At 38.5% G+C, this 57651-nt stretch overlaps 4 protein-coding genes across 9 annotated transcripts; 2 read left to right on the top strand and 2 right to left on the bottom strand.

The window, feature by feature from the left end:
• Window positions 1-7561: 7561 nt before the first annotated feature.
• LOC139974710 (golgin-45-like) lies at window positions 7562-13798 on the bottom strand. Its single transcript, XM_071982051.1, has 7 exons — window positions 13739-13798; window positions 13039-13142; window positions 12119-12507; window positions 11276-11475; window positions 10172-10300; window positions 8769-8994; window positions 7562-8443 (listed from the first exon to the last, which is right to left on the bottom strand). The coding sequence occupies exons 2-7, from the start codon at window positions 13097-13099 to the stop codon at window positions 8264-8266; spliced, it is 1185 nt and encodes a 394-aa protein (XP_071838152.1). The 5' UTR covers window positions 13100-13142; window positions 13739-13798; the 3' UTR covers window positions 7562-8263.
• Window positions 13799-14987: 1189 nt separating this feature from the next.
• LOC139974709 (dnaJ homolog subfamily C member 15-like) lies at window positions 14988-19668 on the bottom strand. Its single transcript, XM_071982050.1, has 6 exons — window positions 19529-19668; window positions 18786-18837; window positions 17845-17906; window positions 17645-17721; window positions 16652-16722; window positions 14988-16063 (listed from the first exon to the last, which is right to left on the bottom strand). The coding sequence occupies exons 1-6, from the start codon at window positions 19529-19531 to the stop codon at window positions 15993-15995; spliced, it is 336 nt and encodes a 111-aa protein (XP_071838151.1). The 5' UTR covers window positions 19532-19668; the 3' UTR covers window positions 14988-15992.
• A 33-nt stretch (window positions 19669-19701) lies between these two features.
• LOC139974707 (nondiscriminating glutamyl-tRNA synthetase EARS2, mitochondrial-like) lies at window positions 19702-32073 on the top strand. The gene is made up of 15 exons (XM_071982042.1): window positions 19702-19844; window positions 20185-20446; window positions 20960-21032; window positions 22443-22528; window positions 23225-23395; window positions 24223-24303; window positions 24919-25011; window positions 25557-25651; window positions 26208-26268; window positions 27331-27435; window positions 27922-28082; window positions 28311-28356; window positions 28727-28832; window positions 29152-29315; window positions 29784-32073. The coding sequence occupies exons 2-15, from the start codon at window positions 20222-20224 to the stop codon at window positions 29877-29879; spliced, it is 1563 nt and encodes a 520-aa protein (XP_071838143.1). The 5' UTR covers window positions 19702-19844; window positions 20185-20221; the 3' UTR covers window positions 29880-32073.
• A 4076-nt stretch (window positions 32074-36149) lies between these two features.
• Window positions 36150-56547, top strand: LOC139974708 (bcl-2-related ovarian killer protein-like). 6 transcript variants are annotated; one of them, XM_071982046.1, is made up of 7 exons: window positions 36150-37697; window positions 37996-38090; window positions 46760-46960; window positions 47810-48279; window positions 49573-52902; window positions 53580-53735; window positions 54007-56547. In XM_071982046.1, the coding sequence occupies exons 2-5, from the start codon at window positions 38015-38017 to the stop codon at window positions 49723-49725; spliced, it is 900 nt and encodes a 299-aa protein (XP_071838147.1). In that variant the 5' UTR covers window positions 36150-37697; window positions 37996-38014; the 3' UTR covers window positions 49726-52902; window positions 53580-53735; window positions 54007-56547. The 6 variants fall into 6 exon arrangements, with proteins under 6 accessions (XP_071838147.1, XP_071838150.1, XP_071838149.1 ...); XM_071982049.1 differs by lacking the exon at window positions 37996-38090 and adding an exon at window positions 46004-46146 and having other exon boundaries at window positions 36154-37697; XM_071982048.1 differs by lacking the exon at window positions 37996-38090 and having other exon boundaries at window positions 36162-37697.
• Window positions 56548-57651: the final 1104 nt, after the last annotated feature.

Here is a 57651-nt window from a genome sequence, read left to right as displayed (position 1 = left end):
TACATAGAAATTTATTGTATCACATAAATATTGGAGGACCCTGTTATCGCTTTGTTGAGGGACAAGAGTTCGTGAGGAACAGAGGAAATTTTGTTTCACAGATTTGCTCACAAAACCTACATATAACAATATCGAGAAAAAAAAGGGAAAAAAAAGAACGCAACCGAAAAGGGCTTAAAACATAGAAAATTGTATTTTCAAAAGAGAAGAAAATACAAATAAGTTTCACTTAACAATTCATAACAAGCAACATACATAGTTAATAGTTAAAATAAGTCTTGAAAACATTTTGAAACACTAAAATACATATTTGAAATAAAACAATCATATATACTTCTCTTAAAGAGGTCATTTCATTTTGTATTTTAGATCATCTTGCAAGCAGGAACTCGCGAAGAAGCCATCTTTGGCTTATCAAAGCCGCAAGCTCAGACCGAAATCAGCATCTTAGATTCATATTTTAACGTCTATGATTATGAATTGTCAACAACTCTGTAACTGGACGACATACATTAATCTTGGAGTGACTCGAACTCGGGACCTTATGATTGAGATTTTTCTTTGTTTGTTTTTCCTTGTTTTCTTTCTATCTTTGATTGTAGGTTTTTCTTTGTTAAAAAAAGAATGCCTTACCCCGCTAAATTCATCATTTCTTATGTAACAGATTATAGTGTTTAGTTGTTATAAATAAAGACACGATGTTCTTGATTCATGAAGATTGATTGCCTGTTTATTTCTTACTCGTAAGTGCGTAGCACTGCCATCTTGGAGAGGGCGTACTTCAAGAATACATATCATAAATACATAAAGAATGTCATTACAATAACTGAACACAACATTTCCCCCTCCTTATAACTGAAGTGTAACCCCTGCAGTAGGGTCATATAGGATTTTGTTTTCTTCAGAATTCATGTTTGTAAAAGAATACCACATGCATAAATCAACAACTTTAATAAACTTGAATAATAAACATATTAAACTTCAAACTGATCAAATCTCTTGACTACTTTAAACATTAATTTAGTCCATGACATAATCCCTCACCCAAGTGGGTGGTCTACGGTTCCTAATGGGCCGTTCCCTAATTGCTTCCCGTCCTCTGGGCCTCTCACATGGTTCTACTTGACCAGCCACAGGCAAGAGCCACTCTTCATTCCTGCCCTGGTTTGGGGCCCAACCTCCCATGTAGGGAACCAATCGCTCTACATTCCAGGTCTTGCCATCAGACAGAATGTAGGTGCTTTGACCAACTTTCTTGGTTATTTGTAAAGGATCAGAATAACTGCTTTTGCCCTTTGGAATATGTCCTGGTAAGTGGACACGTACCCAGTCATGCACCTTAAATACTCTGTGCTTAACCCTCTTTCTCTTGTCAAAATATTGCTTGCTCTTAGTCTGCGCATGCTCTACACGCTCTCTAACTCTACCTGGGTCAGTCTGTGTAGGTACAGGGGTTGCTCCCACTATATCTAATTTGGTTCGCAGATGACGACCATGCAATGCCATCTTTGGGGATTCCCCCGTTGTAGCATGAGGGGTACTCCTGTAAATACACAGAAATTCTCGCACTGCCCTTTTCCTATTGGTGTTCTCTAGCCTAGCTGTTTGTAAGTAACCCTTGAACACCCTATTGAATCGCTCTACTGTACTATTCCCTTGAGGGTGGTAGATAGCGGACATTCTATGTACTATGTTTCTCGAACGCAAGAATTCTTTAAATTCATGAGAAGTAAATTGTACACCATGGTCCGTCACAATCTCTTTAGGGTAGCCTTCCCTACTGAACACAGTTAATAAAAACTCTATCACCGTGCTTGATGTGACAGTATCCGTAAATGCAACCTCTGGCCACTTAGACTTGTAGTCTATCAGGGTAATTGCAAATCTGCATCCTAATGGTGCAGTCTCATCGGGACCCACTATGTCCAATCCCAGTTTGTCCCAACTACATTCTGGTAATGGTACTGGCTGCATTGGAGCTACTCTTGTGCTCACCGACTTATCAGCCAAGTTGCATGTTGCACAATGCTTTACCATTGTGGTAACCTGGCTGTCCATGCCTGGCCACCAATATAGCTTCCTTATTCTCTGTTTTGTCCTTACCATACCCTGGTGTCCCTCATGGGCCATGCTAACTATGATACTTGTTAGTCCTGTAGGGACTACAACTTTTTCACCCCTGAATATGATATTGTCATGCACTGACAATTCATCATGCACACTGTAGTATGGCTTCACTTTATCATCTACCCCTGATTTACTCTGAGGCCATCCCTGCTGTATGTACCCTTTTATAGTTTGGCAAGCCTCGTCCCTATTCGTCTCACTTTGTAGCTGAGTATAGGTAACGCTACTCTCCTGTAATACTGTTTGACATACCGCAGCAATGTCGTCATCGTCATCATCGACTACGCCAATTGCTGGGTTATGTTCCACTGGCAAACGGGATAGGGCGTCTGCCACTTTATTTTCTATACCAGGTTTGTATTCCACTGTATAGTTGTAATGACAGAGGCGTGTAGCCCAGCGGGCAATCCGCATTGGCCTATGGCCAGTTCCACTAGTGGCTAACAATGTAGTCAATGCCCTATGATCCGTCCTTAGGACAAATGGTCTACCCCATAAGTATGTATGCCATTTTTCAATCGCCCATACACATGCCAAGGCCTCCCGTTCTCCCACTGAATATTTCTGTTCTGTAGCGGTTAGTTTACGGGATGCAAAACACACAGTGACCTCTTGCCCCCCTTGAATTTGTGTCATTACAGATCCAACACCATACCCACTAGCATCAGTTGTAACAATGGTCTCCCTATTCGGATCAAATAAGGCTAGCGCTGTACTATTGATGATTTCATGCTTTACTGCCTGAAATGCCACTTGGGCCTCCTTTGTCCATTCAAAGGCATCAGCTACCATTGTATCCCTAATGTGCTGAACTCGCATGGCAAAGTGGCGAATAAATTTGGAGTAATACCCCACCAGCCCCAAGAAAGATTTAACTTGATCCCTATTTGTTGGGGTGGGTGCCTCGTTAATTGCTCTCACCAGGTCTGGGTTTGGAGATAGTCCCTTGTGATCCACCACGTGACCCAAGATTTCAATTGACCCCACATTGAACTCACACTTAGAGTTCAGTTTCATCCCCACTGACCTGAGTTTGGTCAACACTGCATGCAATCTCTTATCATGCTCCCCCCTGTTTACACCATATACAATTATATCGTCAATGAAACATTGAACCCCTTTAATCCCCTGTAAAACAGAGCTCATGACACGTTGAAAACAGGTAGGAGCTGAGGCCAGGCCAAAGCAAACACGCTTATAACGATAAAGGCCTTCGTGTGTCACAAACGTTGTTAAGTAACGTGAACTCTCCTCTAACTCAAGCTGGTAGTAAGCCGACTTAAGGTCTAATTTTGAGAAAAATTTGGCATTCCTAAGCTCAGACGGGAGCTCATCAATATTCGGTAGGGGGTATTTTTCAATCACTACCGCTTCGTTAACTTTTCGCAAATCAACACAAATACGGATCCCCCCATCCTTTTTCCACGCTACTACTACTGGGGATACCCACTCGGATGCCTCACGAACTGGTTCAATGACCCCCTCGTCTGTCAGACGCTTCAGCTCATTCGCAACTTTACCCCTGACTGCAAATGGTATGCGTCGTAGTTGCTGTTGTACTGGCTTGAAGCCAGGCTGAAGTTTTATTTTGTGGGCATAGCCTTTGATTCGTCCCACACCATCAGAAAATAAATCCTGAAATTGCCCTGTAATGGCACTTGAATCATGTGTGTAACTGTTAGCATCATCCCTGCTGACTGTACTATCATTAGGTATAAGTGTAGGCCTATGTCTAGTAGTTTTACCATGACTAATACCTGTGTTATTATCACTACTAGTGTCAGGGCAAGTGTTAGGCTTATAACCCTTGCTACCCCTCATAACACCGGGCGCACTAGGCATATTAGGTGTAGGCCCAACATCACTTGTACCCACCTGTAGGCATGATAATGATTTGCCATCCAACTGTAAGCCTAGTCCTTGGATGACATCTTTACCTATAAGGGAAATCCCCACCTCAACAACATAAATATTGGCATGCATGCTCTTTCCTTTATAGCCTACTTTGGCCGTAAAACAACCTAAAGTTTGGATAACAGTGTTGTTGTAGGAAACAAGTTTCTTGTTTATTGGACCGAGGGATTCCCGCAAAAAATACTTATCAAACCTTCTTGCATTCATGAGGGTAATATCACTGCCTGTGTCCACCACAAACCTCAGACTGATGCTGTTGATTTCCAGGTCACAGACGATGCTCGGTTTCGCGGAACCGGCTTCAACCGCTGGTCCTGTAACGTTAGAAATTCCCAACACCTGTACACTATCTGCTCCTTCATCGGTAGTACTAGGATTATGTAGCGTACTGCTCTGTGTAGAATCCACCTTTCGAACACTCACATTATTGTTGTTTTGTAGACAAACCCTCGCGAAGTGTCCTGTTTTACCACACGCGTCGCACTTAGCATTCTTTGCTCTGCATAGATGTGACTTGGCCAAATGTTGTTTCGATCCACAGCGATAACAACACTGGCGCCCTCTGTTATCTGGAGTGTTCTGGTTTGTAAAACTAGAATTTCCCCGAGACTTTGTGAACTGCGACTGCGAGTTTCTAGCATCTCCTGATCTATGGTTGGAACGGTCAGAGAGTTCTTGCCCCTCATAAACTTGACATTTGCGCACGTCGCTTCTTCAGGCATTTTCCCCGATATGGAACGGGAGTCTCTTACTGCTTGTTCCACCTGTCGGGCGGTTTCTATCGCTTTGGGTAACTTCAAATCCGTTTCCAAGAGTAGTCGTTCTCGTATACGTGTCGAGTTCGTTTTTTCGACGAGTTGATCCCGCAACATCTCGTCCAGGAAGGTTCCGAAATTACAAGTCGAAGACAACTCGCGTAATGCAGACATGTACGTGTCTACTGGCTCACCTGTTAGTTGTGCTCGCTTTCTGAAACGGTAGCGGGCTGCCACGACGTTTACTGTTGGTTCAAATCGTTTGTCCAAAACTCGGATAGTCCGATCGTAAACATCCTCGCCTTCTACAACGGGAAGGTCTGGCAATGTGTAGAAAATTCGCTGTCCTTCTAGTCCAAGCGAATGAAGCAGTATCGCCTGCTTTCGTCCGGCGGATGACGTATCCGTACCTGCCGCTAGCATGTAATTACTGAACATGCGCTTCCATTGCGGCCACAGTGTAGGCGGCTCTCCAGGGCTTGATAGAAAAACGGGCGGAGGGAGTAGTCCCGAGGTAGCCATGATTGCAAAAACACGTCCAAGTTGTAAACTTTTCTCCTCGTCGCCAAATATAGTGTTTAGTTGTTATAAATAAAGACACGATGTTCTTGATTCATGAAGATTGATTGCCTGTTTATTTCTTACTCGTAAGTGCGTAGCACTGCCATCTTGGAGAGGGCGTACTTCAAGAATACATATCATAAATACATAAAGAATGTCATTACAATAACTGAACACAACACAGATATACAATTATTAAAGACTTTGGGACTGTTAAAACAAGTTTCCCAAGAACAAGACGGGAGATATCAGAAACTTCATCACACTTTTCATCTCATATTAAGCTAGCACAGTAAAATACCTTCAACAAGCAGTTACTCAACCTCTAGCTAAGGGTAGGAGAATCAAGGGGGGGGGGGATGGATTCAATTATTTTCCAGCCCACCCCTCCCCTGGACAAATCATAACAAACTTAAAATATGAAGACATATGATGTTCAACTCTATGGTCAACCAAAAGTCAGCCCTATTCCTTTCCCTTTTCTTGTCCTCTTTTTGTATTTTTCAAGTTAAGTTACAAAATTTTGAGTCAGGATGATCGGCTAGGAATTCTTGCTTTTAAATTTCTACGTAGCCATCTTATTCTTAATGACATCACATCCAATATGTGATATCATATCTTATTGGTCGATAATCTTGCGGCCAATAGTCATCAAGGATACAAAACAAAAAGCTATTTCAAAACCCCTCTCAGAAGGTCTTCACTTGTCCGTTTCTCTTCAACCTGTTTGTAGATGACTTCTTTCAGTTAGATAATACCATTTGTTACTCCATATAAGGATCCCAGTGGGGGGGGGGGTCTGTGATGTCATCATGGCAATACTTTTCAAACTTTCCGTTTTGGTTTCGATGAAATCGTAACCTTTGTATAGTCATGCAGGCGGATGGTGTGTGTATATATGTGCGTGACGCCTTGCTTGTAAACACGGTATCTCAAGAAGGGAAGCGTGGACCAATATCATATTTGGTGAGAAGGTATACCACATTCGGTAGAAGAAGCCTATTGTTCTTAGAGGAGGTCAAAGGTCATTTGGAGTAACCAGGGGTCAATTTGTGAAAACCTTGTAAACATGATATCTCAAGAAGGGAAGCTTGGATCATTCTGGTAAGACATGTGAAGGAGTACCACATTAAGTAGAAGAAGCTCATTGTTTTTGTGGAGGTCAAATTATGGAAACCTTGTGTTGATTTTTGATCTGGTTTATTGTCACTATGAATTGTGATGCATTTGGAATGTTTTTCTGAGAGGATGGATCTATGAAAACAATTGTTTTTCTTCAATTTCTGTTACTTCTACTCTTTTATATCAAATGACTAGGGCATTAAAGTGCAAAAGGAAGCCACTTTTCAGTTTAATTGAAATATTGTCATTCACTCTGCACTGCAGTAAGGAGGGAGTCACATTCATAAAGTTTCACCAAATTCTAAAAGTATGTAACTGTATATGGTATCGTGGTCGTCGTACAGTGATGCAAAACTTTGACAGCACATTCCAGACACAATCAAATTCTGCTATGCAACAATCTTGAGCACAATTTTATGGCGAATGCAAGTCTGCGAGACAAAGCATCCGAGGAAATTTCTCAGACTATTGAAAGTAAAAGTGAATACCATGCATCCACATCTCATCATTGAAATGTACATTTAGAAATTCTAAATATTAATATCACAGGTTGATGCATGTTATTTTCGCAGATGAACTACTTACAATGCAGTATATTGTTCCACTTTTATCATAAGTTTAACATCCAGTATGTTCTTAGAGACATCACAGACCCCTTCAAGAAATCATGTATCACTACTATTTGTGGGGGGTTGGGTTTACACTGCCCCTCCACCCACCCCCCCCCCCCAACTCTCATCTCTGGATTTGTGTCTGAACACCAATCTCTTCAAGATACCATATATCAAATATTTGTATGGATTTTTTATTAAATATTTTTTCATCTCTTAACAGTTAAATTATGCAAACTATGTTTTGTTTTGGACAAGAAAAGGAATGAATTCTTCCTTGTAGATTAATTGGTCCATCATTGTTGAAAATATGAATTAAACCAAACTGTGACCTTCTGACCTAATTTTTAAGATGAAAGCTTAGGCAAGCAGTATAATATACAGAACTCTACATAAGTTGATAGGATAAAAATAATACAAAAATTTAACACGTTTACCAAGGTTTTGCAAAAAATACGACAACGAAGAAAGTTAACTGTCATTGGATAAACAAATCCATCTTGTTATGCTACAAATTTCATAGATACAATGCTACTAAACAAACAAAAAAGATATAGACATATATAACAACCATGATTGCTTTGCATATTCATATGATGGTAAATCAAATATGTTTATGATTAACAAACTTAAACTTTCTTAAAGTCGGATTGGCGAATCCATAGCTTTCCTTGTCCCTTCACAATGTCTGCTGAAGACATTTCAGGGCCTGCAGTGAGGCTGCAGATTATGGTTAGGGAAAAGGCTCCTGCATATATTGTATACTAAAATTAAGTGAATGGACCAAGGGAGAGTTTCTAGACTAAATTCTGGTTTATTTATACTTCATCAATTAATTAAAGAGGAACATCATCTTACATAATTGGTTCTGTGTAGGCTACATCTACAACTTTGCTACACCCCTTTACAATAAGATTCCTTTCTCACTTGGTTTGTTCCTTTGTAAAGGCAAAAATTGTGACCTTTTGTAACAAAGGCATATATACCCAAGCCAGTAGTTGCAAAGGGTTATAAAGGGTCTTCTACTAGAGTATGTTATTATGATTATATCACGTTGACAGAAGTTTGCAATGTCTTTTTGTCTCTTGTATAATAAAAGTGATGACTCCCATCTGAAGCTTACCACAATTATAACCCCTTCCACCTCGCCCCCCTTATGGGTCACTACCTTCGTTATACTACTATCAGATCCCCCCGACAATATTTACAACAGTTCAGAGTAATATTTTCGTATCTTGTTTGCGGGTGGTACCTATGGACCATCTGTTGTGGCTTTGTGCTAGCCGTTGTTGGCTGTATTGGAGCTTCTTGAACTTGTGCTTTCTTCAATTCCGGTTGCTTGTTAAGGACGATCTGACAACGATAAATAAAAATATTATAATCATTAAAACCACCAAAACAAAACCAAAAATGGACAAAATGTGAAAAGATAATTACTGCCTCCTTTGTTTAATAATCCCTTCAAAAGGCAAAGGAGTATTTTACATGAAAGGAAATGAACTTGAATGGAAACACATCTTTATAATCTGGATAAATGCTGAAATAGGATGGTTCTTTCAAATCACTAAGAACAGGTCTTTGTTGCTATTATGTAATTTCATAAAAGACTTGACCTATATTTAACTTTAATGAAACTTCCAAAACTGACATGAAAGAAAAATCCTGATTTTACACTCACGTCTTTTGCTAGCATTTCCGCCGTTGTCCAGTCTATGAACTCGAATGGACCTTCGTGTTTCTTTTTGTTCTGTTTGACCACGACGTCTCCCAGTAGATGGTGAGAGATGGTAGAGGATAATTGCTGGTTACAGAGTGCCAGGGTTAACACATTGGTTGGAGGTTTTATGCTGTCGGAAGCTAAGCTCTGACTCCTTTGTAGTGCATTAGATAAATACTGTAAAGTTCTTCAACAACAACAAAAGAAAAACATAAAAGATACTTTCAATGTATGTCAAACATAAAGAAATGCTCATACCCCTTCCCCAAAGTAAAATAATTATAGGGCAATGAATGTTTCTTGTGAACGGTTCAACAGGGTGGTGTTGAGTTAATTTGTTGATGGCTGGTTTACCTATTGGAAAGTATTCCATCGGCAGCTGCTATTTCACTGCCCTTGACCTGACCCATCCCCATCCCCCTACCCTACCCCACCCCGCCCTCCACTTTCCTCTCTTATACATTTAGGTTCAGCGGTCAGGTATTTAACGTTAGCAAGAAGGTAGCAAGAAGTACTTTAATGGTTTCAAATGCAAAAGACGTTATACACGATAGTATAATCCTATCCTATCCTATAATCCTATCCTATCACTGTTGACTTTTCAAGAAGAAGTCAACTTACTTCAGGAATTATAATATTCCTTACAGGGGCTAAAAACTCAATCAACATCTTGGTCTATGTGATAGCGATAACTGTCATTAACAACTTCTCCAAAACAGTGGAGGAAAGTCTCATTCCGTTTGGGAGATATCATGGGTATAATGAACCCTCACACATGATGCTGAAGACTTGATCAAGTTTAAGTATGATATCATCCAGCCACATGTGCTTCAATCTGTAATGTGTTTCTTTATTTATCACAATGCTTATTGTTCTATCTTGGAGATGGGTTTTGCAAATTCAGAGTCAGAAATATTGAACCTCTTAATGTGACCTAATGATGGGATTGGTCTCTGTGTCAACACAGTTAGCATTCTACCTTGAAAATATGACAAGAAAAACAAAGAGAAAAGTCAAAGGGTTGGTACTAGCGGCTCTATGACATCACAGATTTACAAACTAACGGCCTCTAGACACGACTTTGAAACTAGGACATCTCCCAAATGAAGCAAGAGTTTTCTTAGCAGTTTATGAAGGTTGTTCATCACAGAGAACTCTGCCATACATGATGAAGATGACGATTGGGTTTGTGTTCCTTTTAAACTCTCATAATGTTTGATGTCGATGACATGGTTTGAAATCACTGACTTCTAATACGATATCATCTTACTTGCCATGACACTATTGATTAGTTTCAAATTTGTTAAGCTTTGTCTTAAAACTGCTGATAAATATGCATCCAATGAAAAATAAAAAAGGATAACCTGTTTGCTTCTATCATATGTTGCCTCATCTCGGATCTCTCCTCCAGGAGTCTTTGTAAAGCGTACATTGACTCTTGCAGTAGCATATTCAGTCTCGTCCTTGAGGACACAACCTCATCAACTTGCAACCTGTGCAAGAAAAGAAAGAATACTAGAATAAATGACATGCATGGCTATGAAATGTAATAACACATATACTACATCAAGTTACCATAGATTATAAATGTCAGGCCTTTTTGTGGCAAATGACATCAACCATGTTAAAGCAGCATTTTGCGTCCTTTTCTATAATTTTTCTCAACCTCACTGACTCCACTATGCTATAAGAACATACATAACTAGCTTTGCCATTAAAATCTTACTTAAAATGGTGGCATAAAAGTCGAAAAATTTGCAATTTTCAACTTGGCTTTTCTCCAATATATTTTCCGTTGGGATCCCAATAAACCTCGCCCATAATATGAATATTTAAACACTACGAATGTCATTGACCAGTACGTAATACAACACCATGCTTGATTTGTGTAGTCTATATGGCAGTTGTACCAGGGAGTTCCATAACAACTCCCTGGTTGTACCAACGCAAAGTCTTGAATCTATTTTTAGCAACGGCTCATAGCTAGACCTGCATCTCTGATTGGGATTGGTTGAATTCAAACTAGTGGGTTTGGGGGAACTGTATGAGATTAATTTTAAATGTGGAATTTGGACACTTTTCTCATTATCTGCAAATAACCTTAATAACTCGCCAATTAACGTTGTTGGCAGGGAAAAACTTGGCTAATAACTTAGTTTGCTGTTTTGTGATTGATATATGTACAAAACTCGATGGACATGTCAAAAAAGTAGAAAACGGCGACCAAACGCAAAATGCTGTTTTAAGAAATTTGTGCATAGCACCCTCTATTTAATGCTGTAGCACTAAAGTGTGGTAGGTCTAAGTGTTTAATGATTGTCTTAAAAATAGCAACAGATGTGCTAAAGATTTTAACTTTAAATGCCATGTCAAAAAAGAAAAAAACAAATTCTTGCATGCGAAAGAGGAAGACCCGGACCAAGTGTGGAGAGTGAATTTATTCTAAGAGACAGGCAAACATCTCTCACCTGCTACCAAGGAATTTGCTTCGCCAAACATCACACTGAATGTTTACTCTCTCCAGTGTCTCCCTCTCTTTGGCCAGTATTGAGATGGTGTTCTCAAGATCTTGGCTGAGCTGTGCTTTATCACTCAGGAGTTTCTCCATCTGTACCTGTAGGTCTGCACCCATTGATGCCACCAGCAGCTTCTTCAACTCCTTGTTGACCTGTAAACAAATTTGTACAAAAATTTTTGTTTATTTCCAAAATTGAGAAAAATGTTCTATCAAAAATTTCTGACAACTTTCTGTCATTGGTCAATATACATGGCACATGAGGAATGTGGTAGGAAGTTTATTACCAGCAATGGCAAATGTGTGAGGGGGATGATGGGTGTGGGGGGGGATGATAGGGGAATGGGGTGGAGGGTAGAGGCATGCAGAAGAGGAGGATATAGCGTTGACATATATAGACTAAATAGGTATAATTTTATCACATTACTAGAATCATTTCTTTCACTTTCACTAATTATATTTATTCATTAAACTATATATATATATTTATCTGTGAAACATTTAAATAAATTGACTGTAATATCTGATTTTCCTGAACAAAGATGATGAGGAAGCAAGCTATGTTGCTTGTCCATTGATAGGATCTTATATAACAGTATTTACTTTGCTATTCATCAACATATCTCACTATGCCTAAACAGAAGTTTTTAGATAGAGTAGGGGGGGGGAGATAGATGGGGGGGTGAAGTGAGAGGGGGAGAAGCTTGAAGTCAACTTGGCAAACTATTGAGCAGCTTATTTTAATTATTCTCTGCTTCAGTAGGTATTTAGTAGAATTTATATTACTACAACTTACCTGGCTCTGTCTTTCCAATTCAACTTTTGCATTTTCCTCTTTTTCTTTTAAGTCACCTGCCACTTTTGAAAATGCTTCCGAAGATGTTTTTGAAGTCTCTAGTTCTTTTCTTAATTGTTGTAATTCATTTAATAAGCTGTCAGTCGATACATAGGTCGACTCTCTACTGTATAAAGATGCAAAACTACTGTCGTGATACAATGAGTCGTCCAAAGTTCTCAAAAAGGAAGAATCTTTCTGTTGTTGTCTCTCCTTATAGGCAAGTTCTGTTGAATTTCTGTTTTTTGTGTCGAAAAAGTGAGGTGTTCCACCGACAGAAGTATCAGCCGATGAGATGTCACTCTCTAATCCATCAATTGCTGGACGGGGTTGAGAGGTTGTGAATACTCCTAAGGAAGCAGCAAAAATTAATCAATGGGAGATGGAAAACAAAGGCACAGTCAATCATCCGTTCTTAGTTCTTATATTACACATATTACACATTAAACTTGGGAAATAATATACTATTGATACAGGGGATATTGATTGTTTAAATCAGTATTGTTATTTGGATTTTAGAACTTGTGTTGGAGGGATGCAACATCTCAAACATTTTTGTCCTCTCAGGAATACAGGTGTCCGAACTAGCAGTCAGTCATGAAAAACATGCATTTTTAAATTCCATAAAGGACTTGAAAGGTTAGTTAGTTATTCAGTGCCCTTGCTGACACATTGGCATGTGCGTAACAGAGGCTTTATGTATAAAGTGGTTTGGAGAAAGATGTAGAATAAATCACATGATTCTAACTATACTGAGACATCAAAAAGATATAAATTGTTATGGGTGCAGGAATTTTTCGCTGTGAAGTACTTGTACCTTTGAAAAAAAGCTACCACATTTAATACATACCAAATACAGAAAAAATTTAAAAAATTCTCACCTCTATCAATGTATTGGGCCCGATCAGGTATCTCCCATGAGAGATCTTTCTTTGGTTCCATTTTGCTTTGAAACTATTTTGCACCAAGTTGTTTCTGAATGAATCTAAACATTAGTAGAAATGACAGTTATGAAAAGTGAAACAGGTTTTCAGGAGAAACAAATGATAAGATTAAACACAAAATTACAGGAGCCCAACTTATGTGCCCAAAAAAGGTTCATTTAAAATATTTACTAGCAGTATGCCGGTGCAACTAAGACTTAGTTGCTAGTCCTAGTCTAGTAGTAGTAATACATTAGCATAGCGTATGCTAATCTTAGCGTTAGGCCAAACACTAACAGTTAATAGACCTAGGATGATGAAAATCGTTATAAACTAACAAAAGGTACTTTGGCCTAAAATTTTATAAACAATGAGTTGAAACTAAGCCTATGGTAGGTGGAAATGAGACTTATGTAAGTAACTGTACGAAATTAGCGACACATGATAATTGTTTCGCGGAAACCATATCAACGCTAATTCAGCTGAAGTAAACATATACAGTGCAATCTGCTATGAAAGAACATCTACCAGTATTGTTTGCAGTATTCCTACAGCAGAACCAAAAAAAAGGAGGCAACCACACAATTAAAATTCGTCCATTACAAGGAAGAGAGTAAAATTAGATGAAATATTAAGAGGAAAAGAGATTTGTTTTTACCTGTTTTACATTTTGCCATACATCCGCTTACATGTTGGATCTGACGTCATGTTGACACATGTTACGTCACCAGTTTTTAAAGGGTCGGTAAGAGCAAAGAAATAGCATGGGTTTGCGACCGACAGCTTATCAGAACTTGAAAGTCACTACTCACGAGGAAGGAGTTGAAAATGGGAAGCAGTGAATGAGGGAGAGGTGGTGGGGGAGATGAGCCCTGATGATGTATGGGTGGAGGGAGAGGAAAGAAGCTGGGTGAATGAAGAGTGCTGTGTAGGAGGAAAACTTTTGCTCTTTGTAGCTTATCTTAGGTTGCACATCAGTTGCTGCATCTGGTGAAATATGGAAGCTTTATATGATTGCTATTCCAGTGATAAATACAATGTTACAAATTGCCCCAAAAGTGGGAAGGAACAACTGTTTAACCACAGGTCAACTTTTTTTTTATATCCATTACTTGAAGTTGATCCAAACCTTCCAGTTCTAAGTTGATATGCTAACAAGAAAGTAATCATGCAGTGTTGTCTATTTTTCTCATGAATACGAATCTCACCAAATAATACCACAAATACCACAATATTTTTATGTATTCATGTGTCCATACTTGTACAATGTATTTATGCTATGTTCAACTTTTATATATTTGACACTTTAGGACAGGTGGGCAACTGGTGGTACTCCAAATTTTGGTTTAAACTTGATAGATCTCCGCAAAGACAGCCTGCAATAATTACTTGTGTAACTGTGTTCAACAACTTTCAATAAATTAAAAATTCAAATTTTAATGTCATACACAAAAATGTATTCCAATTTTATTTCAAATGAAAATACTGTTGATTTACAAATTCCATATGAAACAACTTTTATAAGACTCAGTGCTATGCATTATTTCTTAGAGCATTGTTGTTATAGCTTAGTCTCTAGCACTAAGAGTCTTCTTAAAATTGATCACAAATAAGGATATGTCAGTTTAGCTTTTCGAATGAACCCTGAAAGATTTGTTCAAACTTGAAAATCTTGTTTGAATTTCAATGTACCTGCATGTAACTCAAAAATGCAAGATAATATTTTTAACTTGATACTAACAGAGATATATATATATAACTCAAAAATGCAAGATAATATTTTTAACTTGATACTAACAGAGATATATATATATAACTCAAAAATGCAAGATAATATTTTTAACTTGATACTAACAGATATATATATATATATCTATATATATCTATATATATATATATATATATATATATATATATATATATATATATATATATATATATATATATATATATCATGTTGATATGAAACACTGTCAGTTTGTCAATGCAACCACCATCAGTACAATTGACATACATACTGATCTTTATCTGATAAGTTATACATTAAATACACTGGCACATCTATCAAAGTGGCTGGAACACAAGTTTAGTTCACATACATTACAGTCAACTCCTAATCATCCTTATATATCTAAGTCAACATGAAATATGAAGGCTTATTGTGATAAGCACATATGAAGCAGCAACTCAATTAAAGAATCTTTTTGCATTTCATCAGCAAATTTCCGGCATTTATTCTGAGTAAACCTGGGATTGGTAAACTCAAAAGAAACATCACAAACATTACTCATTAAGTGAGCTACTGATTGACAACTACAATCAAAAAGAAAATTATGTTATTAAGATGTTCTTGCACAATTCTATACATCAGAAACAGATTACCATCTTAGTACATTGTCTTACAATTTCAAAAATAAATAAATTTGAAATTGTAAAACAATTGAATTCTTGAAGGAATAATTTGAACTGATAGCATCATCCCATACTGTGCAAAACACTATAAAAGAAAGAAATAAGTGGAAGTACAAATGATTCTTTTTGCAAGTTTAAGGATGCAAACAGTCACAAACCTTTTAATTAAATATTAGATCATAATTAACAAAAGGTTGCTTTGTCACTAGTTTTGCACAACCAACTCCAGCTTCATAAATCTGTTTTGGTTTTGTATCCATCATAAAAGTTATTGCAGATAAATTGAATATTGTCAAACAGGGTTGTAAACACAAATCTTGCCAAGCACAACAACAAGTTGAGCCATTGGCAAGATTGACAGCAGTTTCCTCCGCAAGAGTGATATCTTGTGCCATCCCTCTTTCATTTTACAATTGTCTTTAACTCCACAAATCAGGAGGGCAGCATATCTTCATCCAGGTCACGTGATAAGTCATGTGATCCATCCAGCTTCGGAAGCTTCATTTCCTCCCCGATCCATCCATATATTCCTTGGCCTCGTTGATCTTGGCAGCCATATAAGGAGACCCACCTAAAATCATTGATGATGAAAGAGAAGTGGAAATAACGTTCACAAAAAAGAAAAATTGAACTGATGTATCAAGAGGATAACCTCTGTAATATTATTCAACCTTTACACAAATTCTCTGACTTATGAGGGGTAACAGGTTCAAAGTTCACATAATGGTTTATACAAATCACATACAACACCCCCCTCTAGTTGGAATTCTTGCATTGCAACATACAGCTTAGTATCATAAACCACTCATAGCCACGTAGTCTTTCTTCTACTTTAATGTTAATTTTAATGGGAGTAAGTTAGGCTTGATTTTTTATATAGCAATTTTGAAATCCTTTCTTATCAGGGTTTTTGATTTTGTTTTTTCATATTCATTAATAATAAAATACACAAGTGATATGTACTAGAATGTCTATGCATGGTTGCACATCTTTTAGCAATTGTACCAAACCTGCGTACAACGTCGCTTAGTAATATTACCAGACCTATTACTTCCCGATCCATACTAGGCATGGAACTCTTTTGTAAGACTGAGTTAAGGCCACAGTTCACCTTCACAGGTTACGTTCAAACCTACAGTTAATAAATCTTGCTACCCACCTTTATCTGGATGGTTTAAGATCATAATTCTACGATGGGCATCCCTGACTTTTGATTTACTTGCTGATGGGCTGCAAAAAGGAAAAAAGGAATAAAATCTTCTCTAAGTAATTAAAATGTCTAGCATAAGGAATTATATGATATTGATAGCTGACGTGCAACTGTAAAGTGATGGTCTGATGAATATCGCTACCCACTCATACCCCTCATGTAACCCTTTCCGATGAAAACTGCAAGTAATGTATGGAACAAATTTCTAATTTTAAAAGAATAGACAGGCAAGCAAATAGAAGCATTTTCAATTGTTCAGTGAAAGTTGCCTCAGTTTTATGTTGACTTGAATACTAACGAACAAATTTTTCCCCCCAAAACCCCCACTGAAAACAATGCAAAACTACACCTCAATGAAATGTCTGGTTCCTATAGCAAAGTATGATTACGCTTCATTCGGGTACTTATTTCCGTATTTTAAAATTTTATGGGGCTGGTGGGTTGGAGAGTAGAGGCTTGCAGAATAATAATTTGTTATTACTATACAAATGATAATATTTAGATGTTTTAATAATGCCGAAATGTGGTGTATTGTATGGCACATCTAGCTTGCAAATATTTCAATCTTGGGCAAAGTGTGGCCTGTTAGCCACATGCAACCCTCTTCTGCAGTCCCCAAAGGTTTTTAACAACCATATTCATGCGGCCTAATAAACCACATGGCAAGGTAAAACATGAAAGATGTTTATTTTGTGGAGTTTACATAGAGGACTTGTGCATACTTGCTATATAATATTTCAGCAAATCAGATCATCAATGCACAAGCAGAACTTTCATTTGACTATATTACATAATATTCTCATGTTACAGGAGTAGGTAAATCCTCAATTAGGTACAACAATTCACTGCAGTGCACAGAAGTCCATTACACGTCCATCCCTGCTAAAAGACAATATCGTAAATTAATTAATGAATTAATTAAATATCTGAAGCATGACTCACCTTACTCCCAGAATTAAACTAGCTTCTCTCTTGGTCATCTTCGGCTCAAACCCACCTTTGTAATAGCTGGAGAATGACTGATGGAAAAGACAGAGAGATAAAGTAATAACAAACCACATGAACAATTTTTGATAAACAAAACAACTTAATGGGTTGAAGTATATATATATTTGAAGGCAGGAATTTAAAGATATACTTACAGGAGTTGTTATTTTGTGGGCATTCTGTTCTACCAATTTACCAGCTCTCAAAGCCATTCGGGCTGAAAAAAATGAGATAAGAAATATCATACATAAAAAATAAATAAATAAAAAAAAATTGAATCAAGCTACCTTGCTAAATGGTCTTATTTTTAAATAGTAGATTACTACATATATTTCTATCCTGGTTTTTTTTGGTTACTGATATAAGATCAAGTGAATGGTACATTTGTACGCATCAAATTGAATTAAGCTATGTCAAAGTCACCATGGGCAATATTATAATGGCAATGAAGATTTGACACTCTTTTGGACCTCCTTTGATGAGTTTTCGAAGGTATGAATTAGAAAGTAACAAAGGATGTTGTGATGGCATTTATGACAATATTAGTGATGTATTAGTGATGTAGTGATGTATTGGTCTCCGATCTTCGTAAAACCGGAGTGAATTCTTTTTGCATTCAGGAAAATATTCTGGTATTTCGAATAGCAACCTTTGCAAATAGGGCTACAACAATTTGACAGCAATTACACATTCCCCAGTTAAGAGAATCAATTTACACAGTCTTTGAATGATGATGTTATTTGAAAAAGCTTTTGGTTGCAAACAGAACATTATATATGACAAAACCAGATCCTTCTGCATCTTGTGCTACAATGTCTGATCACTTTTGATGTTTTGAGATACATGTCAAATGTAGGAGAGAGAAATTAGAAAACTGTGTGAATATGGATTTATTTTTGACAATCAGTAATAAAGCAACACCACAAGAATGCATTTTTTTTTTCCTTTTGGTTACTTAAACTTAAATCAGTGTACCTCCAATTCTTTCAACAGTTAGGATGGTTTGAGTGGAATAGAGCTGCTGAGACAGTTTCACTGAATCCTGCGACAACAATCACTGAAATGAATTATACACCTAACAAACACTGAATCTTACCTAAGTAGGCAGCCCCTGCTAGTCCAATTCCAGTGAGTATTAATGTAGAAGCCTGCAAAGTGTAAAAATGTTTGTATATACAATTTAACATTGAACGAAACAGTGAGTCTTACATTACAAGCATATTTCTGCAAATGACAACGTCACAGTAATTTCTTCACACAAATAACAAGAGTTTAAGGCTAGTATCAGGGCCTGTAGCATATGTTTAAAAGCTGCCCTAAATTTAGAAAATAACACATAAATTTCAACCCGTACTTTTTTTTAGGTTGGGCTAATGGGGCAAGGACCAAGTGGCCCACACAAGTGGGCCCCACAAATTACCATAATATATATTTGGTTATGCCAATTGAAAATTGAATTCTACGATTTACTACTTGTTGTTAGTTTTCAAAGTAAATCCATCAATACACCTAACAGATTTATTTTCTAAAGAGCTCAAATGAGCCGTAATATTCACTAAGCGGTAGTCCTCGTCTGGCATATATCAGACAACATTGCTATGACGATTTAACAAGTAACATGGTTAGTGTGTAACTGTAAGTCGATTGGAAAAACTATGCATTATACCTAATGTTATGACATGTACGTGATAAGTCACGTTAGGCTATCAAAAACAAGTTTCTGTCTGAAACACTGGCACAAATTTATTTGGAATAATGTTGGCTGTAATCTGGACACTGTGTTCAAACAAAGCCTTAACGTTACACTGCAAAACTAGGAATTTGTAGTTGTTAACTTACCATTGTGTAGTTTTAAACAAATTATGAGCAGGCTGGCCCGCGGATTGATTATGTAAAGATGGAAAAGTGGAAGGTACGACTACGGGTAAATGTGATCGTGTATTGCGTAATTCTGAGAACAGTCCAACATGTGAGAGACCACCTGATTTATCCGTTCATCGAATCGTTGTACGTACAAATCACCACCAAACTGAACCAGGCGCCCTGTAAACTACACCAGGTGGAGAGAGAGAGAGAGAACTGCCTTGAAAGGAAAATAGCGATACTATTATTAATATAGTTGTTCGGTCGGTTGATCGCAACAGTTTATTGAATGGTGATTGATATTTACATATGTCTTGTTCTCGTGGGTCTAACGTTATATCTTGGCCTAGGGAAAATTAGTAAAAATTTGATTTGTACACTTGTGTAGACCCAAACTGGGCTAGGCCTCATGAACTTGTTTGGTTATACTTGATTTAGCCTACCTGTTCCTTTTGAACATTTATAATGCATTCTTGTAGTTGTATTAATAAAGTAAACTGGAGTGAGACTTCAGTGCTCAGTTCAAGAAGGACATTAATGTTTATCTTTAACTGAGGCATACAGAGGCTAGTAATATTTATTTCACCCCTTTCCAAGCTCATACTAGAATGTTTGCCTTCTCTTCTCCACAGCAAATAAATTTGAAGAACAAGCGAATGTGTCATCAGAATGCATTGGCACACTATCAGATGTGTTATGAGCAGAGTTAGATGTGGCTGTGTTATACATCTGGCTCGCCCATACAGTCATCATGGTAGTAAAGTCAGAGTACGGTTTGCACCTAGTCCAACAGGGTATTTGCACCTTGGTGGATTGCGGACAGCTCTCTACAACTATCTATTTGCAAAAGCAAACCATGGAGATTTCATTCTTAGAATTGAAGATACAGATCAGGTAGGTAGGGAACACAGGCCAACAACTTATTTTGTTTTAATAGTATATTGTAAGGTGACCAGATTATCCCAAACTCCAGGGACAGTCCCCGAGCCCGTCCTGGACTTAAATGTGCCCGGAATTCATGTACTCTGGCTGTTCATTCCTAATTTTGTGAAAAGGTCCAGAGTTATGTAAATCTGAAAAACAAACTGCCTTTGTGTCTAGAGAAATGTGTTAATTCAGAAACGTGGACATTTGACCATCATTCTTGAAAAAGCGCACCACAAAATATGGAGATATCAAAATCTCACCCATCCCTATTTGAAACAAGTATGGTGTAGATACTATCCCTTGATGTCAACATGGGAGTCAAAATCAATATCATATCCCAGAGTTTCTGATTAAAAACAAATTTTTACCATGTAGTACAGTTATCTAATGTGCATGACTAGTTACATTTTCTAGCACATACGTTACATTTCTACAAAGTGCTTGCTGACCAGACAATACTTGTTTTGTTCTCTCCGTCAGTCTCGTCTCATCCCAGACTCTCTGAAAAACTTAGAGGAAATGCTGTCCTGGACTGGTCTGTCACCTGATGAAGGTTTGTGAATTTAAAGGCATTGAAGACTCGCCCCAAACCGCGTGCAGCGCTCTGGAAAAGTTAACTTTCCGTTGCTTGCAAGTGAAGTTTTCTTCTTGTCACTACAAAATGCAGACAGTAATGAAACGTGATACCTTGTTATCTTTTATCTAGACATGAGATGTCCTTCGCTGCTATGTACACTGTGTTGTGGGTATTAACTGTAGCTCTATGTATTGAGTGTACACTAGTGTCTAATTACCGACAGTAGCAAGCTGTGTGTGTATTTTCTGGGATCGATGGTGTTGTCTTACACTTCTATTACACCTCATTCGAAACTAGGTCAGATTACCGGCATCAGACGTTTCTTTGTGTGCGAGTCTTCACACCCTTTAAAGTATGTTTTCCTCTTGCAGACCAGCCATCCACCATGATGTAGGAAGGACATTTCTTTCAAAATTTACAGGGAATATTTAAAAACCTAAAAAATGCTGCATATATGCTAAAATGGATGTAACAGGTGAAATATTTCAAACAGTTTTGCTATGGAGGTATGTTTGGATTTGTTCATAGATTTGAGGAAACTTTTCCTTTCAAAATATTTTTGATTTAGTTGTACCAGTTAAGGAAAGAAATCATTCAATGACTTTTGGTACCATCATCAAACCTAACCTGAAAAATAAAGGTCATCTGTGTACCCTCTACTTTTCGCCATTCTAAAACTTCGCTAAAATGTCTTCAAAAGAACTTTTTCTAGCGGTTCTGAATCCAACCCAATGATCCAAACTATAGATTCCCTTACTTTGCTTTATAATGATATTGAGCATGACTGACTATAATTTGATAATATATGTTATCAAATTAGGAGGTATTAAAGGGTGTGAAGACTCGCGCAAAAAGAAACGTCTAATGCCGATAATCTGACCTAGTTTCGAATGAGGTGTAAGAGAAGTGTTAGACACCACCATCGATCCCAGAAAATACACACACAGCTTGCTGCTGTCGGTAATTAGACACTAGTGTACAGTCAGTAAATACAGCTATGGTAAATACCCACAGCACAGTGTGCAAACGATACAGCGATGGACATCTCAGGTCCAGCTAAAGATAACAAGGTATCAATTTCATTACTGTCTGCATTTTGTAGCGACATGCACAAAACGTTACTTGCAAGCAACAGAAAGTTAACTTTTTCAGATGGACGCACACGGTTTGGTGCGATTCTTCAATGCCTTTAAATGGTTTAGCCTTCTATAACTTTCACATCTACCTAAAGTTCCATCTCTCTGACCTTCACTCAGATCCTGGTAGTTGCATAGAAACAGAAACAAAACACAGATCTGTTGTTATGGTCCAATTGTTATCATCCCTCGGTCCCATTGAAAATAATCCCAAATGTTGTTCTATTCTCATCTCTTCTTCTGCTCTAAGGTCCTTCGAGTGGCGGAAAATTTGCTCCTTATAAGCAATCAGAAAGATTGGAAGTTTACCATGAAAGCATGAAGCATCTTCTGAAGGTACTGTATATCCCTCAGTGGTCAATGAATCACTGTTAACATGGGCCCTCACTTACTGCAGGTGGCTCCTCATACTCTAATAAAGCTCTAATATCCTGTATTATGGCATAGGATCCCCCCCCCCCCCAACCGCAAAATATCACCAACGTACTTTTCCCTGTCATGGTTGCGAGAGGTGTTCTGACTATCTTGACATTATATGTACTGTCGACTTACCACTGTTGACTTACCAGTTTGGCTCTTATGGACTTCAAGTTTTCCTCAGACCCTCTGGCAACACCATTGCCCTAGTAGACCCCTTAAAATTGTCCACACTGGCCTGTCACCCTGGCTTGAGAAAGATGGGTTCTTATGTCATAATTGTATGGATTTATATAATATAATATGTCATAAATGGCACAGTTTTTTGTCATATGGGTACAGAATACAAGAATTTCTATCAACTTTGAACTTTTGAAGTTTGCATATGCCCATGGAATTCACACAAACATACAGTATATGCCAATTCAAGATCAGTGGGTATGTTAATTAGGCAAGCCTTTACTCTCTATTTGCATTCCAGAACAATAATTGTTTTCCTTTTTTTTTTGTATATTATTTTTTGTAAACAACTACAATTGGCTATTGTTTTGTCAAGGTGAGTAATTGTGACTTGTCCTCTACGTCTTATTGTATCACATTCCATTCTTCCTACAGGATGGGTCCTGTTATCATTGCTTTTGCACCCCTCAGAGGCTGGAGTTTCTCAGAAAGACTGCTGTAAGAAACAAAGAGACTCCACGATATGACAATAAATGTAGATCACTCTCAGAGGCAGCAGTGAAAGAGAACAAATCAAGAGGAATGCCTCACGTCATAAGATTAAAGGTATGCTATGTCATTTACCGCCAAATTTTGTATTGCGCCGGCCATAGGCGTAGGAGGGGGGGGGCTGGGGGGCTGCAGTCCCCCAACCAAATATTTTGTGAAAATTCTGGCAATATGCTGAGAATTTTTCGGGCACCTACTGAAATAAAATAAATTGTAATGATGTAGCTTAAGCAAATGAATAGTTTAAAAAAAATCTCCTTGGTAATTAAGATAAAGTTCTAAGCTTGCCTGACTTATTTGCCATACTAATGTAAAAGCCTATCTGATATGTACATTAAGCTGTTGAATTTTGGTTATATTTTTTGGGCAAGTAGTTACAGCCCCCCAAATGAAATTAGGCCTATGGCAATGGCCGCAGGCCAGATGATGGCATGGGTTAAACGAGCTGGATTGCAATCACTGTTTGCATAGCATTTAACATAAAAGTTTAAAACTAAAAAAAACTAAAACTAAACAAGAAAAAACAACCTAAAATCATTAAAAGGGGGATGTTCTCTCCTATTTCTCTCTTATGTCTCAACAATGCAGACACAGAGATTCTGATCAAATTATATAGAAAATTGTAACAAAAAGAGACAATTTTTAATTTAATTTCTGCATTTTTAAGTTTATGTAAAATATCTGTTTTAACCTTCATCAGTATCCCTGATTTGTGTAGCCTTGTAATAGTAATTATAATGTTGGATAGATTGTGCCACCATTAAATTTTGGTTGCTATGGTGATGGTTTGGAATGTATACTATTTTGAAGAATTACAATGTTGCTATCATGCAGTTCATTATTAGTGATGTTAGTTTTGTATTTTTGTTTTATATCCGATAAAGATTGAACCAAACGCCGATCCTTACGACGACCTCATCTTAGGAACGACTTGTTACGATGTAGGAAGAATGGAGGGCGATCCAGTGAGTTGTTTGTCGTGTTATCCCAGCCATTGAAACTGGTTCACAGGGTTTTCCTTTTTACATAGTTAATGGATAAATTGTTATATAAAATAGGTATTGTGTACTTATTTAGGAAGACTAGATAGCCCAACAGGTGCAGTAGTTGACATGTGTTCCCAGTGCTAAATTGTCTAGTCAATATAAACCAAAATTTTTCCTTTCGCTACTTCAAATTGCGGTTCACATAATATGTTTTGGATATTTGTGTGTGACATGCTTAATATGGTCTTGTCATTTGCAAAGTCGACAATGGGTTTAGTAGTTATTACTATAACAGTTAGATACGTCCAACACAACAACATGCAGAGACGTTGTACTCAAAGCCGAAGCCAGAGTGAATTAATCAGGTCACACATGGTGGAGTCCATGCATGCTAAGTTCTGCAATACCACCCTCATTACCTTTCGGGAAACATTTCATACTGTAGTTTTGTTTACCAATGTCTGTCTTATGCACGGCTATTTCAATTGTCATTTTGTTAGCTAGTTATACTTGTACTTGTATTACAATTCCCACACATATCCGGAGTGAATAATGCATTGTCACTTAACTTAACTTGTTATTTTCCTTGAATAGGTTATGATCAAGGCAGACGGTTTTCCAACCTATCATTTTGCTAATGTGGTTGATGATCACATGATGGAGATAACACATGTTCTGAGAGGGCAGGTGAGACAATTTCTCCATTGTTTTCTGAAATGCAGTATAGTTAAAAGTAACCAAAGAATGATGATTTGTGGTTTAATTCGTTTATATTTTTATTGTCATTATTGTTTTTTTGGATGGAGATTTACACTTGTTCCAAACAAAAATAACAAGTGGTTTGGTTGTTGTCCACATGGTAAAAGATAATGTAGGAAGCTGTTCCCTGGAAGAGCAACTGCCTGATTGGATGAAATAATTAAATTCAGTTAATATTAATATTTATTAATATTAATTAATATTACCCTCATAAAGACAACCATCTGTAGTGCACCAATCTGAGATCATGGATGGAGATAACACTGTTTTTCTGAGATTTCATTCTAGATAATTTTACCGCTGAACTTTTTAACCCAAAGCTGAAGCATGCGTGCATGCATAGTAAGAAGTGACTTGAACCTCCTCATCCCACCCTACACCCACCACAACTCCACCCTCTGCGGTACCTCCCGAGAAAGTTAACTTTTATATTTGTGAAAATTAAAATACTCCTCTTTTTTGGCTTTGTGTAGGAGTGGATCATGTCTACAAATAAACATATTCTTCTCTACAAAGCGTTTGGATGGAAACCACCAACATTTGCACACTTGCCATTGGCCCTCAATAAGTAAGTCATTTACAGGCAAGCCTTTTTTTCTGTTATTAAAAAACAGAGGTATTTCTGTATTGCAAAGGTGTATCAAAACGTTGATTATATAAAGTGTGAAAAGTTCTTGTATAATTGTTAGCAAGGGCTAAGAACAGCAAGCTGACTAGAAAATTGTAAACAGCTTCGAAAGAGCAAAGGCATTATTTAGTCGAACTGGATTCAAACCAATGACCCGGGATCTTCCCCCTCCCTGGTGGCAGGGAATGGGGGAGGTACAGTCGATTCATTTCAGATATTATATTATTATATTTTTTATATATTAGAAATTATTGCTAGTGTCTTGTCAATATTGAATGTTTGTGTTTTAAAATGTAAGGACTCTTGAGTCATCAGTTCTGCATTTAAGTTACTTAAAACTATCTTCTCAATATACGAGAATTATTAATAATAATTTATTACATGCAAAAACACTAATGCATGTATGTCACATTAGAAAAAGGGCACAAGTTCAACCCTGCAGTTAAGTATGTGACATATATTTGGATTCAAAATTTTCTGTTATATCTTTGTATAGAGATGGAAGGACAAAACTTTCCAAGCGGTTTGGAAACAATACCTACGTATCTCATTTCAAGGTAAGAAGTAATTAGCATTAAAATGGAAAAGAGAATTGTTTTTCATACATACATTATTGTTTAAATAGTAAAAACGAAACTGAATGTAAATTGTCATGTGTAATTCATGTAGTTGCAATTTTAATGAAGATTCTGCCTTGTCGGTTTTTGGCTTTTATGAGTTTTTTTGGTCATTTCTGGTCCATATTTTCAATGGAACCGGTGACTTTTCCGAAACTATAATGTGAATGAAAGAAATATCTGATACATTGTTTTCCATTACAGGAATGGAAAACCTGTATAAATAAATAAATTTTTATTGATTTATAGATTAATTGATTTATTTATGAAGATTTATTATGGAATATTAATGGAGGAACTAAGTACAACATCATAGATTAATTTTGTTTCATGAAATGAATTTATTTAAGTAATTTAAACTTAAACATTAATATTAATTTTGAATTATGATGGAATTAGTTACTTTTAACCCCTAGCAAACCTATAATAACAGTTTAGTAGGTACCCCATACCACCACCCCCCTCCTATTCATCCTCCTCACTTTTACTACCTGTGAAAGTTCTGTACCCATAGACAACTACTAGTAACAAAAATGTAATACAAAATTCACTCTACCATAAGATTAGTGTATCTCCTTTATTTCCACATTCCTCCCACTTTTCTGTAAGGTTAGGTTTTCCCAACCCTTTCCAATGCATAACAAGTCAATATGTAACAAAACAAGGAATTTATCTTTCGTTACTCATGTATACTTGAAATGTCATTTACCATCATGTGTTATTCAGATGACAATTTGGTTAAAGTTATAAGAAACCTCTGAGTGAATTGTGACATAATTCTAGTAAGAAATTAAAGACTCTTTGGAGATAGCTTGAAGTAAAAAAAAAAAAGACTTTCATTCCTGACTCAGGGACCACCAGAGACTGGTAATCCCTTAAGAAGGGGGGGGGGAGGGGCAGAGGAGCGGTAGAGCTGTAGAGGGAGAAAGAGAAACCCTTACTATATATTTTATATATTTCAGATTGTGCAAATGAAATCTTCCTATTTTTTTTTTTGGACAGGAGACAGGAGTTTACCCAGGGGCTCTTCTTAATTTCTTGACATTTTGTGGAGGAGGTTTTGAAGACCACAGACAGATTCTTACCCTACCAGAGATGGTTGCTAAAGTAAGTAAATTTGCCACATACAGAAAGTATGGATTTACATTGTATTTCTACAGGCGAATTTTTGTTGTCCATGCATTTACAGTTTAAATTCATAATTCTGTAAAACAGTGTCATCTGGCTCTGCAGATCGACATTATTATTTATTCTTTCTCCTTTTTCTCGAAATATAATTGCTTCAAAGTTTATGGATTAATGTCACACTGGCTAGGGAGTTAACACCGTCCCCTGGAGAAACTGGAAATAGTTTTGATTTGTTTCTGGGATGTCATTTTCACGAACAAAGGTTTATGAGCATCCGATAAAAAAATTCATTCGGGATGTTTCTTGTTCATGTTTATATTATTAATTTTTTTTTTCTGATGATGTTTACCAGGAGAAGACAGTCTTATAAGAAATCGTTTCATTTTATTTGTCTATTCTTTCCATTCTGAAGATTTCAATTTTAATTCATTTGCTGACGTATGTTCAATTTGTTTTTTTTCTCAGTTTTCCTTGGATAAGATTTCAAACCATTCGGCCATCTTGGATTTAGACCTGTTGCCAGGTGTAAATCAGTCCCATCTCATCAAGCAATTCCAGGAAGACCAGGGTCAGAGGAAACTCCTGGAAGAATTACGGGAGGAAGTCAGAAGAGCGTTTCAGGTTGAGTAAGTTTTTCCTTTTATGCAAAAAGTGGTGTCAGTTAACCTAAAAAAAGTCACTTCTTGTTCCAAGTTTGTAATTATATTATTCTTCCGTACAAAAGATTAAGTTTTGTGTTATCTCTGTTTTATTGACTATGTACTGGTTTATTTTCTTATTATAGACATTTGTGGTAAACTTTTAGTGTTTTGTGTCAAAGTCATGTTTCTTCTTTTTTTTTTCCCTTTTTCTAGATTACCTAATGAAGCCTTTTTATACAGAATCCTGGATTTACGGAAGGTAAATTATGCTTTGAGCCTTCGACCATTGTATTCCAGTTTAGTTCATAAAGTTCCTCTTACCTCCCCTCTTGCTCCCTCCCCCCCCCCCAATCAACATTTGTTACATGAGCACTTCTTATATGTCCTCATCTTAATGAATAAACACCTCCTTCATTTCCATTGGGTTCATTCAACACCAGTTATGAAAGTGAGAATATAACTGGTTACAAATTCAGGAATAAATGCTGGTGTCACTCTTGTCTACCCCTTAAAATGTCCTGGCCCTCTTGTGGTTCCTCTTCTCTCCTATGTACCATTTTCAGCTACCTAACCTCGTCTGCTACCTCACTGCCTCCCTCTTATCTTTCTGATATTTCTCCCTCTCCCAGAATCATATTAATTACATCAAAGATCTGACCAGCAAAGAAAACTATTATCTCTGGATCAGACCAAAAGTCACGCAGCATGACTTGAGTGCAATAACTGCTCATTCAGGTACGACTGATGTAAGAGTAAACTAATGTCAGCATAGTCCTTTCAGTAACCCCAATGGTCAGTACATCAATATGAGTAATTCAGTATGGTACAGAAGCTTCTAACAAGATCAGTTCACCTTTGAAGGTCGGCCTCTCTAGGTTTTGTATTTTTTTACATAAACAGGCTATTTGTTAGATAAGCAATTTTGTTAATAGCTTTTTCTCACTTTGAATATTACAAGTACTCCATTTTCTTATAATCTCTACTATGAACATACTGAAAGTATTCTAGACTCTGAATCCATGTATCATAGAGAGATGTACCTGTTTCCTTACAGAGAGTGTCATTAAAGCCATTTATCAGGATTATGCAAATACATGCGAGGAAGTAACAACCACAGACGATGTTAATAAATACTTGCAAAGAATTCACAAGAAGACGGCAGATGTTCCTTGGCCAACATTCATGAAAGTAATAAGAATGTGTCTAAGTGGTAAAAAGGTTAGTCACATTAAATAGCCTCGTAAGAATCAAAGATAATTCTACAAAGTTGGTTTTTTAACTGATTCTACGATACGTAGATGTATTCAGGACTCAGCAGGTTGTCAATATTTCTTTCTTCTTAATTCCCATTATTCATTTGTGGTTATTATGGAATGGCATTGAAGTGCCTACTGTTTCCATAGCAACAAGCACATTGATTTTCTTGTAAAAGCCGTACGTATTCCCAGTGAAGTTAAATTAATTTCTCTTTTTTAAAATTTGATGTATCATTTATAATTCTTTTTAAAAATCAATTGAATGGTTGAGGAACTTCTTGGTGTTGGGGTCTAAAGATGTTTGAAATTCCCAGAAACAGGAAAAAAGAATTTTAATTTTAATACTAACCAATTGTAAATACAAAAGTGTGGAAGGATCAGTATCGCCTGAGTTTAATTTGACAATTTGACTTTCTCTCTCTCCCTTTAGGAAGGACCAAGTGTTGCAGACATGATGGTGATGCTGGGGTCTGAGGAATTCATTGAAAGACTTAAATGTGGTCTGATGGCTCTCACCGAGAGGTGATGCAGATAATGGAGAAAATACCTTCCGAGAGGAAAATGGAGAGAGAATCTATCTTCATCATTTAATGAGGATACCCCCCAAAAAATATCTGAAACATTTGAAGTTTCTCCCGATTCATGGAATGGAAAACTTGATCAGTTGTGTGAGTGGAGTAGCAATAACGAATGAGGAGTTTGGGTATGATGTAACTCAACAAACATACAACTTTAACTTTGTATACCTATTAAAGTGGACAGTTGTCTGAACGGATCAAGTATTGCAAAGTAATGACGACTTTCAGAATAACTTAATTCATGGAACTGCTTTATACTTTTTTCTTTATACCTTTTAAAGTGACACAGGTACTTTTCCTATTAAAGTGACACAGGTACTGTTCCTGTAATAGTGACACAGGTACTGTTCTTATTGAAGTGACATGTACTGTTCCTGTTAAAGTGACACAGGTACTGTTCCTGTTAAAGGGACACAGGTACTTTTCCTGTTAAAGTGACACAGGTACTGTTCCTGTTAAAGTGACACAGGAACTGTTCCTGTTAAAGTGACACAGGAACTGTTCATGTTAAAGTGACACAGGTACTGTTCCTGTTAAAGTGACACAGGTACTGTTCCTGTCAAAGTGACACAGGTACTGTTCCTGTTAAAGTGACACATGTACAGTTCCTGTTAAAGTGACACAGGTACTGTTCATGTTAAAGTGACACATGTACTGTTCCTGTTAAAGTGACATAGGTACTGTTCCTGTTAAAGTGACACAGGTACTGTTCCTGTTAATGTGACTTAGGTACTGTTCCTTAATTCATGGAACTGCTTTATACTTTTTCTTTATACCTGTTAAAGTGACACAGGTACTTTTCCTATTAAAGTGACACAGATACTGTTCCTGTTAAAGTGACAAGGGAACTGTTCCTGTTAAAGTGATAGGGTACTAAGTTCCTGTTAATGTGACACAGGTACTGTTCCTGTTAAAGGGACACAGGTACTGTTCCTGTTAAAGTGACACAGGTACTGTTCCTGTTAAAGGGACACAGGTACTGTTCCTGTTAAAGTGACACAGATACTGTTCCTGATAAAGTGACACAGGTACTGTTCCTGCTAAAGTGACACAGGTACTGTTCCTGTTAAACTGACACAGGTACTGTTCCTGTTAAAGTGACACAGGTACTGTTCCTGTTAAAGTGACACAGGTACTGTTCCTGTTAAAGTGACACAGGTACTGTTCCTGTTAAAGTGACACAGGTACTGTTCCTTTTAAAGTGACACAGGTACTGTTCCTGTTAAAGTGACACAGGTACTGTTCCTGTTAAAGTGACACAGGTACTGTTCCTGTTAAAGTGACAAGGGAACTGTTCCTGTTTAAGTGACACAGGTACTCTTTCTGTTAAAGGGACACAGGTACTGTTCCTCTTAAAGTGACACAGGTACTGTTTCTGTTAAAGGGACACAGGTACTGTTCCTGTTAAAGTGACACAGGTACTGTTCCTGTTAAAGCGACACAGGTATTGTTCCTGTTAAAGTGACACAGATACTGTTCCTGTTAAAGTGACACAGATACTGTTCCTGTTAAAGTGACACAGGTACTGTTCCTGCTAAAGTGACACAGATACTGTTCCTGTTAAAGTGACACAGGTACTGTTCCGGTTAAAGTGACACAGGTACTGTTCCTGTTAAAGTGACACAGGTACTGTTCCTGTTAAAGTGACACAGGTACTGTTCCTGTTAAAGTGACACAGGTACTGTTCCTGTTAAAGTGACACAGGTACTGTTCCTGTTAAAGTGACACAGGTACTGTTCCTGTGAAAGTGACACAGGTACTGTTCCTGTTAAAGTGACACAGGTACTGTTCCTGTTAAAGTGACACAGGTACTGTTCCTGTTAAAGTGACAAGGGAACTGTTCCTGTTGAAGTGACACAGGTACTCTTTCTGTTAAAGGGACACAGGTACTGTTCCTCTTAAAGTGACACAGGTACTGTTTCTGTTAAAGGGACACAGGTACTGTTCCTGTTAAAGTGACACAGGTACTGTTCCTGTGAAAGTGACACAGGTAATGTTCCTGTGCAAGTGACACAGATACTGTTCCTGTTAAAGTGACACAGGTACTGTTCCTGTTAAAGTGACACAGGTACTGTTCCTGTTAAAGTGACACAGGTACTGTTCCTGTTAAAGTGACACAGGTACTGTTCCTGTTAAAGTGACACAGGTACTGTTCCTGTTAAAGTGACACAGGTACTGTTCCGGTTAAAGTGACACAGGTACTGTTCCTGTTAAAGTGACACAGGTACTGTTCCTGTTAAAGTGACACAGGTACTGTTCCTGTTAAAGTGACACAGGTACTGTTCCTGTTAAAGTGACACAGGTACTGTTCCTGTTAAAGTGACACAGGTACTGTTCCTGTTAAAGTGACACAGGTACTGTTCCTGTTAAAGTGACACAGGTACTGTTCCTGTTAAAGTGACACAGGTACTGTTCCTGTTAAAGTGACAAGGGAACTGTTCCTTTTGAAGTGACACAGGTACTCTTTCTGTTAAAGGGACACAGGTACTGTTCCTCTTAAAGTGACACAGGTACTGTTTCTGTTAAAGGGACACAGGTACTGTTCCTGTTAAAGTGACACAGGTACTGTTCCTGTTAAAGCGACACAGGTATTGTTCCTGTTAAAGTGACACAGATACTGTTCCTGTTAAAGTGACACAGATACTGTTCCTGTTAAAGTGACACAGGTACTGTTCCTGCTAAAGTGACACAGATACTGTTCCTGTTAAAGTGACACAGGTACTGTTCCGGTTAAAGTGACACAGGTACTGTTCCTGTTAAAGTGACACAGGTACTGTTCCTGTTAAAGTGACACAGGTACTGTTCCTGTTAAAGTGACACAGGTACTGTTCCTGTTAAAGTGACACAGGTACTGTTCCTGTTAAAGTGACACAGGTACTGTTCCTGTGAAAGTGACACAGGTACTGTTCCTGTTAAAGTGACACAGGTACTGTTCCTGTTAAAGTGACACAGGTACTGTTCCTGTTAAAGTGACAAGGGAACTGTTCCTGTTGAAGTGACACAGGTACTCTTTCTGTTAAAGGGACACAGGTACTGTTCCTCTTAAAGTGACACAGGTACTGTTTCTGTTAAAGGGACACAGGTACTGTTCCTGTTAAAGTGACACAGGTACTGTTCCTGTGAAAGTGACACAGGTAATGTTCCTGTGCAAGTGACACAGATACTGTTCCTGTTAAAGTGACACAGGTACTGTTCCTGTTAAAGTGACACAGGTACTGTTCCTGTTAAAGTGACACAGGTACTGTTCCTGTTAAAGTGACACAGGTACTGTTCCTGTTAAAGTGACACAGGTACTGTTCCTGTTAAAGTGACACAGGTACTGTTCCGGTTAAAGTGACACAGGTACTGTTCCTGTTAAAGTGACACAGGTACTGTTCCTGTTAAAGTGACACAGGTACTGTTCCTGTTAAAGTGACACAGGTACTGTTCCTGTTAAAGTGACACAGGTACTGTTCCTGTTAAAGTGACACAGGTACTGTTCCTGTTAAAGTGACACAGGTACTGTTCCTGTTAAAGTGACACAGGTACTGTTCCTGTTAAAGTGACACAGGTACTGTTCCTGTTAAAGTGACAAGGGAACTGTTCCTTTTGAAGTGACACAGGTACTCTTTCTGTTAAAGGGACACAGGTACTGTTCCTCTTAAAGTGACACAGGTACTGTTTCTGTTAAAGGGACACAGGTACTGTTCCTGTTAAAGTGACACAGGTACTGTTCCTGTGAAAGTGACACAGGTAATGTTCCTGTGCAAGTGACTTAGGTACTGTTCTTATTTACATAACATTGATTTATGTGTTCACCCTAGTAGTAAGTAGTAAGTTGAGTCTCGTCTATCCGACATGCTCAGTGATTAACCTCCGCCACGTATCACGATCTTGCGCAAGGTTTATTGCTTCCTCGAAATTGTTCATATTAACGTCCTTAAATTGCGACTTTATTTTTCCAAGCACCCTTAAGGTAAGAAATTAAAATGAAAGGGAAAAACCCAAGGAAAACTAAACATTTCAAGTGGGGGAGTGATGTTACATATTGGACACAATGATATCAGTCCTCTAATATTACTTACTAACAGTGACTCCTTGCAAATGAAGTTCCTTTTTTTGTTGTTGTAGAGTTCTGGGAAAGTTATCTTTGTAATGTTCTCAATAATTGAACCTTATAATGGTCTGATGGTGTTTGTTTCTTAGTTCAAATGTAAGGAATGAAAGCAAAATATTTCTCCCTCAAGATAAGAACCATGTGTCGTACATTTTGTCTCCATTTCTCCTTCTTATAGGTGGTGAGATCAAGTAGAAGTTTGAATTTTTAAGTTCTACAATGTCTCTAATATACCACCGTACATAAGTGTTAAAATTTGGTGGATCTTGGGTCCGGCCGACAAAATGTGCTTTTTTCATTTTTTTAATTATTTTTACATTACCGTTTAGATATATATGCTTGAAAATTATTTGACTAAATACAAATAATTTTCACTCAAGAATTGTTATAGGTTGGGGGAGGGAGGGGGGAGGGTAGTAAGGAGGAGGTACATCAGCTGATTTGTACATGATCAAAGGCATTTGCATTCATGGTAGGCTTATATAATTTGATTATGTAACAAATCTGTCGACCAGAGACTCTTGAATGCGTAAGACATGGAAAGCCAAAAAGTGAATTACTACCACCAGATTTTCTTGCTCAACTGATGTGAAACTTAACCGTCTTTTAAGCTATTGAAATTTACTGTAAAAGGATAGTACATAGCATGGAACATTAATTCAAAGTTGAATATGCCAAAAACTGCTTGCTCTAGATAGCATTTTAAGCTTGACCATTTATAAATATCAGAAGGTATACAGTATACAATAAAGTTCAAATGAGCCTGGCAGATCAAGCTTGCTCTTTGCATCTGATGAATACTGGCTAGTGCTCAAAGTCGTCTTCATTTCGACTATAGCTGGGGGTTATGTTTTGATGATATTGTTGACCAATGGGATGGAGATGCCTTAACGATTATTTATACTTTGGGTCGCTTTTGGTGTGCGGGATGCAAAGGTGTCCCCTCCCCTCCCCACCCCCACGCCACCCCTCCCCGTACCATCATCAATGGACGCACAGCATTATCAGCTGAAAGTACTACAATGTATTCCGTTTCCACACGAACACTACTGGCAACAAAATTAATATTTACTTTTCAGTAATTCTGGCATAGTAACTTCCCCCACGTACACAGTCTCCGCACAATGCCGATACACACGCATTCAAAGCGACAATAGTATATGAACTCTGCCGGTAGGGGTCACCACAATTCAAAATATATTTCAAGAGATTTCGCTGGTTTCAGGTTGCCTAATAAGTGACAGCGTCCCTGGTATACCCAGTCACTGATGTTGTCAGTTACAATAAAACAATGAAAGTTGTTTGTGTGAACTTGACAGTCATGCAGGAAAATGGATGTTGTGTAAGTAGAAGTTTAGTCACACAGTGCTATTGTCAGATACGTTGAATACCTCAGTATGAAAACATACATGTCTAGTAGTATATCATCAGTTATTTCCGGATCACTTTGTATCTGAACAGAAATAACAACCGGTAATATTGAAACCGCCTGAATTCAGGATGTTGTGGGCAGGCAAACTGCAAGTGTTACCGTACATTCATATGTATAGTCGGTTCGCTATACGGTTGAATTTCTTGTGATAAAGTCACAGATGTAAAATTTAAAAAAAAAATCAAATTTATTCACTTCCATGCAGAGTATAAAGTTATGATTTGCTATGAAGCGTTTACATGCATCGGGTAACCATAACGACTGATGCGCAATTAGAAGGATGCGCGTAAGTGTGATGTCAACCCGTCTTGGTTCTGCAGGAATAAAAGTACAGTATACGTCGCTATATACAGTGCATAATTATACGTACCTCAAATGCTAATTAGGTGTGTAACATCCGAAAACATAGAAAGTTCCAATGAAGAATGCTAGAAACTGTCACGCGCCTTGAACTCCACTGATAGCGCCGTGCAGGGTTTCAACGTCGTGATATCACCGGCGTCCTAGGCTATACCGGTTTGCCATCCTGCCATTTTAAACTTTTCTGGGTGTTTGCTTCCGACGTAAATTTTCTATTGGAAGGGGCTCAATCCACAAATTTGGTGTCCGGTCTGCTATTGTCTGAGGAATTGACGGTCTGTCGCGCGACCGTGCCCGTCAATTCCTCAGACACTAGCAGACCGGACAGACTAAAAGACTGAAAAATTGAGGGGAATTGATTGACTGGAAAACAGAAACTTGTGGGTCATTGGCCCATGATTGCAAGTTTTAGCATGTTTAAATTGCTGAATGTTGTCAAAATAATGTATCGGAAAGGAATTTGGAGCACGAGTGACTATTGTTTGAAATTCTAGTATATTGGGGACAATATGCTCATGCCGATCTTTAACACCAAACTGTATACCCGCCTTGACACATACCAGTTCATGAGTTCATCTGGTGAAGTGGAATTTGACCACGATAGGGGATAGATTCGTTATAATAACTTCGTATCAAATCTCGCATCAAAGAAAGTGATAAATTTTTAAAAGCAGTTTCCATTGGTACCAGTATAAATATATTCTTTTTGACTCATACAACGGATTGGGAGTCATCACTGATATTTAATATTAATATGCCAGCTCACATATCGACCAACGTTATGTGCGAACTTCTGTCATAAAAGAAAGAATAGATGGTAAACATACAATATATATAGACCGGTTAGTTGTAATTCAAATGTTTGACGTCACATGTGCACAGCTATGGATTGGAGTTACTATAGGCTACCTTGGCATTTGCGTGTTAATTATTACCTCCTGAAGGCGAAAACTTGTAAGAATTGCTATTGAAGTGAGCGAGACTTTATGTGATTAAGATGATGGAAACGAACGGCAGGTTTTGAATGATGCAAATCAAGAAACGGTTTTATTATTACTTTTAAATCGAAGTAGAGGCTTAGTGTATAAGCAGTCTGGTATTTGACATAAAAAAAAAAAAAATTGGGAAAGGATGTTAACAATGACTCTTGCCATAATAATTAGCCCAGTCGAACACTGAACACAATCTGCATGGGATATTTAAGTGTGCGGTGAAACTAATATAACATCTGTCCTCACATTTCGGTATTGGCATTGTTCTCAACAACGCAATTCTTTCTGTTCGTGAACACATTTCAGAGCTGTGTTTATATGGCTGTAGGCACGTTCGGCTATACAGTGAGATTTTTTTTACCCTGTGATTCTCCAAAGATAGCTGTAGACCTTGTTAATTGCAGAACATTTAAACCTGCGATGTTGAAAGAGAGTCGTATTTTCATCTCTTTACGAAAAGGGGAGACTTTTTCGACATTTGGTTTGATCAGCTCCAGTGATTTTTTTCTTCAGTGACGTTTGTTAAAATTTAAATGTACTTATCGTACGTACGAAGGACGTCAAATTGTGATACGGACAATAGGTACAGGTAAACTTGCGACCTGTATTGTTCAATTTTCGTTGCTATACGCCTAGCAATGGATAACCACCTTTTCAAGTATTGTACGGCTATAATACTGTTCTGTAAAACTCCAGTCAACAACTGAATGGTAATGAACGCGCGGTAGGAAAGCTTCTGGTATTCAGGGGAATAGTTTGGAACTTCAAAGCATAATGGAATCGTAAAGCGAGAGGTGGAGAGAGAGATAGCTTCTGTGCTGAGTGGGACAAGGTTTCGTTGGCTTGTTGAGGAAGATTGGAATCAGCCTTATTAAATATATTAACGGTAAGTGACTGTGTGTTGATAGCCTTTTATATATCCTTGCACAGTATATGAAATCTGAGTATAACTTTCCGTATGATTAGTACTGTAGTCTTAGACCAAAACGTCCTTACGAAACTGAAACTCTACTGCCATGTTTATTATCATAGTGTCATAGTGATGGATACAGCCTCACTATACAGCCTCACTATACATTAACATTGTCGGTATGTTTCTTTTAAAGAATAGCAAATATACTTCCTTACGTACCGATGCTAGATTTGTCTGCAGGCTTAAATACTGTTGTTCTTGATGTTTTCAGTGCAAATATATAGGCTACTATGCTACAGGGCTTGCTCGCAAGTTATCAGTCTAACAGCCAGTGTATAAGTAACGTAAGGAAAGCTGTATGTGAAGGTAAGTGTGGGCTACTGTTAATATACATAGTAAATAAATGAAATTCTTACTTTTACAAGCACAGACTGAAGGGGGGGGGGGGCGTTTTGAAGGCGGAAGTGTAAAGAGGGAGGGGTGGTTGTGGATAAACTTTCCTTTCATTCTCTGTTTGCTTTCTTTTCTTGAGGTTGGCTACTGTAGCTCTTGTGGAACCTTATAGAGCCTTTGAAATATAATCATTTTTGAAAAGTCAATAATACGTGCTTAATTGGTAATTAAGGGTGGCTGGGGGGGGGGGGGGGTTGCTGTTCAAAATTCCTTTACCTTCGTAGTTGTACCAGTCGCTAGCTATAGGTGTATCACATACTATGTATCAACAATAACTATAGTCTGTAGGTCTATATTTGGTAGGCATGCTTGACGTCTTTGGCACGGAGTATAATGGTGGGAGTAGCGTTCAATTATGAATAGGCATATCAATTAATAGCTTGCAACCGTCATATGAATAATGACCGACCGGCGATATAGGTATGCATGGATGCACCGCCGATATCTAGAAGTATGATGCTCGATATCACCTGCAGCTTGTATCTATATATTGACAACCGATTAGCATGGATATATGCTAATTAATACGGTTGCTAGTCACGTGACTACAACTATTACCACAGATAGCGTTCTACGCGACATTTACCAGTGATGGGAATCACAGCAGATGTGTGTCATTTATAGTCTCTGATTGTCAGATTAGTGAGGTGGCTTAGCAACAATTTTGGGGCTTAACGTTACCGGCCGGACAAAAGTACCAAATTTGGCATGGAGTTTCTTTTCGACCTATCTATCGATTTTATCCGTGGAACCCACTTTATCGGTTCCGATTTTTCAAGATGGCGGCCAAAATCCAAGATGGCCGCCAGAAAAAAGGAAATGTCATATATCTGGCTGTAAAAATCGGAGATGAACAAATGAGGGGTCAATTCAGGTGTTTCCGGGATCACTAAAACAGATGATGATCATGGCATGTTGCTTGAGTAACCCACTTCCAAGATGGCGGCCAAAATCCAAGATGGCCGCTAGAAAAAAAGGAAATGTCATATATCTGGCTGTAAAAATCGGAGATGAACAAATGAGGGGTCAATTAAGGTTTTTCCGAGCTCACTGAAACAGATGATGGTCATGGTATGTTGCTTGGGCCACCCACTTCCAAGATGGCGGCCAGAATCCAAGATGGCCCCCTGGAAAAAAAGGAAATTTCATATTATATATATATATATTATATTATATATATTATATTATATATATATTATATATATATATTATAATCCCCAGACCCCCTGTGCCCTTTTCTGATCGGGACCATCAAACCTTCCGTCCTCAAACGTGTAAATGAAACCGGGCTAGCACCCTGACTATATGTTATGGCTGGTATTCTAATTGTGTCACTTTGGTTCAGGAAGCCACTTAGGACTTATTGGGGAACTTTGAGGTGTGATCGACCGTGGATAGACACTGTCGCAAAGCCCGTTATTGTATGGGAGTTACGAGTGTCATGTAAGACTGATTACGTTGAGTCAACTATATAATAGGGTAACTTGAGGGAAAACCGACCAGATGTGAATACCGACTCATTGAGGGATTTTGTACGACTGTGCACCCTTCATAAACACAACGTCAATTGTGCGAACAACACACGCTAAGTCAGGTCACTAGTTATCTGAGGTATTTAGGTCGTTCTTTTCGAACCTGTACTCCAGGGCTGCTTTTAGCGAGGATCTCCGGGAAGACTTGTTGTCTGGTATAGACAACCCCCCCCCCCCCCCTTCATAAACACAACGTCAATTCTGCGAACAACACACGCTAAGTCGGGTCACTAGTCATCTGAGGTCAACAAATAACACTAATAACTAAAACAACAACAACAATAACAACCAATAACACCAATAATGAAGGCACACCAACCGGACAAAGGGACACTCCAGCAAAAGGTATTGCATAGTCCTGATGGCTTTACAGCCCTTACAGGGACAAATCCCATAACCTAATCGCCACCTGACTAGGCGAAATGGTTAGTGATGAGGACCCCATGTGCAATCCTCCTCGCCAAGTCCAGGAGACGGCTATCTAGTGACTTACAACACACAGACTGCCACACACCTGGAGAGATGATGGTTTGGCAAGCCGAGGGGGCCACGTTCAGCAGAACATCTGGCCCACCCTCCTCTTTGATTCTATTAAGTGAGTCACCAATCTTAGTATACACCCCCGAAGCCGGTTGTTGGAAAAGGATCCGGGCCAGTAGTGGCGAAAAAGAAAACCACCCCAGAACCTAACAAAAAGGCAAACGGCAAAGGGATTCTCAAACGCAACGAAAAAACCTTTCAAAAGGAGAAAGCGCAGTTAAGATGGTAGGTGTACCAAACCATGCCCACCCGCTCAAGGGGGTCTTTTACAGAACGGTCCTTTTGAGAAAGTTTGGTTTGCACTTTCCCTTAATGAAATAAAAAATGATCCACTCCAATCGCACCAAGGCATAATCTGGTGCAGCGATCACCGTACCAGGATACCAACGGAGAAGAACAATAAAACGATTGACAACTTACCTTCCCAGGGAAGGAGAGTCACCTCCGATTGAATGTGTTGAGCCTTGCCTCCACCTGATCAGCCTTCTCGGCCCAAGTGGTGGCCTCCGGGGCACCATAACCTAGCCAGATACCGATTACCCTGATCATGACATCCGACCAAGTAGCATCGAACGGGAGGGATTGGCCACGCCAACCTCCTGAACGCAGCCCTTTGGTCTTGGACTTGTTAAGTCTGGCACCAGAAGCCTCTTGGAAGGTGGCCAAAACCTTCGATGAAGGCTTGAAGGAGACGAGGTCCGACACAATACAAGTGACGTCATCGGCATATTGCACGCATTTAACTCTAGCCCCACCCGGTACATTGAAAGGCCGAAATCCCAAGCATCTGTCCAGCGAGGTACTGAGCGTTTCGCTGAAGAGAACATACAACAACGGGGAGAGGGGACAAACCTGACGGACTCCCCTTCGAACCGGGAAGGGACCAGAAGTAAATTCGTTAATTAAATTCGTTAAGTAAATTCGAGTTCAATCCGAAGGACTCGCACAGCGCAAGTCTAGAGAGGACCTACAATATCCGGCATCACATCCGCTAAGCGATTTCCTAATGCTTTGGCCAGGATTTTGTAGTTCCGATTTAACAGCGTTATTGCACACCTATTAGGGTCTAAAGGGTCTCCCGACTTTGGGAGGAGAACAATATTTCCAGCCCTCTGTGTTTGGCTCATGTAATTCAATTGGAAAGCGGTAGCGAACATGTCTCTAAAGTCCCCACCGAGAACCTCCCAGAAGGTCCTATAGAACTCAGCAGGGAGGCCATCGGGACCGGGGGCTTTCCCTTCTTCATCGCTGCTACCGCTGTCCAGAGCTCACCAACGGAGGGATTCGAACCCAAGCTATCGTTTTACTATGAGGGGGGGGGGGGGCCTTGGCTATACCAGACAACAAGTCTTCCTGGAGATCCTCGCTAACAGTAGCCCTGGAGTACAGGTTCGAAAAGACTACTTAAATACCTCAGATGACTAGTGACCTGCTTAGCGTGTGTTGTTCGCACAATTGACGTTGTGTTTATGAAGGGTGCACAATCGTACAAAATCTCTCAATGAGTCGGTATTCACATCTAGTCGGTTTTCCCTCAGGTTACCCTATTATATAGTTGACTCAATGTAATCAGTCTTACATGACACTCGTAACTCCCATATAAGAACGGGCTTTGCGACAGTGTCTATCCACGGTCGATCACACCTCAAAGTTCCACAATAAGTCCTAAGTGGCTTCCTGAACCAAAGTGACACAATTAGAATACCAGCCATAACATATAGTCAGGGTGCTAGCCCGGTTTCATTTACACGTTTGAGGACGGAAGGTTTGATGGTCCCGATCAGAAAGGGCACAGGGGTCTGGGGAATGAATATATATGAAATTTCCTTTTTTTCCAGGGGACCATCTTGGATTCTGGCCGCCATCTTGGAAGTGGGTGGCCCAAGCAATATACCATGACCATCATCTGTTTCAGTGAGCTCGGAAACACCTTAATTGACCCCTCATTTGTTCATCTCCGATTTTTACAGCCAGATATATGACATTTCCTTTTTTTCTGGCGGCCATCTTGGATTTTGGCCGCCATCTTGGAAGTGGGTTACTCAAGCAACATGCCATGATCATCATCTGTTTCAGTGGCCCCGGAAACACCTGAATTGACCCCTCATTTGTTCATCTCCGATTTTTACAGCCAGATATATGACATTTCCTTTTTTTTTTCTGGCGGCCATCTTGGATTTTGGCCGCCATCTTGAAAAATCGGAACCGATAAAGTGGGTTCCACGGATAAAATCGATAGATAGGTCGAAAAGAAACTCCATGCCAAATTTGGTACTTTTGTCCGGCCGGTAACGTTAAAGTTGCTAAGCCACCTGACTAGATTCGACTGTTCATTTGGACACACACAGCCGCCATATAGCTCACGGCATTGTGGGGGCAATAAGCAATTCACTAAACCCTTTTGTGCATGGCGCCTACAGACGGTATATAACTTGCCCTGAAAAGTTGTCATTTTGGAATAGAACAGAAGGGGCCGGAATGGAATACAGTGCCGGATCATGGACCTGTCAGAAGAGGGGTCCCGGGCTGAGAAAGGTTTCCGTAGATGATACTGAAAATACTACCGAAGAAGCGGTAAAAAGTAAGGACAGTGACCGGCGTTCGAAGAGCGTCTATAATACTATCTTTCTATTGTGTCCTTGTTTTGAACGTATATGTTTGTGGCCAAGAAAAAAAAAGTTAAAAAAAATATATAATAAAAAGAAGAAAAAGAAGAAGCAGTATAGAAGGGTATAGGCTACAACCCCATCGCTAGATTCGTCCGTGCCGAAAATATAAAATAATTAAATTTCATTTGAAGCGAGGTGGTTCTAAAGCACTTGTCATTTGTTGATATTGTCATTTACAGATTGGATGTGATTCGAAAGGCTCTTTTTTTTCCCCCGATGATCACATGGATACATTTTCAAATAAGTTACTGTAGACTTTCCTAAACTTTGGATTCATTTCACTATATTTAAGCCTGCGAGTACCAATGCTATATTATATATATATATATATATATATATATATATATATATATATATATATATAAATGAAATATATATATATAAATAAATGAAAATGAATATATAAATGAAAATAGTAATGAGTTGGAAAATATATATATATATATATATATATATATATATATATATATATATATATATATACGACCTAACCACTAGGCTATGGACGCTGATTGTATGTCCAGAGGTTCGAAACCGGTAAGGAAGGTCGTAATTCCACTGTAAGGCGTTTGTCACCTGTATCGAACAATACTATAGTTCTGTTTTTGGTGACATATTTTGCCTTACTCTATAGAGATCAAACATGATGCTAACCAACCAGAACTCATTTGTGATTCCTAAAGCCGGATCTCGAAAGAGATACATAATAGCTGGTAGTCACTGATATATAGCGAGGTGGATTAATTCACTGGCGCGCATTTAGGCCTATAGTATATACTGCAGATTAAAATCGCAATGACGTAGCTCTATTTAGTACAGAGTCAATTTTAGCTCACTCTATGGTCGAACAATATTACTACTATTAGTCTTATTCAACAGGTTTAAGTTTTGCAATTGAACTGTCGAGACCCACTGTGTAGCCTACACATCCATATACAAGTATAATACATATTGCACACTGAGTTGAAGGTGTGGGTGTCATAATGGATGTTCACGGTTCACCTAACATCACCTGGAAAAAATGGCGGAAAGGTTACTGACACCGAAATCGCAATAGTACCGCGTCCTTTTGACTGAAAATGTGTATCGACTAGCAATTTCATTGGTATAATTGGAACGGTTGTGTGTGTGGGGGGGGGTGAGGGAGGGGGGGGGGGGTGACAATACACACTGCTTTGTTAAAACATTCCTACATTTCCTATATCGTTATTGAGTCGTTGGTAAATCCAAACCATCTTTTTATTAGTTCTGTGCTCCCGCCAATGCCCGTTACCACTATATGGCCTCACGGGACCCTCTATAATTTTCTATAATTATTATCAGGGTTGTCCCCGATGAATATGCCTATATATAAAATCCGATACCCGCGGTTCATTTTTGAAAAGGTTGTGAATTTGAGGCCCGCGTATAGGCCTATAATAAATTGTTTATTTTTGTTTATTCGGCAAGCGTGCACCTGTCTTTTGATTGCTACCAATAAAGCAAATAATTAATCAAGCAATATTAATATAACAGAAACGGCGGTTAGTATTAGTGAAGGGCACATGTGCGCATATTGTGTACGTGCGAATAGTGATTTGTTGCAGCACACAAACCACAGAAATTTATACACAAACTGTGAAGCTCGTGATAAGATTATCTCCTGCGGCAAAATGTTGGCACCAAGGCTGTGGCCTTTGGAACGCGAAACAGGCAATATTCGTCAACAACGTCCAGATTTGTAGCAACAAAAACCATGTAAAATTTGTGAACAAGATTTTTAGCAACGACCATGTAAAAATCGTCAACAACTTCTTCATTTACAACAATCTACAATTGACGCTGATGTTAACGAATTTTGCCCTTGTTCCAACAATAGCCACAAGGAGACAGATAACTTGGTAGTGTTAGAGATCAGGACATTAGTTGTTGCATAATATACATTCAAGGAGTACTATAAGAGTTGAGTGCTACAAGGGAGCACGTCACATGACCCTCCATGGTTGGTTACGTTGTTTTGAGCGTCCCCTCACTGACATAGTCGGTGTAGGGTTAATGGGTTATATACACCAATGTCCCCAGATCGGGGAGGGAGTTGATAACAAAGATATCTACCATGTCAGGTTTTTGTGCCCTATTGCAGCTAATTGTCCTGTATAGTCTGCTGGAAACATGGGGGAGGGGTGTCCGCTCTTCGTGTGGGGAGCCATGGTGTCTAGGTATTTCTGAAGGGGAGGAATGATTGGATCCTACTAACATTAAATCCTGTAATTCTTATACTTAGTCACGGGAAAATATACGGGCGGGCTGAGACATGCAGAGACATATTTTCTGCAACCCCAAAGTACACATACAAGTCAATGTCGCACATGAGTTTTGGCGGGAACAAACGATGATATCGAAGCGTTAACATGTCCTTTTTACATAGTGTTCGGTGTGTTAGCTCAGTGGTTAACGCCGGTGCCTTTCAATCATAAGGTCCCGAGTTCGAGTCACGAGATTATTGTATGTCGTCCAGTTACAGAGTTGTTGACAATTCATATTAATCATGGACGTTAAATATGAATCTAAGAGACACTTCGGTCAGCTTGCAGCTTTGATAAGCCAATGATGGCCCTCTTCGCGAGTTCCTGCTTGCAGGAGGATCTAAAATACATACATACATACATAGTGGTAATGTGTGATATATTCAATAATTGATCCCCCCAAATCCCACAAGTGAAACTGTTACCATGACAACGGCACGTCACCTCATTCACCTGAAGTTAGAGAAAACGTGTTTTTCCTGAACAGAGAGAGAGAGTATATAAGAAAGAACTTGGGCAAAGATTGTCCATCTTAATGGAGTGCAATTAATAGATTACGTCTGCTTGCAATTAAGGGGAGCAGTTTCATCCATAACTGACGACAACTCCTTGCCAAGTTCTGCACGCTCATATTGAGAGATCTGGAGGTTGTTAGCGCCTAAAGTTCAGCCCACTCAGCTGACATTTATGTAGTTTGTCAGGTTGCTTGTAAACAAATCAAGACCTAATCGAACCGGAGTGAGGCCCTCAGGATACTCATATGCTGCTAAAATGTCACTTCTCTTACATTTGTAATTCAGGTGGGAAGGTACAGAGATATCCAAGGTTTCGTGTTTATATAAGGCCATAGACTGACATTAAAAGACACCAATTTGGGGATGTTTCTATTATTCCATTTGCTTTGATTGTTGTCTCTTAGTAGAAAGAAATATTTGCAACACATGTAAGTATAAAAAGTGTGAATTATTATGATGTAATATATGCGGGCGGGTATATAAGAGATCATATATTTTTAACAAGAAAATTCGGTTAATAGTGCGGAGGGGGGGGGGGTGGAGGGGTGAAGAGGGTGGAAGGGAGGGAAGAGCGGAGGGAGGGGATTATTTTAGTTTAGTGAAAATAAATGATAACAAACTCAATTTATACAAAAAGCACCAAATTTTTGAATCAAAACGGGCAGAATCTGTTTTCTATTACAGCTGATATGGGTTTTAAGTAATTAATTTCACGGTATGTTAGTTGCACCATTATGAATGAGTTATAACAATACACATGGGGGGGGGGGTGGCAGTCTGTTGTTCATTGTATATGTTTCTCTCATCGGATAAAGGTTTTTATTGTTTATCCTTATTTTTGTGATGATTGGGCCATTGATATCTATAAGCACTAATTAATTCTATTAAGTCCCACATGGTCATGCTGAAGTGAAATATTGCAGTATGCCTATATATATAATGTAAAAACATTGCGATTGACTGCATGGCGCGAATGTATCTATTTTGCTCTTTAGCATCAATTTTGAGAGAATAATTTTATCCTTTTTGTTGTTGTTATAGGAACAGGAACTCTCATGACGGGCAAGATGCGGCATCCGAGAGAAGAGCCGGCGTTTCTGAAAGTTCAAAGGAAACTAGAATGTGAGAAACACAGTCTCTCGAGGAGGGCCTACCTTAGGAAAGTGATCCATCAACTCAGAAGAGCCATTGTTAACAATTTCTTCGAGAGAGTCAAATTATTAGAGTGGAAAGTGTATAAAGGTATGGACTGGCGGCCATTCATGGTTGCCATAGTAATAGGAGACGCTATTGAAAAATCAGTCAGGGCGTGCAGGTCTGTTTGAATATAAACACGTATAGGGGTGGGTCCGATTATTTTTACCTTTTCGCTTGGCCCGACGAGTATATGGTATTATAGATGCAGCTTATAATGTATATTGTTAACGCCTTGATGAGGGAGGGGACGGGTGGATTTTTGAGAGAGGGGACGGGTGGGGATTTGGGAAGGGGAGGAAAGAACTCTTGTATTACGGTACGGGATGCGTATACCTCATAAGATTAGGCCGATGTCATTGAATTTGGAAAGGAAACTCCATTTCTCAGCCTACAGTTCGAATAGTCATATATTTACTCACGAGAAATGAATAAAACCTGGTCGATTTCCCGCGAAGTCCTGAAAATTGTAGACCTATCTCGAGAAATTCAAGGGATAGATTTGTGAATATTGATTCCAAGCGAGCATTGGGAAGGGTTTGGGTTTCAGTATGGGCTTAAGGTGCTCCTCTTTCTCTAGCTCAAAAGGATCATAATATGGAAATTTGCAACTTTTGTGGTATAGGCCAAGCCAATCGGCTTTCATGCGGTGGGTATAGGCTATGCCGGTTGAAATATTCTATCTCTGCTTGATAGCGGGCTTTGAAAGTGACTAATTTAGTGCATGCATAAGCCAATGGTGTGTACGGGGGTAATGAATTGTAATACGACACCTGCATACAGTGAACCATTATGAACCTGGTGAACACTTTCGGCGTTCCATGGAAATATATATCAGTTACAATATGTTGCGAATCTTTTTTCTACTGTATATATTTTACCTTTCATCTGTTGTAGGACTGCGTCTTCCTCACGTGAAAGGAGAAGATGAACTTGTGGAAATGTCTTACAACCTTTTCCGAGACTTTGTTCAATATCGTCTTCCAAATTCGCTGAAACCGAACATTAATCCGAAGTTTCGTAAAAAGGTGAAGTCGAACACGAACGCAATATTCTTGGAACTTCAGCTTATCAGTAACGAATTGGATCGACAATATCCTAACTTATATAGAGACATTGCGTCACAGCTCAACGTGACAATATCATCCAAACGCATAGTGGAAGAGGTATTCCACGACATTGCGCGGGAAATCTTTAAAGACGAGATCACGTGGGTACGAATCATATCCCTCTATATGGTGACGTCATCCTTAGTCATAGAGTGTCTTCTTCAAGGTAACGGTGTCTATATGCAGTTTATCTTCAATTATTTTAAGGAGTTTGTCCGCACAGATCTCGCGACGTGGATGTTACAGCACGGTGGATGGGTGAGTTTATAGGCTCGTAATTATCTTACAACTGCTTGAGTACTCATGTAAATTGTTCTCATAAATATATAATAAAATATATAACATATAATGCATAAATTAATAACGATTTCATTGGGTATAACCAAGAACACGGAATGCGGTATAATCGATTTGCTGAATCACGATAAAGTCCTACTACAAATATCGTCGCATCATACGAAATATTTCCTTTTTTTGGAAGAAAGAAGACTTTGTGAAGTCTAGAAGTTTGTCATGTTTTCTGAGTCAGAGTATTTGAACTTAAACTAAACTTTTTTCATTAGACACAGAGAGTATTAAAGAAGTATTAACTTAAAGGCAATGAAGACTCGTCCCAAATCGCGTGCCGCGCTCTGAAAAAGTTAACTTCTGTTGCTTGCAAATGACGTTTTCTTCTTATCGCTACAAAATGCAGACAGTAATGAAACGTGATACCTTGTTATCTTTTTATCTAGACCTGACATGTCCTCGCTGCTATGTATACTGTGTTGTTTGTATTGACCGTAGCTGTAGATATGTATTGACTGTGCACTAGCGTTTAATTACCGACGGTAGCAAGCAGTGTGTGTATTTTCTGGGATCGATGGTGGTGTCTCACACTTCTGTTACACCTCATTCGAAACTAGGTCAGATTACCGGCATGAGACGTTTCTTTGTGCGCGAGTCTTCACACCCTTCATTCAAGGTGCGGGAGGCGGCAGGGCAGAGCTGAAGGACGTGTATACTAAATCAATACAAAAACGTAACATAGTGACTTGACATTACTATTAGACTTGAGTTACCGTAGTATACAGTTGAGCGTATATGACATACTCGACCGCTTAAAGGTAGTCAGTATAGGCCCGGGCCAAATTATAGCACGCTATAATTGCAACAAGCTTTCAAAGAGTATACTTGCCTTGAGCGGGTCTTTATACTCTCCAAATTGTTCTCAGACATTTTCAAGGAACACACAAGATGATGACTGAATGTACCAGTGAGAAAAAGTTTCTTGAAGGTTGTAATAAACACAGTTTAAGAATTTTGACTCAAAGGTTACCATATTTGAATATCTAGCATATTTTGGGCCCAATACAGCTTACCTTTAATCTCACTCACCGAAGACATCATCATGCCCGGGGAAAAAAAAGAGAAAAAGTGACATTTTTCCCGCCCGAAAAAAAAACACGACATGAGGTAAATTTTTTTGACGTCGTCCATTCCAAATGTCCGAGTTATATTTTTTAGTTATGTGGATATTTAACCTTTTTCACGTTTCATATTCATCCGCAGGGTGATTTGGTCCGTACGTTTCATGGTCACTGGTTGACAGACTACCCGGTGTTACTAATGGCTGTGACGTCATTGTTCTTCATTCTGCTCTATATGGTAGTCTTACTTTTCGAATCAGCCGTCCTGTCCTCTCGACGACATCTTGAACAGTGAAACAAAACAACAAACGCCGCCCACAAATCTGAGAATGAAAATATGTCTTCCCTCTTAAGACGGAAAGAAGATTCTGTCAAACTTCACAAAGTGAAAAGAATCACAAACTCATAGAGGGATTATATATAGCGGTAGAGGTGATCCTTCCAGTTGTTTCTTTTCCTTTAATGTGGTATGACCTCTGCACGTGACTCAACTATGAAGAATTGACAGAGATAGCAGTATACACTAATGTATATTAGAAGACGGACAATGCAGCCCGTCGTTGAGGGAGGGAGGGAGAGAAAATGGTCCAATCGTGTCCCTGTGTGATGTAGCCAGTGGCAATATCTTTACTCCTATCGTATGTAATATAAGGGACACAGAGGTCCTCTCTTGTAGTGAGGGGGGGGGGGCGGAGGGGACAAGGAAGGTATAGTCTTGTTACTATAATAGAGAGACAGTGGCCATATATTGCTCTGATATCTGCGTGGGAAGATATAGACGATTTCTTACTAATGTACAGTGGCGTAGGAAGGTACTTTTGAGTGGGGGGGGGGGGCTGAAGACTGATGGCCGGCCTGGGGGAGGGGTCTAAGGGGAGGGCGTGTCCCCCTCCCCTTTGGAATTTTTTTGCATTTCCAGGTGGCCTCAGATGCAGTTTGGTGCAATATAGCACACTTCAACTCCCACTCCATTTTGTAAAGAATTTTGCATTTTCACCTGGCCTTAAATGCAATTTGGTGCTCCAAATGAGATTTTTTTCTCATTTGGAAATGAAAAAGGGGTTTTCTGACTTGCGGAGTGGGGGGCGGAATGATACTTCCGCCCCCATATTTTCACTGGGGGGGCTGGCGCCCCCCAGCCCCCCCCGGTTCCTACGCCCTAGCTAATGTATGACAGACAGCATCAGCTATATCGTTTAGCTGCTTATATATGATGAGCGAGAAAGGGTCACGTGTCAAGCTTTGTCGTTGCCAGGAGACTTGTGTCCTATACCTTACTACTTTTAAGGCCATAGTATTTGGACCATCCTTCAATATCGCCTCAAACTATGCTTGGAATTCGAATTTATTCATTTATTAAACATATTTGATTGACATCGCCAAAAGTCAAAACATTTGACACACAAGTTCGATGATTGATTTTATATATATGTTTAACACTCCTTACAAAGTATAAGTAATGACCCCACATTTCCGCTGGCTAAAAGAAGCTAGAAGTTTTCAAACGCATTTTCCGAGAGGCTCTGATGTAGGGGGGGGGGGGAGGTTGGGTGGGTGAGGGCGATACCGGTGATCCTTGACTATGAAATTGACTTTCTAGGATTTGGAGGGGGTCGGGGGGGGGGGGGCGATACTAGTGATCCTTAAATATGAAATTGGTGTTGAAGGTTACACCTTGAAGAAAAGTGATTTTGAAGTTCACCCTCCAACCCCTATAGGGTCGTTGCACTATTTGAGAGCTTCTTATGCCAATGTTAACGTTAATGAGTTAACCTATATGAGGACAACAAAGGTATAGGCTATACCTGTCATATGACAGTATGAGGGGACCGATCCTGTAACTATAATATTTAATTGGTCAGTTTTTTTACCTGCAGCGGCTTCCATAATTAGCTTAAAGAGGTGCTCAAGTTGTTTTAGTCCGTAACTTGCATATTTAATAGTTCTTATAGCTGGTCATATTGGTTTTAACATGCAGCGGCTTCCATAATTAGCTTAAAAAGGTGCTCATTTTGTTTTAGTCAGTAATTTGCATAATTAAAGTTCTCACAGCTGGTCATATTGGGATTTACATACGCTTATATTTATATTAATGATAATCTTTACTCAATATGGTTTCGGAAATCTCCAAGTATTGGCAATGCGGAAAACAATTACTCGTAGTCTCGGAATGTCACACGACGCAAGTTTAAATCCGAAACGCTCCCCTCAGGTCACTCGTTTATGGAACGCTAAATAGGTCGTAATTCGTTAACATCGTTCCCTAAAAATTCGTTCACAACTTCGTGATTTGTAAACAACGGCCATGTATAACATTCGTCAATTGTGGCCTACAGTGCCGTGGTTATGTTCTACGCATGCTCATATACACAAGTTTGGTGCTGGGAACGGTGAAAGTAACAGCTGTAGTTGAGCAACATAGCCTTGGAATTCTAATAAGAGAAAGTTCAGCAGAGTTACTATACGATAACAACAACGGAAGAACTATAACGGGACCTGGGATATGACGAGAATGTGATTGATAATTTTTGAACGTGAAGGGGTAACTTAACATCTTCAAAGTAACGAATTTGACATGGTTAATTGTTGCTACAAATCAGGACGTTGTTTACGAATTTTCTCCCTTTTGGCGTTCCATATACTTGTTGACTTTCGGGAGAATTGCTGACCCGTGTGTGGCGTACTTATAGGCCATCAGCTGAAGGTCGAAATTCGCTTGTTTCGTTCCAGCAACTGCGGGTCTAAAATTTCTCTACAGCATTGAATACATAAATTAACTAAGATTAATGATCCAAAAGTTCTCCATGTACTTTCCTGCAGTTTTTTTGCAATTCCGCTCGAAAGATCGAACTATATTTTTTATTGCGTATGTTAAGAAACCTGCCGTTTTACGTTCAAAAGTTGTGCGCCAGTGAGATATCTGTACCATGTGATATGAATTGTCCAATGAGCCATGAGTTCTGTGTGCAATCTTTCTAGAAAACAGCAAACATGGCGGCTCCCATGGGCGCTAGTAAGTCTCCGACACACGGAAATCTACAGTGCTCAGTGCACATTGAATCTGTAAAATTTGAAGCATTCAAGGCACTGACGAATAAACGATGGAATAAAGTTACTTCCTGCGCTAAAGATTGGCTTAATCTCAGCGGCGGAGACGGTGATATCGCCGTACTACTGATTACTCCATGGCCTACTACGATCAAGCGTGTGTTCAACAGCATAGTATGATGGGGTTCCACGATAAGTGTTACAGGCGGTTCATTGATAGCAAGCACATTGCTGCAAGAAAACGGACAGTTCCAGAGGAGACCCCATATGATTTTGAACGAAGAATTGACGGAAAAGATCGAGGAAACCAAGCAGAAGCTCTGGTGTATTGCCTGTTCAATTTATTATATGTGGGAAAAGAAACAATACATTACTAGGCGTTGCAAACGGGACAAGCTGCAGCAGGCAGAGACTTTCGATGGAGGTAAGCCTAAGCATACTACACGACTCTACTTGTACTTCTGTGGCATAGTTGAAGTGTTAAGAGAAGTTGCATAATGCAAGATCAGTAGCTCTTAAGGGATAGAATCCAAGTCAAAGGGCACAGTGTTGGACCTGAACATAATATAATTACTTAGTGGCATGGTCATCTGATTTGTTTTGTTATAAGGTGGTAGGAACGGAAATTTGTTTCAAATTCTCCATCTGGGGCACTAGCCTAAGTGTTAAATACAGGCTTCATAGTTTTCTTACTGTGGCCCTTTATTTGAATGATAGAGATATTATATTAGTTAGAAAAATAAGTGTAACAAAGGTGCAATAAGGTTAGGTTTGCAAGGACTTATGGTCAGCCTGTCTAGCTTTACCAAAATGAACAAGTATCTGTCTCCTTTATTATTAGTAACAGATATAATCTACCATTGTATAATTTAAACCATAACATTAAGAGATAATGTACTGTACTGTCAAAAAAAAGCCTGTTTTAATTCTTTTTTGCATGACACTGGTTTGCAAAATTGAATGTGTCTTTGTTTGTCCATAGAAGATGAGCAGATCACATGGTATATAAATAAAATTGTCTTAGTTCTTATTTGTTCAAACTTACATTTTGATCAACAGAAAATGCAAAACAATTTGCTTTTTTTATTTCATTTTATTAAGGTATTGCTTCGACAAGCAGCAGAGCGGAAAAAGATGAGCCCAGATTTTATGAATATTAGAGGAAAAGACCGTGTTGCCATTGAAGTGAGGTACCACTCTCTATGTTGAAGAAACTAGATACAATTCTTGACAAGGAAGACATACAGATCTTGAAAGGTAAAGTACTCTCTTCAATGTGTGGTTCATTGAGTGTTCAGGGGTGGATCTAGGACTTTTGGAATATGGGGGTCCTCCCCCAAGGAAAATTAAAAAATTCTCTAAACGCTTTGAGATGCAATATCAGGTTAATCTTTCCATTGAAATTATTAAAGAAATTTGCAACATATTTCTAGCTGAATTGTAATTATATTGGTACCCCATCATAAAATGTGAGACTCAAAAATATCGAATTTCATGGTACAAGGTGTTCTGTTCATCTCCTCCTCAGAGCAGAGTTTACCACCAACAAAAGATGCTCTGATCCAGCATGTTAAGCGCTGCACCAACCAGGCTGCTATTCACAGTAGGGCATTGCAGCCAAGGATTGATGCACTCTCACCAGAGGGACATGGATGTAAACTTGAAAATGATGACCTTACAATCACTTGGATGACGAAGCCACCTGACCCAGATGTTTTGCTTCAGTGTGTCAGCAGTAGCTGTAGAGTCGGCAAATGTCTTAAAGGAAGATGTTCCTGAATGAATGCACAACTACCGTGTACAGACCTATGTAAATATAGAAATTGCAGCAACTTCCAAGAAGATGTTGAGATTGTTGATGCAGGGGAAGATGATTTGGAGGATGAACTGTGATGGTGTTAAATCTCGATATCTTAGTCTGAAATTTTAATCAAGTTTGAAGTTTGTGAAGAGGGTTAACTTTTTCAAAGTCATGTTGTCATTATTTTGTTCCCCAGAGTTTAAAGGAACCAGTAAACATGATCTTATTCATATATTCATTTTAGCTATTAGTAGTTTTACGTAGATTACCCTACCTACCAGACACCTTTGATAAATATCCACATTTTCTTCAAATCACACCTTTTTTTTAGAGGGGATGGGAGGGGGGAGGAGGGTGTTATGGGCATGCTTTACCTCTTGCATATTCACAACTACATTTACTGATGACGATGACGCAAATACCGCGTCCTGAAACCAGTCAAAGGTTTATATACTGTTGTTGGGGAACCATCGCCCCTGACCCTGTTCCAATATCACGGTTCTTTATTGTTTGCCGTAACATTTCGTTACCTGTTTTATTCATATTGTTAATATGTTCTGTGCATCTGTTCAAGTTTTGACTGAAGGATATTCAAGTCTTTAGTGACTTTTATTTCATCTAATTATCTTCACCTCTACTATGGAATAGACTTTCCCTTTTCCATACCATATCTGACTTCCATGCAGTGAATTGAAGTGGATACTGTTAAGACTAGTACAACTGTCCTTGGATGAACTTTTAATCACTTATTAATTCCGCGCCGCGCCTTTTGATTAAGAACCTGTATCTTGAATCATCGCAAAGGCCCAGCTCTACTACACCATTGAGTGTATCGACCCAGTCTTAATAGATACATTATTTCTTTATATCTGGGGCTTAAGTTAACTGTCTTCGTTATTCACTTATTTGTACCATTCACCTTTATTATTCATATTATTTGTAGAATATAGAACTATTATTATTCAAAATACCATTCGAAACCTTGTCGATCTTTTCTTTTATGTGTTAACTCCCTTGGAAACTCTTTTTGCAGGAATACGAATTATAAACATGTCGTTTCAATAACAAGGAGAAAGTACCTAGTTTTGCAGGAGACTGTAGAAAGAGTACTAAGGTAACGGATATATACCGACTATAACTTTATTTCACATCTACGATATGCCATGACGTCTTAGTGTGCCAACTTATATATTGATTTATACAAAAGAAATGGCTCACTGGTCTTGGGGCATTGGTACATCTCATTGTAACTAGGGATTTAGCTACATGTAAAGTAGAGGGGGAGGGGGTCGCATTTGTAAAACAGTTTGGATGGGGAGTGTAACAATTATGGAGAGGAACTTTTCATTATATGTGTATATTTACGCATACATGCACAGACGAAATGCATTCATAACATAGGGGGAAAATCTAAAAATATTTGATTTATTACAAAGCATTATATCTGAGTTTATTAAAAGTGGTACATTTTTATAATTAAAACCCTTAAGTTATAATGTGCAAAAATTGTATTTCATATTTCAAAGTTGAAAATGTGATTTTTTACCATTTTGGCGAAAATGGAGGGGGGGGGGGCACAACTTGTAATGCCTGAAAACAACCCTCACTGACCTTTAGACCAGAATCCTCTTCCACCATTCTTGTAACCCTGACCCAACTATTATACAAAAAAATATATCAGTCGTAATTTAACAAGAAAAGAGTGGTATGTATGCACCACTGTACCAAATCTAACGTTAGCACATGTGTTCCTAATACATAGCATCGTAGCACGTAATGTCTACATAACATACCCAATTTCAAGGGTTTCTTACAAAAATACTGCAGGAAATTTTTTGGAGAACTTTTGATATAATGTTTGTGATGCATTAAACTACCCCAAAATGCATTAAAAATCTAGACCCGGTGTTGCTGGAACGAAACTGATTTTACAGCCACATTTTGAGCTTCAGCTGATGGCCTATTAGAGATCCGTTGTTTAGAGGTCCTTTTTGTTAATTTTATTTTTGAAACAGTACACAAGCAAGGATTTATATCTTCGTTACATGCATTTTATAATCATATTTCATACTCATATGCGTATTGACCGAATTGTAATAAAAAAAAAATCGAAATCATTAAATGGAACCTGTGAATCCCCATATCGAACAAACCACAAAAGCATATTAACCCCCCATCCCCACCCCCACTAATTGTACTGAACAATACGAAATTCTCCAACGAAGGAGTTTCGCATTTGTCAGACGGTATCAAAAGTACGGCTATCAATCAACATTGACAGAATTGTTGTGAACCGGTATAAATCACATACAAGGGAATCGTCTTTAAATGACCGAGAATTTTCTCCTCCAACTTGTCAACTTAACCTACAGATATAAGCGATACCCGAACAAATGACTTCACCGTGACGATGGTCAATGGAGTCGTAGGTGTGAGACCACTTGAATTCAGCGAGTATAGTAGGTATTATACCCGATATATCGAAACTTTATATTAAATTAATGATGAAAAGACGTTCCCAAAATTGCCAACCAGTGTCCAGCTTAACTATAAGTTTGTAATCAGGATATGCTGAAGGCTAACTATGTTTATGGGCTTTACTTATTGGAAAACAAATGATACATACATAATACATATAACGCACACACTAACATAATATACTGTACTGTATATAGTAAACTAAACGGAGACAAACGAAATATCACAATTCCGGATAATATTTAATGAAAGAAATTAAAAAAAAATCGCTGATCAGATGGAAAGGGAGAAATTGTAGAATTGGCAAACATAGTAAACAAGATAAAGAAGTTCAGATAACATGAGAATAGGTAACAACATTGCAACTGACTGAAACAACTAAATAACTTTCAGAAAGAAGGAAGTGCTCTTTGGCGAAACAGTCGTAAAATGAAAATTCGAAAGAATAACGCATTTGGGATCACTGCAGCAGCAAAGTCGTATATATTCCCACCTCAAGTACACGCATGCACTACATGCTAGAATTTTACTGGTAATTGGTTTTGGGCATGCATGCCTATGGTAGGCCAAACGGGAAATAATTGCTGATTTAATGTCCGTACGAATGAAAATTATTACCGGTATTAATTCTATTTAATACCGGCATTAATTCTCAGCCAATCATCATGCAACTTCATATGCCAGTATTAAACAAATTAAAGAACGGTATTAATTATGCGGACATAAAAAGCATATATGTCCTTTATAAATACATTATGTGCCCGCAATAAAAAAATTATATGCCGGTATCAAAAACATAAATGCATATATGTCGATATTAAATAGTATATACCGGTAATTTAATAGTATTAATAACGGCATCAAATAGGCCAATCGCGGTGCTGTGGATGAAGG

Source organism: Apostichopus japonicus, chromosome 10 (assembly GCF_037975245.1).
Source record: "Apostichopus japonicus isolate 1M-3 chromosome 10, ASM3797524v1, whole genome shotgun sequence".
Lineage (NCBI taxonomy): Eukaryota > Metazoa > Echinodermata > Holothuroidea > Aspidochirotida > Stichopodidae > Apostichopus > Apostichopus japonicus.
This window is presented reverse-complemented; position numbering and strand designations above follow the sequence as displayed.

Coding starts and splice junctions, on each gene's coding strand:
- LOC139974709 (XM_071982050.1), bottom strand. Junction 17,907..18,785: donor AGCAGGGGCTGCCTACTTAG/GTAAGATTCAGT, acceptor CATTTTTTTCAG/CCCGAATGGCTTTGAGAGCT. Junction 16,064..16,651: donor CTTAAACCATCCAGATAAAG/GTGGGTAGCAAG, acceptor CAATGATTTTAG/GTGGGTCTCCTTATATGGCT.
- LOC139974708 (XM_071982045.1), top strand. CDS start 42,728: ATGGAATACAGTGCCGGATCATGGACCTGTCAGAAGAGGGGTCCCGGG. Junction 42,831..46,759: donor TACCGAAGAAGCGGTAAAAA/GTAAGGACAGTG, acceptor TTGTTGTTATAG/GAACAGGAACTCTCATGACG. Junction 48,280..49,572: donor TGTTACAGCACGGTGGATGG/GTGAGTTTATAG, acceptor ATTCATCCGCAG/GGTGATTTGGTCCGTACGTT.
- LOC139974710 (XM_071982051.1), bottom strand. CDS start 13,099: ATGGAACCAAAGAAAGATCTCTCATGGGAGATACCTGATCGGGCCCAA. Junction 12,508..13,038: donor GGCCCAATACATTGATAGAG/GTGAGAATTTTT, acceptor CTGCTTCCTTAG/GAGTATTCACAACCTCTCAA. Junction 11,476..12,118: donor AATTGGAAAGACAGAGCCAG/GTAAGTTGTAGT, acceptor ATTTGTTTACAG/GTCAACAAGGAGTTGAAGAA.
- LOC139974707 (XM_071982042.1), top strand. CDS start 20,222: ATGCATTGGCACACTATCAGATGTGTTATGAGCAGAGTTAGATGTGGC. Junction 23,396..24,222: donor CTCACGTCATAAGATTAAAG/GTATGCTATGTC, acceptor TATCCGATAAAG/ATTGAACCAAACGCCGATCC. Junction 25,012..25,556: donor CACATGTTCTGAGAGGGCAG/GTGAGACAATTT, acceptor GGCTTTGTGTAG/GAGTGGATCATGTCTACAAA.